Genomic DNA, 72,089 nt, shown 5'->3' on the forward strand with positions numbered 1-72,089 from the left:
GTAATCCCAACTGAAGCACCACCAGGTTTCTTCTTTGTTTTGGGAACAAACTGGTTCAAAACTTATAAGAAAATATACTAGAGCTGAAATGTCCAGAGCAACCTTGGAAAAGAAGAGCAAAGTCGGAAGGATCACATTATATGATTCTATGACTTATTTTAAAGCTATAATAATCAAAACTTTGTGATACCTACATAAAAGAGACAAATAGATCAAAGGAACAGATTGAGAGCCCAGAAATAGATCCCCATTCATATGTTGACAAGAGAGAGAAGAAAATACTTTTAGGTGTAGCAGTGGCCTAATGGGAACCTCAATCCCTACCTCACACCATTCACAACAACTAACTTGAGATGAGTCACAGACCTAAAAGCAAAATGATAAAGCTTTCAGAAGAAAACATGGGAATGCCTTTGCATTGTGGGGGGCAGTCGAAAATTTCTTAGGCCACAGAAAGCAAAAACCATAAAAATTGACAAGTGAGACAATCAACTGGAAAACTTGAACTAATTGAGAGACATTGTTAAGAAACTGATACAAAAGAAACATATCTGATGATGGGTATGCAGAATGCATAAAGTATTTCTACGGCTCAGAAATGAAAAAAATTCAGTAAAATGGGCATGATCTCAGATACTTCACAAGGGAAGATACACACATGGGAAATGAGCACATGAAATAAAATTGCCTCTACTCAGCATGCTCAGGAAATGCAAATTAAACCACTGGGAAAGACCTCAATGAGAAGGCTAAATTTATGAAGACTAACAGCAAAATGTTGGGGAGGATGTGAAACAACTGGAGCTCTACCTTTTGGGTGAGTGTGTAATTTTCGCAACCACTTTGGACAAAAGCCTGGGAGTTTCTTATCAAAGTCTATCCACCTGTCCTCAACCTACAGTTTCACTTCTAGGTATTTTCCAGGGAGAAACAAAAGCCTGTGATCCACAAAAAGACCTGTACCAGAACGTTCACAGCAGCATGCTCAGCTGTATTTAGAATAGCCAAAAGTGGAAACAACCCGCACGTCCATCAAGATAAAAGTAGAAAACTACGGGATCATAAAGGCTATTTGTGAACCATAAAAAGAACAAACTACTGATTCATGCAACAACATTGATGGATCACCCAAACTTTTATGCTGCACAAAGAAAAAACTTACATAAAAGAGAAACAAACAAAAGTGGTTCCAATTAAATAAGTTTCTTGAACTGGAAAAGCTAATTAAGGATGAAAATCAAACAGGGGGAGTAGAGTAGAGATTGCCCAGGAAATGTGATGCAGAGAATTTGGGGTACGGGGGTGCTGTTTTGCCTCCTGATGGAGATTTGTGCCATACAGGTGTAAATATTCATCAGAACTTCTCCACTAGCACATTTAGAATCTGTGTGTTGTACTGCAGCTGAATTTTGCTTATAAAACACTAAGGAATTGTGAAGTGTGGGAATAGAGTTTACTGATATTTGTAACTTTGAAAATGAATCAAAAATTAAAAATCAGTTGATCAAAGGAGAGAGGGAAGATGCATAGGTATAGACAATATAACCAAATGTTAATTATGGACTCTGGGTGGTGGGAAAATGGAGTTCCTTCAGCTAATTCTCTCAATTTTTCTGCACATCTGAAAATTTTTATAATAAAATATTGTAAGGGAAGCAATTATTTGTATATTCCAACTTTCAAGGGTCGAAATGTGTGTGTGAGTGTGTGGTATTGTTGTTTCGGTCCTGGGGAGTGAGCCCAGGGGTGCTTCACCACTAAGCCACACCCCCAACCCATTTTATTTTTTCGTTTGAGACAAGATCTTGCTAAGTTGCTTGGGGCCTTGCTAAATTGCTGAAGCCGGCCTTGATCACCTGATCTTCTCACCTGGGCCTCCCGAGTCACTGGAATTACAGGCATGCCCGCGGCTGCAGCCTGTGATTTTGTTTTATGGGGTAAGGCATTGACTCCTCATCCTGAGAATCCCAAGTTTAAAGGACAGAGGTGGTGTTACAGTCCAGTTAGCCACCGCCCTGCAGGGCAGGCCCTTTCTGTGCAGTTTTTCAAATCAAACACCCAGAGCCTGTCAGGTGAAATAGGAAGTGAACGTGGAACCTCACCTTTGCCTGGAACCTCTGTGGTCACCCTCCAATTGCTTTACTAAGTTTATTAACTGACCTTTTCTTAGAAATTATCCTTGAGGGAAGAAATTCTAGCAGTCAGATTATCGAGCACACGTTGGTTAAATATCCATAAAAAGATACTGAGATGAAATGAATTATTATAGCTCTAGTTTCTCAAAGAATTATTTTTCTTCCTGACCTTGCTGCACTGGGAATTTTAGATGCAAAAATAAAAGACCCTGTATCTTGGAATCCTAAGCCCATGCCTGTGTGTTTTTTATCCTCCCTGTTCAGGCAGAGATTCAGGAAAGCCTTGCAGAAGATGAGTATGTGTCCCAGCACAGACAGGCTCAGGGAAGACTGTACAACCACTGGACTCTGATTCCAGGCTGGACCTTCGCTGGTTTTGTACCCTACACACCTCCTTAGATTTTCATCCTTTCATCCTGCTTTCCTAATGAGGCAGAATTGCAAAGTTAAAGAGTTAAAAGATAATCAAACCCCACCTCCACACTTTTTTGGTGAGAAAATAGGAGCCTGAAGCTTTGCTCCAGCTGACAGAGCTAGATAGAAGCAGCGCCATGTCTTAAAAAGTTCTCCTCACCGATGGGTAATGTAACACTCTATCACATTTACCTCCTTTGGATAGCTATGAAAACACTTCAAAAATAAACGTGTTGTAAGTATGCAAAGTGTTAGCAATATTTCTTTAAGTGAGGATGTATGTAATAGTGTATGTATATTTTTACCCAGTGAACATTGGTCCTTTGGATTATAATATGAATACAAAGATTTTCTGTTAAATCTATAATTTTGCCATGTAGGAAATCTGCATGTAGGAAAGTGGCCCCTTTGGTAAATTCTTCATTTTTGTTAATACTCTACTCACTACTGCACTGCCCTTTCTATTGATTATGTGCAATATTCAATATGTGTAATAAATTATGAGATTAAGCATTTCAGTTGTAGGTGTCCCACTGGGACCTGGTTGAGTGGAAGTACATAGAGCAACACTGCACAGTACTGCATTTTGAAATAAGAAGACTTTTGCAATACTGTAACTGAATACAGTGGCATCTTTGTCAAGCGCATTGTTTTCTTTTCCTCCTTAGAAATCCAAAACCATTTTGAGTTAAAACAAACTAAATGAAATTTCCTTAAACCAAATATGCATTTGCAGCTTTAAAATTGTGGACTGTCTTTGTGTTTTGCAGAATATATAATATATATATTACAATCTTATTGAGGTGTAATTGAAATACAGTAAACTGCACATATTTAAATACCATCTCATCGGTTGTGACATGTTTGCACACTGAAACCACATCCACAATCAAGATAAAGAACGTTTCCATCATCTCCCAAGCTTTCCTCAGAGGTCCTCTGCAGTCTTTCTCTCTTTCTAACTCCACCCCACAAGGGATTTGCTGAGTTGCTTTTTTTTTTTTTGGTATAAATTAGATTGCATGTTCTAAGAACTTCGTATCCATCCTGACTCTCTGGTGTTATTCTTGCCTGGCTTTTTCACTGTGAGGTTTGGGGAGTCACGGGTGTTATTGTGCATGCTGGCCTTTCCTTTCTTTTCTTTTCCCCTTTGCCCATCAGTGTTCATTACGTGCTTGAATACATCTTCCCAGGCTTTTCCAGTCTCTCCTGCTTGTTGGACATTTGTGTCGTTTATCATTAACGGCTATTCAGGTCAAGTTGCATGGTCATTGTGTACAAGTCTATGCTGAAAAGATTTTCTTTTCCCCCAGTGGATGGCCTTGAACGGGGTGGCCATGTTCATGAGTCTATTTCTGGACACTGTTTTAATTGGTAGAGCACACTTTTCCTGAAACTCACTTTCTTGATTATTAGCTTTATAGCAAATCTTGAGGGTGAAGTGATTTGTCCAACTTCTGATCATCTGGGTCTTTTGATTTCCATATCAGTTTTAGAATGAAATCATAAGTTTTACCGAACAACAACAACAACAAACCCTAATCACCCTATCCTGAATTTGAAATTATCTTGAATCTTAGACCAGTTCGAAGAGAACTGCCTTCCATGGACATTGTACATCTCTCCATTTATTTATATATTTAAAAATATACAACAATTTGTGGTTTTTAGTATAGAGATATTGTATATTTTTCCTTATATTCATTTCAAATTATTTTTCTTGCCCACTACTGTAAAAGAGATTTGAAAAAGCTTTTGCCCTTACTATGTCATTATGGAATACTTTATAAAATTAACCTTTATTCTGCACTTTGCTAAATTTTTTCATTACTTTGTCTAGATTTTAGAGGTTCTTTGTTATTTTCTATGCAAATAATCATATACTTTAAAATAATGGCAGTTTTTTTTCTTTGGGCCATTATCTCATTTATTTTCTTTTCCCTTTTTTACTTAATAGCTAAGTCCTGTGGTAAGCTGTTGAATAGGAATATTGAAAATTGCCAGAATTCATCATTTTGCCTGGAATTTTTCCTACATCCTTTCATTTTCCCTTCTTATTTTTTTATCTTGTGGGAAAAATTTTTCATCTTTTACCTTTAAGTGTGATATTGGCTGTTGGTTTTATGTTGGTGCCTTTATTCGTTTAAGGACGTTACCTGCTATTCTTAATTTACTAAGATGTATGTGTGTGCATGTGTATGTATGTGTATGCACTATGAACTGTTTTTGAATTTTGTCAAATAATTTTATATTTAGTAAAATGAGCATATGGATTTTCTGTATTTTGGTAATATGAATGATACGGATTAACACATGTTAATCTGACTTTGCATTCCTAGTGAATGCCTTCTTTAATTATGATGAATTGTGTGTGTATGTGTGAGAGAGAGAGATTGGGTTACATTTGATAAGATCTTGATAAGGATTTTATATCTATAAGAGGAATGTAATTTTATTTTTTTGCAATTTGTTGGATTTTGGTATTAATGCTATGCTGATAATGATCCCAATTTCCTTACTTTCTGGAAATATTTTTAAAAATAAGTATAATTTCTTCCTTGAAATTTTGCCAGAATTCATCATTTGGCAATGGAATTTTCCCTCTGTCCTTTCTTTTTTCTCTTCTTCTTGTTCCTTCTTTCGGTCTTTCTTCTTCTTCCTTCTCCTCCTGGGGATTGAATCCAGGGCCTCACATATGCTAGTATGCTACCTTTGAGATACAGCCTCAATCCTTTTTGTTTTTATTATTTTTTTTTCCTTAACCCTTTTCCAATTTTTGATTTTTGAGACAGGGCCTCACTAAGTTGCCCATTCTGTCCTTGAATTTGTGACCCTCCTGTCTTAGCCTCCTGAGTATCTAGGATTACAGGTGTGCACCAGCATACTTGGCTTGGAGTTTTTCTTAAGCATGATATTTGATCCTTTAATTTCATTTGTGTGTGTGTGTTTTCATTGTTTTAACTTTGGTGAGTATACTTTTCTAGAATCATATATCTTTCATGTAGTTTTTAGTATAATATTATTATAGTATCCTAGTCTTTTGAAGTTTCTTGGATCAGTGAGATGAACTCATTTATTCCTGACACCTGTACTGGTGATTTGTACCATTTCTCATCTTCTTGAACATTTCAGCTAAGGTTTTGTCAATTTTGTTAATGTTTTCACGTGACTAAGCTATTAGATTTCTTCTGTTTTATTTTTAATTGATATCTGTGTTTTACTATTTTTTCCCTTCTCCTTTGAGAAATTAAATTTGTTCCTTTGTTAAAACTTTTATGGTGGGATCTTAGGTCATTTATTTCATGTTGTCTTTTCTAAAATAAACATTTGAGGCTATGTGCTTCTCTCTCAGCACTTCTTCAGTTTCATCCACAACTCTGGAATATTTTGTTGTGTGCAGTTCAAAGTAATTTCTGATAATCTTCTATATTTTATCTATGCATTATTTCAAAAATTTTTTTTTTAATTTATACATCTTTGTACTTTTCCTAGGTATTATTGTTGTTTTCAGATTTGCATTGTGGGTAGAGTGTATACACTGTATGATTTCTATTATTTTTACTATTGGGACATTGTCAGTGGCCCACAATAGCATCTGTCTTGGTGAATGTACCATTGCACTTGACCATATATTCTGAAGTTGCTGGAGGAAGCTTTTATAAATGTCAATGAGACAAGGATAGTCAGTTATGCTATTGGGAACTCACGTGTCTTCTCTGCCTTTCTTTGAGGCCTGTGGGTTACTCAGGGAGGGACACTGTGGGGTGAAGTGCTATTGCTTCCCTAGCTATCCTAAGTGTGTCCATGCTTGTAGACTTTGTGAACCAGGCACATTAACACTGATGACTCTGCATGCTGAGCTGCCTCCGTGCCCTTTGACACACTCCCTTCAGTCTCTGGAGATAGTCTGTCTTTGTCTGATCTCATATTCAAGTTCCCCCTCCTTGCTTGTTAACTGCATAATGTATGTATATTTTTTTCATTTACTACTGTAAACCATTTTCTTTATATTTAAGCACCCTTATAGCCGATGTGCTTTGTTTCTTATTTTTCTATCTATTCTGCTACTCTGAATACGTCTCTTGACCATGGTTGCATTTAAATTCAACATGGAATTGTCTGTTTTCTGTTTCTCCTCCTTTTCAACCCCCACATTCCTCTTTCCTCCCATCTTTTAGATTTTTTAAATATCTTTTCACACTCCATTTGAATTCATCTAATGTTTGTATTTTGGTCAAATCTTTTTATCTTTGAATATATTTTCTCCAAGAAGATTTACTTTATACATACCAAACTTTTCAAGTCTATTTAGAGTTCATACTGTACCATTTCACATAAAACAGAAAAAAACAATGTTATAGATTATTCCTCAGTGACCCATATGTTATAGTTTTCGTATATAGCTATATGCATTGGAAATCCCACTAGATATAAAAATATCTTAAATAATTATATGTATATAAAGGACTTAAGAAAAATACTGTTTGTACTTACCTAAAAATTTACCATTTCTGTTGCTCACGGTTCATTCTCAAAGATCCACGGTTCCCTTGGGTACCATTTTCCTTCAGTGTGGAGAGCTTCCATTAGTAATGTTATATACCGAGTCTCTTGGATGAATTATCTTACTTTTTTTTATCTGAAAGTACATTTATTTTAAAGAATATTTTCACTAGTTATAGAATTTGGGGTGGCCCCAGAGTGCTACCACCAGGCCTACATGGGGTCTACTGAGAAATTTTTAGGATTTTAATCCATTCCCTGAGTATAATGAGTGGACTCCATATTCTTACAGTTTTTAATAATTATTCTTTATATCTGGCTTTCATCAGTTTGTCTATGACACAGCAAAGTGTGGTTTTTTTGAGTTTGTGAATTGCTGAGCTTCTTGAATCCATAAATTTATGTGTTTAGACAAATTTTTAGACAAAACTAATTTTTTTCCCTCAATTTCTCTGCTTTTTCTTGTACTCCCATTACATGTTTAAGACCTTTGGAAATTGTCCCGTGGGTCTCTGAGGCTCCGTTCACTTATTTTACTCTTTGTCCTTTACTATCATTTTCTGTTCTTTAGGTCAGATCATTTGTATTGATCTGTGTATAAATTTGCTGGTTCTTTTCTATATTATTTCCATACTCCTTTTGAGTTCAGCGCCGAGTTTTTATTTTAAATACTGTACTTTGGACTTCCACAATCTTTCATTTTTTTATAGAATATTCTCTACTGAGTATACAATTTCATTAATTTCAAGAGTATTTTTCTTAAATAATGGATCATAGTTGTAATCATTGCTTAAGTGTCATCAATAGCTCAATCATATCATGCTTTTGTCTTTTCTCTTGAGAACTCATCACATTTTCCTGGTTCTTTGTATACTAAGTAATTTTGGAAGATATGAATATTGTGGACCTTCTGTTCTGTAGAGTTCATTGGAACATTCCTATTATACTCTGTGGAACAGTCATGTTTATTTTAGAAGGTAGTCAAGTTTCTTAAATTCAGACTGCATTGCATCTGTCTCACCTTCTATGACAAGTGGTTAAATCTTAGTTCTCTAAGACCTGCCTTACTGGTCTGTCTGTCCTATGCTTGTGTAATTCAGTGGTTAGAATAAGATGTGTGCAGAAGGTTCAAGTCTGTTCAGCTCCCAAAGCCTTTGCTTTCTTCATGTGGGACAGTTTCATGCATGCTTAACTTAGCTCATTCTTGCCTCTCTTCTTTGCAACTGGGGACCCTGAGGGTCATACTACACAAGAAAAAACAAAGGTAAAAAGTGATATGGGAAGCTCATCACTTTATAAGGTCACTTTGTAAGTCTTATCTCTCGTCCGTGATCTTCCTGCTTCTGAGGAGCCTCAGATGATTCACTCTGACACTTTTTTTAGAAATTTTAGTTGTGATCAGTATGAGAAAGGAACCATAGTGAGCTTACCCAACATGGCTGAACAGGAACCCCTACTGAATTATAACTCCAGAAAAGAAATGCTTACAAGTCAAAGCATAGAACACATCTATTAAAATTAGCCCAACAATCAGGGCAAAAGAAATTCACTCTTTATGAACAAACTGTGCGGGAAAGAAGAGAAGTTATTACAGACTGCGTCCATTTTATAGGCACAGGCTTGCATACACAGTGTTTAAGAAAATAGCTGCTGTGTGCTGTGTTACTTTACATTTCACATCCCACAGTTCTCTGTCCTCATTTGAAAGGCGTGGAAGCTGATGCTCCACTTTCTTCTTCCACTAGTTTTTTTCTTTTTCTTTGGACTTTTTTTGCAGTGCTGGGTTGGTACGCAGGACATATTGTACATGCTAGGTAAGTGCTCTACCACTGAACTGCCAGCCCTGCCTGCCCCACTGGATCATTGAAGAGAAAATTGATTTTATACATGAAGTATTTGGAACCATCAGAATCAAGCTATATATAAAGTGACATTATTTAATGTTTAATCCTTGGATATCCTTTGAGGTAATTTAAATATAAGTTTTAGTTAAGAATAAAGACTTTAAAATTAACATCGGTGACAATATTTCCTTTTGTCTAGTGCAAATGGTTAGCTGGTGACAACTTCCTTATGAAGTTGAGTTTACATAATGATAAAACACAAACATCAAAGGGTAAATTACTTCGTTTGAATGATGTGCATTATGGAAGCGGTATGGTAGTTTTTCCCTTAGAATGTGATCAGGGGCTGATGTGAATCACACATTCCGTAGTTTTACCTCTTTTGGTAGGCAGTAGTGATTTTTAAGGAAATGAAGAATGGGGGCAGCAAGGCCAGTTTATATAACAATGAAGTCAGATTGTTCTTTAGAAAATAAAGGATGTATGGACATGTGATAACACAAAAGCTTTTCCATATGCTTAAGATGCCCTTCTGACCCCAAATTGGATTAAGTTATGTAAATATGACTCAGATAGGGAGCACATTGCAGTTCAGATGAAAGAATTACCTTGTGGGTACTTTCCAAGAGTTTATTATTCTTTTTTGTCCCTTGAAATTATGGGTAAAAAATAGCAATTATCAGAATTTCTTATTTTTTAAATGATGAACTATTTGCTTAAACATTTTGTTATATGACTCCAAGGGTTTAAACATACCGGATTAGTCTTTAAATTATCATAACCCATGACTTTAATATTTTACATTGAAAAAGTTAAGATACGATTTGCATGCAGTGAAATGCACAAATCGTATATTAAAATTCATTGTCTCTCACTTATGTAAATACTAGAAACCTCCTTGGAGATGAGGACCACCTGAGGTTTACTCCTCCCTCCATCCTGGCACCCAGCACTTGGCCTCGGAACATGGCGGACACACTTTCTATGTTGAATGAGCTCAGCAACCGCCTTTTGTCTAGGGTTTGCATTTGCCTTGCCCAAGTTGTGTTCTGCTATGGAAACATAACACAGGCTTTGCTTTAGCTCAGGAGTTTACTATTCCCTTTATGTCTCAAGCCTTTTGTTTAATACATGAGCTGACTTACCCTAGTTCCTGTTGATATAGAACAGGCTCTTGATGAAAATATACACTACCGGCAACTTATAAGGGATTTCTGTTTTATGAGTTTAATAGCATTGTTAAAATTCACTGATGTGTCATTGAGAAAAACAACTTTAAGTGAATACGATATACACGCATGCTCGTAATTCATCTTCTAGAGTGTATTGTATTTAACACACTCTATACTTAGTGTGTAAATACAAATATCATTTATTTTTATTGTTGGTAAAAAGAGACGATACCTGTTTCATACAATTAAGAGATATTGAAATTATGCATGATTTTTTCATTATTACTAGGATTTCCATGTTGAATCAAAGGTCATTATTCTAATCGCCTCAGACTCTTTTTCCCCCCTAATAGATCTTTGCAGTGCCCATCTGTCTGTGGCTCATGATGTAACCTTTCTTGATAGGGGCAGGATGGCAGATGGACAGCAGATGGGAGTTTTGCCCTGCCTCGTGGTTCAGAGCTTGGCCCAGGCACGAACTGTCAGAGACTGTCAGTTTGTCGTCTCAGCTTGTGGGCTCCAGCATTGTGCTCAGCATCTAAACCAAGGGTCCGAATTAATGCAGAGCCAGACCAGCTATTTGTCATTGCTACTAGTTAACGTTAATGACTGGCAGTGCAGGCAGGGGCACCCCGGGAGTCTATAAAATAACCAGGTGGGAAATGTCCTTTCTACCTCACTGTGTGCTAAATCACCAGTACTTCAGCATCAGCTCCTTCTCAAGACAGAGGTTGCATAAGTAGGAAAACAGTTGTCATATAGGTTTTTGCCTATTTTTCAAACATAACTCAGCTTCCCAAAAGTCCTTGTGTCTATGCAAAATCACATGAGGCAGCAAGTTAGAAACAGAGACAGACAGTGGCTTGTGTTTTATCTGAATCACTGGACCATTGTCATCTTTCAGAAATCCTAAGGGTGGTGAGTGATTGAACTCAGACTGACGACACCATTTGGAATGGTCACTGTGACTGACTGCTCTTCCCAGTGTTGGAAGGTGGTTTGTGAGGATGCGAGTCTTTTCAAGGAGAAAGAAAAGGCTTTTAAAAACTTTTATTCTGAACTATCAGCATTCTCTTTTTTACTTATTCTTAATGTGTGCATGAATCTGCTGCTTGACAAGTGACTTCATTTCAGAGAAATAAGAGTGGAGTAAACCCAGGAGGCTGGGCCAGCCCTCCCCATGGAGGGTAAGCCATGACCGTGACCATGAATAAAAGATAGTAAGTCAAATTGGGCTGAGCCTTGATTTGGGGGGATTTTCCCTGATTTTATTTAGTTTCTTCAGGTTTTGAGCTTCACCCAGATGATGATATGCCATTTCCTCAGAGCAGCTGTGTCCCAATTCTGATTAGTAATTCAAGAGAATTTATGTAAGGAACATGTGACCAGAAATATCTAAATAGATGTCCGCAATAAATACAGAAAAACATGCCTTCTCTCTGCCAGGGCTATGCCTGTCTTTCCACCCAGATGTAGGCCCGCTGCTGAGTTCTCCCTTCTTCCCTGGCGCTGAGCTCCGTGGAGATGGTGCTCTGTGTTCAGATAGTGTTTCTATTGACACAGCAGGTAGATGCTGCAGCCCTACACGCTGGAATGTTCTCCTGTCTTCTGGGAGCGGAGAGTGTTTCTGCAGGTGTGTAATCACGACGAGGCTCCAGGTTATGTGAATAATGTTGGACGGTTGTAGTCAAACAAATTATGTTTGCATTAGTTCAAGAGATTCCTCAATCGAATTTGGAGGCCTGTAGTGCTGACCACCTCAAGGCCCTTTAAAATCTGGATTCTAGTGGATTGTTAGGCAATCTTGTGCCCGAACCTTGAGTAATCCCTACATTATAAAATAACGCAGTGCATTCATTAGGTATTCTTTTTTTCTCTTCAGTTTTCTTCTTTTGTGTTATATTTACATTTTAAAATTGTGAGCTTTCTGTGTTTGTACTTGTTTGTTTGTTTGTTCGAAATTATCCATCAGTTTATATATTGCACAGGTAACCGAAGTGGAATCTTGAAGTTATATCTGTGGTTTCCTTGAAACGAACTCATTTATTTTTTACGTTTAAGGGAATCTTGAAATAGAAAGAAATCCTGTTACGGCACGGGCTGGAATGGCCTAAAGGACTACTGCACCCTGCTAGCTGTAAATGTACTTCGACGTGGGTCCTGCTAACATGATTTCAGGTGAGCTGTGCACAGGATCTAATTAGTTATAAATCTGTAAATGCTCAGACAGGGGCTGACTTGAAATTCTCCATCTGACGGAGATTGCCAGGGTACGCTAATCTCAGAGAGCTGCCTTATAATGAATTCCCGTTAGCCATGGAGTTAAGGGAAAGCCATGAACTTGAAGAACGAAGCAATCCCTGTGACTTAGCTGGTTAGACAGAAGCTCTGCTTTTCCAGGGTACTGTCTGCCTACCCCCCATCCCCCACCCTTGCTTTGGGAAGATAGTTCTTAGACCAAAGATTACAGCACAGTGAGCTGTCCTACAGAAATATCTAAGCTGCCATACCTTGACTGTCATCCATAAACAGCTAATATCTTGTATTTAATCTTCCTTTAGATTATATAGTGTTGATGGATCACAAAGTGCTGCTTCTCCTGTGGGTTTTCAAACCCTCCATTACACAAGTAGAGAAGAAATCTAAATAACCAAGAAAACCAGTCAAAGCTCAGTGTCCAGAGAGAGTCACTGCCGTTGGATATATTGTGGGAAACTAGAAGAAAGCCCTGCTCTTCAAGGAACTCATATTCCAACAGGCGGTACGGGCAGCGAATAGACGCATCCTAGAAAGTCAGGTCTTAACAAGTATCTAGGCGAAGACCGGTCAGGAAGAGTGAGGAGGAGGTGCCGGTTATGGAGGATACTCAGAGAAAGCCCCTTCTCCTACGCCTGTGCGTGTTCCTCTGTCTTTCACATTTACCTTTTGATTTGATGTGATTTAGAGATGTATACTATTAAGCACAAGTTTGATAAATTTCCATAACATATAGACTAATGCCACCTGCACCCCTCCCTCTGGATGTCTAGAACTTTCTATTTCTGGAGGAAGATCGCTCCTGCCTCTCCCCGAGTCCAGTCATCCTTGTTGCCCAGGGATGACCATCCTTCTGATCCTCTGGCTGTGGACTGGCATCGCAGGAGTGGCAGGGCAGGGCATGCACGCTTCCTGGCTGGACTCTGGTTCCTCTTGGGTTTGCTGATGCCCACATGGCTGTGCTCCATTGCAGTCCTTCCTTTCACCGTGGTCTGTGGATGTGTGGACCCATTGTTGGTTGGCCCATTCTCTGGCTGATGGACAGCTGGACTCTTTCCCTATTTGCCCATTATAAATCAGCTGATAGGAATATTTTTGTGCCAGATTTTTTCTGTGTATATGGACTTACCTTGCTCTTAGGTAAATACCAAAGTGTAGCTATTGAACCTTATAAGAAGCTTGCACACCAATTTCCAAGGAGATTGTGTCCTGTATCACCTAACAACAGTGCAGAAGCATTCTGGCTTTTTGTCATCCTCGTGAACACTTGGTGTCCTCGGTGGTCAAGTCTCAGCTCTGGCATGGGTGTCCAGTGGTATCTCGTGGCTGGGTGGCATTTCCGTGGTGACTAATGATAACAAGCAAGTCCCCTGGTCCCGCTGGCTCTTCATCCACAGTCCTTTGTGCAGTGCCTGTTCAAGTCTTCTGTGTGTCCTTAAATTGCGTTGTTTGTGCCTGCACTGAATGGTAGGAGTGGAAGTCCTTTGTCCCACATGTATATTGATGTTATCTTATTTTCCTAATGATATTTTCCCAAGAGTGAAAGTTTTAATTTTGATGAAATCCACTGTTACATTTTTCTTTTATTCAATATTTTCTTGTACTGCCTGATATTTTTGCCTTCTTCATATCACAAAGATGTTCTTTTGTTTCCCTGTAGAAGGTTTGTAGTCTTATTTTTATGCTTAGACCTTTGATAACCTAGGACACATTTTGTGTGTGTGTGATATGAGGTATGGGGAATGGTTCATTCTTCCCCCAAATAAAATGTTCCAGCCTTTCCATTTGAGAAGACTTTCTTTTATTTGTTGAAACTCTTGGGGGCCTTGACTGAAAATCAGTGTTTTGGGCTTTTACTTAGGGTGTAATGCTGAACAAAAGCAATGTTGCTGCCCTTAAAACAACACAAAATGGTAGAAAATGTATAAACACGTGACTTCTTGAACCTGTAAGAGTGCACAGGCCTCAGGGAAGCCAACTAAGCTAAAATCTAAGCAAGGCCAGGTATCTCCTTGGAGCAGGAGGTACCAGCCCTTGCTTGCCTAGAACAGGTTGTGTAAGGTCACTGGTAAGAAGAATTCCACTAAAGTGTTTAACAAACCGATAGAGGGGAAGTGTGGGCTAGGAAGGGTGCAGATCAGGGGGTTTCTACTCATTCACAGGCTCCTCCTCACTGATGCACTGGTTTGCAATAGAAAGATTGGACAGGGTCCCTTCCTTGTGTAGAGGCCTGAGAGGGTGCATCAGCTGGGGAGGAAAGGGATAAAGTCCCACTTATATCACTCCCCCTCTGTCCTGTGGAATAAAATCCTAAGCCACAGGAGGAAGAGCAACCACCCTGTTGTCCTTAGCCCTGGTAAAAACTCACAGTAGCCAGGGGAAGGTGCAGAACAGTCTCTCCACACCTGGGGAAGGGGCAGAAGTACAGGTAGGGATGGAGTCGGACCCACAAGGTCAAATTGCCAAGACCTCGGACTCAGTCATGGGCCCAGTGAGTCAGCCTAACAGACAGCACAACACCCAGCTCCATCACCTGGGCAGCAAGTAACGACAAGCTAATCACTGGCATGATCCCCAGTTTTCAGATTGGAAACTAAGTCAGAGGAATTAAGTGAGTGGCCCAAAGTCTCACCGCTGTAAATGGAAAAACAGAGACATGAGTCCTGATTGACTGGGGCCAAAGTCCTCATGAGCCCCTTGTATGCCAGAGGCCAGAGGGTAGGGATGTTGAAAGGAATGTGACAGATCAGAAGGGTGGACCACTCAGACGTTGATGGAGGTGGCCAGGGCAGTGTGATTTTAATAAAGAGGATATAATCAAGATCACATGGGAGAGAGCCGTTGAAGCAGATGACAGGAGAAAGGGGTCCCCTGGATTTAGGGGAGCATCTGTAACTTGAGCGCTATCAGTTCCGCTAGAACTGTGAAGACAGAAACCAGAAGCCACTGGATACAGAAATGAGCATGGAGTGAAGAAGACGGGTCAGTAATAATAACCCATTTTCCCCAGAGGCTTGACAAGAAGAGAATTGGAGCCCAGGGCAGGAGTGGCCTGGGGACAGGATTGGGCTCTAAGGACAAAAGGGACTTGAGCCTGTTTACAAGATAAGATAAAGAAGCCCACAGAAGAGTGGAGGGGGTATTGGAAGTCTCGCTGAAGTTCCTGGGATGTGTTTTGTGGGAGTGTCCCAAGAATAATTCCCTTAGATTTTTCTAGCTGCTTATGATACTTCAAAAGATACACAGTTTGCTCATTTTCAATATAGTCCTTATGTGAATTAAAGATGAATCTCTATGTAGAGACACTTATTAAGCTTCACATTTCCCTGTGTAATTTTCTTTTTTTTCTGAACGTGCTAGCCAGGGAAGAGTTCTTCATCTTTGCTTGATGTGTGTTGATACACACTCTGTCAGAATACAGCTTTTTGGTAGTACTGCAGTAAACAACTGTCACTCTAACATAGTAATGTGTAACAGACACAATAGCTCCATCATGCCGTCTTCCCTGACATAAAGAAAGTGACTTGGAAAGGAGAGCCTGAGAAAGCAGGTAGACATTTAGGTAGCATGGGTTTAGGGTTTCTACTGAAATCTCTAGATAGATCACAGCAGTCTTTGAAGACAAGGATGTATAAACTCACAGGCCCCAATCACTGATGCCTCAGAATATTAAACCATGGCAAGAGTGTGCATTTTTTAAAGTTTACTATCAACATTTGAAAGCATGCGACAATTTTGAAAAATTTCAATCCCATATTTGACAACTCCTAGTGGCTCCAGAAGTCTTAGAATTTCAACGACAGTTGCAGAAGTTTCATCTGACGTCAGAGATTTACTCTTGATGTTCAGTTGTTCTGCACGATCTAGAAGGCATCATGCCAGATGGGAGCACAGGAAGTATCCTTTCTTTCCCCGATGCTTCTAAATCCTTGACTGCATAAGAGCAAATCCTCGGGTCCGTTCCCATAATATCCATCTTATTCTAAATACTCACCGTCTCCACTGATACCAGTGGTGTATGTTTGTTATTTTTACTCCAAACAGGTGAATTGGTTTTGTTTATGTCTGTATGTTAAATATTAACACATACTACTGGAAAAGTAAGGTTTTCATTTGGAAATTGAATTGACATTGGGAACTTTGGATTGGCTGTCACCGTGCGTCACATGAAAGAACTTGGCCACATTCATCGGCCATATTTGGCCTAGTTTTCTGCATATGTTTGCCAAATGCAAAAGCCAGTTTATTGCTGGAGGGCACAGAAACCTGGAAGAAAGGCTTGGAACTTGTGCCATTTAACCCACCAGGTACCTTGCTTTTGCCTGATATTTTGCCTACAGAGGTCTGATTACACCAATAAAATACGAATGGGAGGATGGGGCTTCCCTCACCCTCCACCAGCTACAGAGTTTTGCAGAATGCTCTCGTCACACATTTTGGGAGAGCACCACTATAAATTTAAAAAAAAAAAAAAAAAACTAAAAATGTGATCTCTGCTGTGAAAAATGGTTGAACAAATGAATCAATCAGCACACATACGCCGTATTTAGAGGGTCTTGTTTCTTGGAGAAGTCATCATTTCAACTTAGAAACCATGAAAATATTTGTGTTCGTAGGAAGTTAGTCTCCAGTGTAAAGTATTTCAGGATTCTTGACAAATCAGTCACACAATTAAAAGTCATATATTTATGGCTGATTCAAACCCCCAAACAAATGGAGATGTCAAAGCCTTGCGCATATTGGGTGTTTACACATGAATAAGCAAGATGGCAGACATTGTTTTCAAGCAGACCTGTTCTTTTGCCTTTGCAAGTTTTTGGGTAGTTCTTCAACTTGTAATTTCCATATAACATTTTTTTCATGTTTACATTAGCATGTGATTAGCATATATATAATTCCATAGTGGGATCTGTAAATGCCTCCACCCCTCCCGGAGGAAAAATGGCTGTGGGTGTTTTATTTCCTCTACTAAAATATTTCTGAACTATTCGGTATTTAGGGAATAATTGTACTTTTTCTTTTTTAATTAAAATTAATGGTTTAAGTGATACATCAGCCTATTAAGTTCCATTTTTAAATCAAGGACCTTAATGTCTTAGAAAAGGTATTTCAGTTTCAGCTTTTGGAGGAACAGAATTTGATGTATTTATTTTACCATATGTGGTGTTTGAATACAGTAGTTACTCTTTAGCTACCAAAAAATTTATTTGCATTATTCTCATCTAACCTTTATGTGACCAGATACTTAAACACTAACGCGGTCTTAGCATCCCTCTGGAGGGAGTCTCAGATAACTGGTAAATGTCATAGTTGAGGAAAATGAATGAGTAAAACATGCAGAGAGAAAACCAGTTGAAGTCTCATTTCATTGGCTGTACTGTCTTTCACCCAATAGAGATGCATAAGAATTATGAATGGGCCAGGCACAGTGGGCACACCTGTACTCCCAGCAACTCGGGAGGTTGAGGCCGGAGGGGTCCAAGTGCAAGTCCAACCTCAGCAATTTGGTGAAACACTATCTCAAAATCTACAAAAAGGGCTGTGGATGTTACTGAGTGGTATTACACCCCAGGTTCAATCCCAGTACAAAAAAATCTGAGAAAGAATTGTGAAGTTTTACATACAGGTATAAAGAGATGTGTGTTTATAGTGTAAATATATATGGAAACGTGTATGTATATCCACATACGGATATACATGTATAGTTATATGTATGGACGTGTATATATTGATATATATAAATTATACATATGTATATTTAAATATAGTCCCCAACGGCCTCTTAATCATACACAGCCTTTGCAACCCACTTTGGGTCAGCTCAGCTCAGCAAATCATTAATGCACAGGTTAATACAGATGGAAGGCTCGTGCGATCCCCCACACGGGTACAGCCTGCAGAATAAGGCAGTTGTGGTTGCTCTGAGAGGAGGCGCGGTAGGGCACTGAGATCCTGGGAAACCAAGTGAGGAGCGGGGGGGTGATGAAGAATGCCGGTGGCGGCTCCAGGGCCTTTCGCTGCGCGCTCTCTTTCTGTCTTTCTCCTCCTGGTTTGCAGGCTGATGGAGGCGAGCGTTTCTACCACCCGAGTCATCGACCACATCTCAGCTTATGTAATGAATCTCTTACCTGCAGGACTTAGGTGTACTCCTGTGACCATTGGAGGTGAGGAAACAATGGATTGGGGTAACCCTGTGGCACTAAGTCACACGACACCCACACAGCCCTGGATTTGAGCAGGGACAATGATCTTGCTAGATTCCTAGCACAGTGAATATTTGTTACATCAGAAGTGTTCAGTAAATGCTAGTGGAATGAAGAAGAGCGAGTGAAGAAGTTTAATGGTGCGCCAGAATCTCCTTGTCTTCAACAAAGCTGTGTGTGCACATGCATGGGCTGTGCTCTGAAGTATTTGGCGGGAGTGTCTATTCATATTTTCTTCTTTTTGGATTGACAGATACTCTTAAAGATTCTTCTAGTGAGGAGAATCCTGGGGTAACAAATACAGATCCTTGAGCTTAAATTTTGGTGTCACCTGGTTCATGCTGTGCTTCATTTGGAGAACCCTTTATCTTCTCCAAGTCCCCTTTCTTCATCTATAAAATGAGTTGATAATGTTTACCCATTCAGTTGTTAATTCCACAAAGTTATCTTTCTTTGTTCAGGAATCTCTTGGAATTTCCCATAGTCCTAGAATGTCTAATGTAGTAAGGATGAAATTTGAAACATTTCATGATGATTTTTAAAATTTCCTGTAAATTTACCCTGCAGCTGCATACTCACGGGCAGAATAGCTTTTACTGTTTTAGGAGTAGGGTAGATGATTCTAGAAAGTTCTAAAACAAATGTCACTGTCAGAAGTTCTTTAAAAAAGTCAGGATTTGTTGAAAATTCTAAAGCTTCCATTTATATATGAAGGAGAAAACCTGAGAATCTAAGACTGGAGTTTATGTACATGGAGGCACAATTGCATAGGAAGGGAAGACCCTTCCAGGGGAGCAAAACAGTGCCCAAGGACACATAGAGGGTAGGGATCAAGAGCAAGATGATTAAAAACAAAACACAACTCTTGAGATCATGTTTGTCAGCTTCCCATCACTGTGACAAAAGAACCTGAGAAAATCAACATATAAAGAGAAAAGTCTGATTTTGGCTCATGGGTTCAGAGGTTTTGATTTATGGTAATTTGGCCCATTGTTTTGGGCCAGTGGGAGGCAGCACATTATGGCAGAGGTGGAGCAAAGGTGCTTGCCTTGGGGCAGTAGGGGAGCAAAGAGAGGCAGGAGGAGTCTAGCCTCCCAGTTCCCCACCCGGGAAGGCACGCCTGGTGACCTGACTGACTTCTGCTACGCCCACCTCTCAAAGCTCCCGCCGCCTCCCAGTGACTCTGCAGGCAACCAGGCCTCCAGCATCTGGTCCTCTGGGGAATAACCCAGCTCCATGGTTCAGTGGTCAAGCGGGGCTCGAGCACTGGAGTGGGCTCCCGTCCCCTCTGGAACCCCCAGAGAGCCTCACGCAGTGTCAGAGGAACCACCTTGGCAGAGGCAGTAGGGGTAAAACGTGACCAGCTGGAAAAAGCCAGTCTAGTCTCCTCTCCCCCAGGTTCCCTAGAGTCAACCCAGACATCCTGCTGGGTGGGGATGAGGAGCTGGGCTCACAAGCACAGTCCTGACACCTTGCCGGCCGCAGCGGCACAGCAGGGAAACCCTCTGCAGGACCCCAGGTCTCTCTCCAGCTGAGGTCCCCTCAGGGGACACAGGGGCTGAGATAAGCCTGGTCAGTCAAGGGAGATGGTCAGAGCAATCGAGGTCCAGTACTGACGCCAAGGGCACTAGTCCTGACTTCTAGGAACGCGGTACAGGGAGGGCAGAGACTCGGCGCACAGTGTGACCACGCAGGACCTGCTGGGCCTCACCCAGACCTCACAGCCCACACCGGAGGCAGTAACGGGAGCAGGCGGTCCTCTGTCCGCACCCCAGCATCCCACGGACCTTCTATTGAAGAGATACCTTGAGTCAGGAGCAGAGGGAAAACCAAAACCCCAAATATTTACCAAATCCAATTGTCTGTTTTTCGAAGAACCTGATTTAGAGCAACGACACCAGCTTAAAGTTTTTGTTTTGTGTTTTTAACGCCACATGAGTTACTTTCTAGCAACATGAAGTCAATCGTGATGGGAAAAAACATTTTTTAGAAAAAATGGCTTTTGCACATCTGTGTTATAATGTATGATTTCAAATCAACTCACTGGTCTGCCTTCCTCCTCGTTTATAACTTACACATGTAGCGTGTTCTCCTTTGTAATTGATGTGCTTGTAACGTTTTATGGAGCGCAGACAGCCTTCACGCGGAGCCTCGCATCTGCTCCCCACCACAACACGGGGTACCGTCAACATTATCTGCTTACCTTTCAGGTGAGGAAACAGGAACTTTGTCCAGGAGCTGACAGCCCATGAGAGAGAGAAGTGGAGCCACCTTCAGCTCAGAGTCTCCTTCCACGGTCGGTAATCACCACAAATGCCCTTATAGTGGGCCTCCTTATCTCTCCCTCTGGAAACCACGTGTGTGCTATTTGTAACCATATGGCCATATGCTTATTTTTTAGGTCCTTTTACACATTTTTTTTTAATTTAAAGAAATACTGCCTCAAAGTTTTATCAGGATGCATTTATAATGGAAATACCCTCTTGTTATCTAGCCTGCAACTGATTCTTTCAATTTGATTTGTTTTGACAAAATCTTTCTAGAAGAATCTGTACAGGTGACAGCTTTGGAGTACCACTAGGCAAAACAGAAACAGTCCATGGAAAACTTCTGATCTCTTCACATCCTAGGAAAGATGGAGAGAACAACAACAACAACAACAAAAATCAATGTTTTATAAATTCAAGGTCAATATTCTATGTCACTGTCAATAGTGTGTGAGTTCAAAGGATTTGTGTCACTATTAAATTAGAAATGATCCACTTTTATGTATCATAGATATGTCCATACAATGGTCAGAAAGAAAAGCAGGTCACAGAGACTAGACAGCAAATGTATTCTGTAAGACAACTGCAAACAGCAGGTGGGCTTCAATACCAAGTAGGAGAGATCACCTCACCCTCCAGCTATTCATTTGCCTTCAGCATTGGTGAATTTATGGCTTTCATTCTTGACCCAGAGTCCTGCAGAGTTGTGTCTTTGCCCTGCTTTATTAGGCGCAGTTGAGAAAAAAGAGTGTTACTTATCCGTAATCTAGATCTTCCATGGTGGATGCGTATTGGTCTAACTGGGAGAGAAGGTATAACTTTGAGCTCCTCCGACATCTCCCCTTGGCCTGTGTTTGCATGCTGTTTGTTACCTTCCATCGTAGTTTTTTTTTATCCACACTATTGAGTCTAAGTGAATCGGCTAAGATATTGGTCATGATTGTGGAAAGAAAGATCCTTAGGCTTTCTCCATGGTGTTTTTCATTGCAACTATGTTCTGTAAGCAGCTGGGTTTATGAACACTGACATCTGTGTGTTTCTCTGAGTGGTGCATTTTTATTCCTTGCTTAAGAATCTTTATTTTCCAATAGGGTTCAGTGGACCATACAATACCCTCCACCAGTCATAGAACTTGCTATTAAAACAATTTCCTTTAGGATGGTAAGAGAGTGGGTTGGCCCTTTTATATGACTTTTCAAAGTCAGACTGTACTGTCATTAGAGTACTCTAAATTTGCATCTTACATTTATTTGCAACTTTTTTTCTATTTAGTATTTTTGGAGTATTCACACTCAAGCAAACTTTCTCCAGCCCACCTCCACTAATCGCCACTAATGAAAAGGTGTGGAGTGAGCACGCCCATGTCTTCATGTGCCTGCAGGGGCCAGCTTTCTCCTCATTATCGGATACAGAAACAACACATTCTTAAAGGTGTGCGAATTAAATTGAATCTACTTATCTATCACATTAGAAAAATGACAACACATCACATATACTATCTAAAGTGACTTGTTGGAATATTGGTAGCTTGATTGGGAGAGTATTTCTACCGGTAAGAAACCCAGAGTTACTATTTGTTAATGAACTCAACGTCCTTAATGTCCACAGCTCATTTTACCCATGGATGGCGACTCCACTGTGCAATGTGTAAATGTAATGAAAAGTATCTTTACCTGTGTTAAAAAAATTGCAAACCCTCATTGAATTCACAGATGTGTTGTGTGGTTCACGTAGGCTGAAGTTACATAACCTGAGCTGTTATTGGGTCAATGAGATGGGGTCGTGTTGGGACATTGTGAGAGAACACAGGAGATGGGACCTAATGAGTGCGCCCCATTCCTTCAGATGAGGCTTTGCTTTTCTCTTTTATGTTTTGTGCATTTGACATGCAATTGCTTCTTCCTCTGGTTCTCCGTTTCCACTGAGCTCTCTCAGAGTTACCATCTCTTTTCTCCACTTTTCAATACAAAAATGATCTTAGGAGGAAAATATGAACCAATCAGCTTTGAGCTACTTAAGTAGGATAGGAAAGAGAATTTGCCAGTCTTCAAATACTTCTGCCTCTGGTTCTGAAAAGTAGTACTGACTGACCCCAGTTTTTAAATTCATGTCTTTTTTGGAAGTCAGCAAATTTTCACAAATGCATGTCCTCTGACGAGGAAGTGACAGGCCCCTCTGGTGTCATTTCTCAGCCCCAAAGCCTTGCTCATGCCAAGCTCCGTTGTTCAGGCTTCAACACAGAGGCCTTTGACAGCAGGGAGCCCATCCCTGACTCACTGTTAGCTGGCACTTTGTGTCTGGCTAGCAGTTTTTCCAGTGGTGAGGTCGGTCTCTTCCAGTATTTCGCAACCTCCCTGTTCCTTGTGCGTCAGTGAGAATCAAATGGCTCTTAAAAGTGAAAAAAAAAAAAAAAAAAAAAAAAAAAAAAAAAACAACAACAAAAAAGATCTTGGCCTGGGATAGCAAGATGACCAAGCCCTAAATGAGGCCAACTGATGTTCAACTCAGAGGATTCACCTAACTGGTTCTTTGAGAACAGCTTTCTCTTGGTAAAAGTGCTCTTTAAAGTTGGCCTTTACTATAGGGTACCATCATCTAAATGTGTGGTTTCTCTCCTTAATTAGTAAGGTCACGGAATGTTTGAGAGCAGTTTAGGGTCAGTATGGTGTGGGCGAGAAGATACTGAGTCACTGGTGCTGAGTGTCACGTTCAAGCGCCCTTTGGAAGGGCCACGAGCTTCTCTCAGTCTCTGACCTCATCTGCAAGGTGGAGATAATCCTCTCCACTTCACAGGGTTGATGCAAAATTTCATGTGCACAAAATAACTCAAAAGGGCGTAAATCCCTTTTCAGGTGAAATGGGATTCTGTTCTGTTACAACCTGGAAGAGTTTGCTGTCATTATTGGAGAGGAGTTTGGAGTACTGGAAGTTCTTCATGTGTTAGAAACCGTAATTTGATAAGTTTTGGGTTAAATTGCAGGATTTTCAATGACCCAATTGCAAAGTGATTTTCCTTACAATAGCTGTCACAATATCCTGAAAAATCTTCCCATGACCATGGAGTTGAGAATAGAACTGGATTTGAGCTTGTTCAATGGACTGTGGGTCTTCTGCTTTGAGTAGTTTGTTCCTTCCAGTTGTTCTGCTGTATCACCTATCCTCTGGCCTTGGTCCCTTCTTTATTGCTTAGAAAGAAGTGCAGAATGTCCTTTGACTCTGCTCAGCTTTGGATGGACACACTCAAACTTTTCCCCCCTAAAAGGCAGGTGTCTAGAGAAGATGTAATATATATATTTAAACCTACTGATTGACACACCAATTAAGAAACCTATAAATAAATTTGAGCTTTGGAAGCCAAAGTGATTGTTGGTGCTCATCACCTTCATAATGAAAGTCTTTCTTATTATAATCTCATTTGGCAGAGATAAAGTCTTACCCCTGGGAGATATCTTGCCAGATCTTCATCCATAATTCCAAATTGATTCCAAGCCAGATTTTGCTATCTGAAAACAACTTCCCAGCCTCTCCTGATGGTCTGTGCCCTTTACCTCAAGAATTCAGCTTGTGAACACTGAATCTGGGGGAGAGTGCCTTTTTGAAAATGACAGTCATTAAGGTATAATGCCATATGGGCTCTAGGGGTGGCAAAGATGCCAAGCAACTTCTTGTTCATTAAGATCGAAATATTTATATGAGCAGTAAAAATAGCAGTGTGTTTCAAAGTCTGTGTGGTATGGAATTGAGCCTGATGCAGTTGGATGATATTGACAGCCTCTGTTGTAATTATGTAAATAACACCTAGCTCTGCTCTTCCTTTAGCATTCATTTCCAGGTGCATGGGTAAGAAGGGGTCTAGAAAATGAGGAAATGATAGGCAGGAGTGTTTGGCTATTTATTTATGGTGCAGAGTGGCCCAATGCTTAGGTCCTGTGGATTGCCCAGAAGGACCTGCATGTGTACATTTATTTAGAGAAATGCTTGGTCACAGCTCATGCCCTTGAGGACCTTGACCACCTCGTAGGTCCATTTTGAATTCTTCTATAACACCAATACTCCGTTCTTACCTTGAAAACAGATCATTTCAAATTGCTTTCCACAGGGATGTTTTCTGGGTCCAGCTTTCCATCTGCATGCAGAAATATTTGATTAGTGTATTTAAAGTAATAAAGATGTCAACAGTAGTGTCACCTTGATTGATGCTAATTATAAGTCTTTAATGGTTCCTCTGCTTTGGCCACTGTCCCTGCAGATTGTGATTTTTATGGTTAAAATAGTGCCCCGCCGTCCAAAGGCTTTATCATAAATTCTGGTCTATCTTTCTTTAATGATTCTGCAAGCAGTGGTGTAATCCCAGTAACATACATTATCTTCGTTAAAAGCAAGCGGTGACTTTCATAGAGGTGATTAATGCATTTATAAGGAGCTTGAAGAATCCTTGTTGGGATCGCAGCAGAGGTCATGATGATGGTGCATCCAGGGCATTAAAATTAGCAGCAGTATTACTAGATTGTCTGAAAATAATTGGAGATTTTCATGCAGTCCCTATTTAGCACATTAATGTTGTAAATGAGACTATAACTGCAATGGTAAAAAGACAGGATTTGCAACCCGAAGATGCTATGGGTATGTGCCTGTCACCTCAGTGAAGCGAAAAGCAAGGAAAATCATGTGAGGGCTTTCCTCGTTTAGAACGGTCTTGTCAAACAGATTTGGGATCACTGGATTTAAAATATCTGTTGATGAAAATGTTGCTTATGCTGGGTGTTTATCTGACTGAGTTTTCACAGGGCTGCAATGTGGAGATGTGCCCATTACCATACACATTTCTGTGCCACTCAGGGTGTGGATAATCTGCCTAGGTAAGCATGTGCCCATACATACTACCCACAATAATGCTTCTTTGAAATTGTGACTTGTAAGAGAAATTTGCCTTCATATCATTGTAGCATATCAATCCTTGCACACAATAGGTGCTTTAAAATAGTTCTTTAATACTATTGAAAAGAGCAGTGACCCATTTGAAAAATTACTTTTGAGCAAATATTGCCGTGTACCTGCTTCCTCCTGTTTGATTTTACTTTAAGGCACATCACTCCTCCACCATCAAATGTCACGAGTGTTTACACCTTAACTTCTCTCCCCAGTTTAAATTCAGTTCTAATGGCGATGTCACGCTCTACTATTCTCTTAACTCTAATTCCTTACATTTAAATAAAACCTCTCTTCTAGCAAGGAGGAGATACCTCATTTATTTGAACTATACTTATTTTCAAACAAAAAAATGCCAGCTCACATTATAGGAAGGCATTTAGGCCCTGGTGTTATGGCTACAGGAGGAAACCACAGACATCCCTGAGGCCGCCTTCGGGAGAGTCCTCCTCTTGAAATAGCATTCTTTGGCAATTCTGGGGTTGGCCTGTTACTGTCTTGGATGATGAAAAAGCGCCCAGATTTTTCTTATACATTCGTAGATGCTAAACTACACAAGGTAGGTTAGAAGACTCCCTCTGCGCAAGCATCACGCTGGAAAACCCTGAACGTTTACATAAGGTGCTCACAGTGATGACTTACGGCTAAGTCTTCCATTGTGCCATAAGGTATTTTAAGTTAATTGTTCGAAATGTGAATTTTCATTGGTCCTAGTGTGCCGGCTAGTGATCGTCATCGATGAACTAGTATTCGTGGCTTTTCCAGAATGAGAGCGTGAAAAAATACACGCAGGGCATGGCTTCTCTCACTGGCAGCCTCGTTCTTTGGAAGTTTTGCTCCAGCACTAAATGCAGCTGGGCCTGCAGGGCTCTTAGCAAGCGTGGGTGAATGAGGAGGGCGGGAAGTAAGGGAACCAGTGCTTACGGGAGGAGAAAGCTGGGCCGGCCCGCGGGACACTAGAGAGGGTGTGTTGGACAGTCCCAGGTGAGGACCATGCGAAGCCTCCTGTGTTTGTCCCCTTGTTCCTATCACTGTGACCACCAATGGTGGGTAGTGTCCTCAGACTAACCAGAGGGAGACTCTCCAGTGGCTGCCCCCAGGCCTAAACATGAGGATGACATGGTGTAGGACTCTGGGATGAGGAACGCAAGTCACCTGATCAGAGAAGATGCTAGTTGCATTGCCTAGTTTTTCTCGTCGTGTGATTATTTTCTTCTGTAGTCTTGATAAATTAACATTGGCTCATGGATTCAACAGAAATGTCTCTCTCTCTCTTTTTTTTTTTTTTTTGTAAGCCTCGAGGCTTCTGTTTTAAAATGCAGGTTAACTCTCAGAGGCTTTCAAAAGCATTTCTGCATCACGCGACTAATTAAGATAAGGTTATCATTTTAAGTTATACCAGGAATGCAATTAGAACCTCTAGTGAGAACTGTAGCAGTCAATTTTATTCAAATTATTCAGACCCGGTAGGTGGAAGACAGTCTTAGCAGGACAAGTGAACACACCGTGGTGCCTTGGATGTGGTGTGGATTCAAAGACACCTGAGCACATCATCCATCACCTGCCACGTCACCCAAGTCACGGGGAGTGGGGTCCAGCAGCCTTCCATCCGGGGATTTAATAACATGCCTTCTGTTTTCTGTTGTTTGGGAGTTGGAGGGATTTTTCGTGTTTCAATTCGAATGGCGTTAGAGCGAGAGCGTCATCTGTGGAACACGAAGCGCAGACAAGCCAGCCTCTCATCTGCTGGATGGACACGGCTGGCCGGGCAGCCTCAGCCCTCCCTGTCTGTCTTCTCTCTGTGCAGGCCTCAGAGTCCAGGCGACCGGCTGACAGTGCAATTAACTAACTTTTCTCTGTTGTCCATCTCTGCCGAGGGTATTGGGTGTTGGGCAAGAAACTCGCGTCTCTTATCTGCCAACTGTCGGTGATTACTTATTCATTGAAAGGATACCCGTTTTCTGAGGTGCGTGAGGATTGCCAGCCTGAGTGGCTCCTGAGGAGGCGGCGTATCTCTTCCTCCTAAGATCACCGCAGGTCATCCGGAGCTCTCCATTAAGGCGCATAAATAAATGACAGCACTCGGGGCCCTCTCTCCCTAGATGGCTTAGAGACGCCTTTTACTCTCCCTAGTTAGCTCTCATTCTTGGGCACGGCGGCCACTGCCATCTCCCTGGTCCCCCTGACTGCTGTGGTTCATTCAGTGTGACTGAGTTCTCATGGTGCGCACGGGCTCTCGCTAGGCCTCGGCATATGGTGGTGACAGATATCCTGCTCCTCTGCGATGTCTGCCCCTCTCTCCCATCTCCGCCATCTGGCCTGTGCCATCCCTCAGTGTGTGCGACCTTAACAGAGGAGCCGAGACGAGCACCCTCTAGACAATCTTCTCGGTCACCCTCCTCCATGTCACCTCTCCACAAAGTCACTCCGGTGAAGTTGCAGTTATGAGTTGCTTTTCCTTCCTTTCTCCCTGATCTCACTTGCTCTCACTGGTCTGCCCTGCCCTCTGGCCAGCAAGCATGCTCAAGCTTTCCCCGAACCCCAGCCCAGAACATGGAGCAGAAACTCACTCGCCTCCCTTCCTGGTTCAGGCTTCCTGGTTGGCGACCGTCTGGAGAGTGTGTGCGAGAGGCTGTTTTTTCTTCCTCACTTCCTCGTCCTATTCCAGTGGCCTGGCATCTGGACCAGCAAATCTAGACCAATGAACATCAAGGGCGGATGTTCAGTTCTCACTCCACTGAACTCAGTGGATTTGATGGGGTTGCCTCTAACTTGAGGTTCATTCAAGCCAGTTGGAAGTTTGCATCTTGCTTGAACTCGAGTTGACCCTCCCTCTGGGCTTTCCTCCTGACCCTGATTAGTCTCTGCAGTTTCCTCTGCTGAGTTGTCTGTCTTTGTTAACCCTCAGGGTTCCCCCTTCAGTTTTGGTCTTGTTTGGTGTTGGGAACTTCTCGAAAGAAGGGGTTTGGTGGGCTGTGAATGCCCTGAATTCACATACGGGGTAGGGGTGGGTATGGGCGCTTTCCTGAGAAGCCCCTTTCAAATCATGCCGGAGACTGGCAGTATTCACAGTTCACACTCCCGCGGCAGCGCCTGCTCCCCGTTTCTGTGCTGCGCGCTCTCAGGCCAACGCGTCGCTCTGGACCTGGGTTCCTAGAGGACCCATCATGTATCACGAATCCGGCACACGGCCGGCCTGCACGACCGTCTCCACTGGATTCCAGGCAGCCTGCTTCTCACTGTCCTCGGTCAGCCCGGAAACATCCAGGCCTGGGACTGTCCTTTGCTGTGCGCTAGAAGGTAAAAGCCTGCTCATCCCAGTGCCCCACTTGATCTCCTCCAGGACGTCCTCCCCTGCTCCCTGCAGGTTACATTCCAAGTGAGATGCCACTTGGTGGACAAAAGCCTGACGTGGAAAGCCCTGTGCTGCCCTGTGACACTGGCCCTCTGTGCTTCTCCAGTTGGGTCGTGTTGCTGTTTTCTCTCTCTGAAGTGAACCCCTCTTTTGTCTACCTAGGAGACTGCTGTTTCTCTCCTGGGGCCAGCTCAGCCACCACCGTGTGCGCGTGTGCCCAAGAATCTAGCGTGGGCCTTCTGCCCCGCGTCCTTACCTCTGGTTGTATGGAAAGCCACTCTGCATCCTTCTGATCTTTCTTCCGACAGTATGAGAGGCCAGGAGGCCAGACACTGTCTCTTCCATGTGGGTCCCAGGGCATTGCTTCAGGAACTGCTTGGTGAGCGGCCGACGCTCTCACTTCAACTGGGCGTTTCCATGTAAAAAACACTGTGGATCGTTATTTGGATCAAACCAACAAGCCAGTCTTTTCAGATTCCCTTTTTAGGACGAGATTGCAATTGCTGTGGCTAAAACCAGCATTATGGTCCCTGAATTTCCCTGTGTGGCACATAGACTGTCCATCACGTGTGTTGACATACGTGTTGCATTCTAGATAAAAGGTATGCGTCTACTCTATGAAACAAGAGGAGCAGCATATAGAAACATATAGTACTTTTTCTGGGATATACTTTTTAAAAAGAAGGTAAATTCTGAGTATGTTGATGACAACGTTGAGAGAGTTGTGACATGTGACTTTCTTTAAATCTCCAAGGGTAGCTGGGACCTGTGTCTGGAACCTGTCCCGCAATGCTGCTTGTTGTGCAGGGAGACATCTCTGCTTCTTCCTCCACCATTCTTTTTCTTCTTCTTGCCCATGGCTAAGATGGAGTCGGGCCACAGCAACAGAGACCTCTCTGTCTTGTTTTACACGGTGCCACACTTTAATAAATATGATGGATCTCTTCTCTTTTCTGAGAGCTTATTGGATTTGTTAGGTAATTCATTAACAAGACTTGTCCTTGGGAAATATGTATTTTTTTCCCTCCTATCACTATCTTATTAACATGTTTTGCTAATGAAAAAAACTGGGTCACAGAGAAGGTAAATTACTTTCCTTGGAGATTTTGTCAGAGAGATCATAGGTGGGATAGCATTAAAAGTCACAGCAAATTTCTTCTAGAAGAATACTGTGGTGCTGAATAATCCACCTTGGCACCTGATCCTGGAGACAACCTGAGGGGGTTCACCTGCTGTGAGCCAGCACAGGGGGACTTGCCACCTCCTCTCCAGTGGGTACTGTCTGCTTCCCTTCGCTCCCTGTTTGACCTGGAGGATGAAATGGCCGGGACTCTAACTCAGATTTTTATGAAAAATTTAAAAGGGAACAAAAACTTTGAAAGGAATCGGTAGAAGCAGAAGGAGTGAGTTTTGTTGTCGTCGCTGCCTTTTCTGGGTATGGAAGGACTTCTTTCCCTTTTACATGCTTTAGTGTCTGGGTTTGAATAGGGAGGATTTCCACCTAGCCATTTGCTTTTGCCTGGAACTTTTCCTCACCCTCCCCTGAGCCTAGGACGGTCCTTCACGAATGTGCTGCTCACACTTCTGCCTGTGCCCTGTCACCAGCCACCCGCCTTGTCAGGACTCTGCTCCTCTGTGACTGATTTGACTTACCTGAGCCTCATATGGATTTTCTTTTGTGGAAACTTGCTTTCTAAATGCTAAGAGGCTGGATGCTGGATGTTTTCCTGTTTCCTGGAAAGACTTTTGAAAGCTTGAACCCTTATTTCCTGGGATATGTGGGTATGGAGGGATGTTTTAAGATGTCTGGCCACGTCCTCGAAACTCCTGCATCTCGTTATCACTTGGCGTAATAGCAAGCGCGCTTTATGATCGCACATTAGTCCTCTCACTGCGAGCTCTGATTGGCACATTTAAGAGGCACAGACTGTCGGGCACGCTCCTTTAAACGTCGCTTCATGGCAGGTGGATCATGGCTACTATCATAAAAATCGGGTGTTTTCCTCTTCCACTGATTCCTGTCTACTGTGTGGCACCACCTGGGTTTCTGGGTACAGTGCTCTGTGAACTTTGAGCATCTCACCTTTTCTGTTGTGATGTGGCTGCCGATTAGACTACCTGTAGAACCTGATTTGTGCCCTCCACTTTCTGGAAGGAGCCCTGTATTGTCAGTTGTCTCATTTTCTGCCCATATTGAGTCCTGATTTAGCAATAACAATCCCAGCACAACGAAGCTTGTCGCTCTAAGCATAGTCTTTATGAGAGTATTTTCTTGGGGGTCTCATAGATCAGTTCAAAGGTCCTAAGTCTTGGTCCTCTCTTAGTTCTTTGAAGACATGTAAAAGAGTGCTATTAGTCTATGGGCCTGATGAGACTGTACACCCTAATGACTTGCATCTGACTCTTAATTCTGTGAGCAGTTAAATCAAACAAATCCTCACAAATGAATATGATTTATTATGAGTAACAGTTAAGCCAAGTTTTTCCATAATCTGATTCTAGAGAGTACAGAACCCCTCAATGTTGATCAAGGTGGTCTCTGGGAAAAATCTGAGAGGCAGGGACTGGTAAGTCCTTATGATTTGCTAATCAGAAACATAATCAGAGCATTATATCCTGTTTTTAAAAAGGCTGCATAAACATAACCAGTTTAGTGACTAGGAAAGTCTAGAGAGGAAAGTCACAAGGGCAAGAGTTGAGGCCTCCTAGTCACAGTCTGGCCAAGAGGAAGTCGTGAATAAAGGGCTTGAACGTTACCAGCAAAACTACTGATAAGACGAACATCTATTGTGAGCCAGGCGTGTGCTCAAAGCTTTATCTGCCCTGCTCATAACAGGCAGAAGGACCTTGAGAACACTGCGTGTTGCTTGAACTGCACTTCACAGATCAGAAGTGGGGTTGGTAGGGTGCTCATTAGCAAGCCATCCCCCTGTGGACCTGGGATCGGAACCTAAGGTTCTAGGGTTCCAAGGGCCACACTCCCACAAACATGGCTATCTGACTTTCTGTACCCAAACTACCTCCTAAATTAGAAACTTCTGACGGTCTTCTGAGTACCCACAAAACATAAACCACTGTGCTGATGAGAGACACAGTTGAATTCGGGAGAGTTCCTCATCCTCCTAAATGCCTTCCTACCACGGGGAAAACTATCCCTGTATTCCCAGCCCAAGCCCCTGGAAGCCATGGTTCTGTTTCCTGGTTCCATCTACAGTTTTATAAAAGGCTCACCTGTCTGTGGCTGTCATGTGTCTAGGGTGAAGACAAGCATTGGCCAGGTTGACAAGGACGTCAGCGTGAATTGACAGTTGCACATCCTGTTGTAAATGAATAGATTGACGTTCTGATTAGAACGTGGCTTCCCATGTTTGCTTCTTAGGAGGGAAGTAATTTGCATGCTAAGTACAGGTGTCATCTGCTTGAAACTCTCTTTTTTTTTTTTTTTTTTAACAAAATAACAGGGCCTCTGCCTGTGTTTTTGTGTTTCTGGGAGTGATCAACATGAGCCTGGGATAAAAACACAGCTAGTGCACTGTGTCTCTACATAGGATTCAAATCGACGAAGACAGTACGTGGGTGACCAAGAGCAGAAGCAATGGGGCCAAACAGCCAAATTCACGTTGGTTTTCCGAGGCCCTCTGGTTCAGTGAGTGTTTGGAACACCTCGGTCATCCAGCACGATGACCAGGCTGGAAGAGGGTGAAGAGGACGGGCCCTGGGCAGGATGGAGAACGTTCTCAGCTGAAAAGCATCACGTGCCAAGCGACTGGCAAGACGAGCAAGGCAGCTGGAGGTGAGAGAAGGCGGGAGAGCCAAAGGCACCTGCAGTCAGTGTTGTGAGGATGTCAGGGAGCAGGCGGGGGCGGGGCCCGGCCTGGGTCTCCTAGTCCCCACGGCAGGTGCTGTGGACAGTGTGGTTTGGGTCCCCCGCTGGCTCTGCCTGGATACTTCTGCCTGGAGTACTTCTGTGCCGCTCTCTCCCATCCTGACGGTGGGAGACATTGCTCCCTTGGCGCCTCCTCCCTCCATGTGCTCACCCCTCTCTCTCAAGTGGATCCTCCCACTGACTTTAACACTCATTTCTCTTGGCTTCCCGGGTATCCTGATCTCCACCTTTTTTCATGTTTCTGGCAATATATTCTATGTCCTCTCTGCATTTAGTTGGCAAACGTTGATACTCTCCATGTTGACACTCCTTCTTCTCTTTGACCCCTCATGGGTTTCCAAATCAGTTCCATCTCCTTCCCTGACTAATTACACACGGTGCCATGTCTGGTAAACGAAGCCGCAGACAATGCAGATGGAGTGCCCGGGCTCATCGCTCAGCCGTATGCCTTGGGCAAATAACTGCTCACAGTTCCATTAGCTGTTAAATAGGAATATTCATGACCCGGGCCTCATCTGGTTGCGGTAAGGATAAAATGAGTCCTTCTGTGTCAAGAGCTGAAGCAGTTCCGGGCCAGTAGCATGTCCCTTGCCTGTGCAGCTGCACAATAACTCACGGATGAAACCTGAATTTACATCAGCCAAGGGTCTGTGTGCTCAGCAAATTGTAAGCATCTCTGTCAGGTGTAAAGATGCCTCAGTCTCCATGTAGCCAGCACCAAATGCGTAGCATTCTGGCTTCACTTTCAGGACAAAGTAAATCGGCCTCTCCTAGTGCTTCCTGTCTCTGTGAGTAGCCCCCTTTCTGTCATTTACACAAGACGGACAGATGTCACACCCCAGATACTGTGATCCCTCTTTTCTCTCATTTCCAGCTTGCCATCACCCCGTTCAACTTGGTCCAGCAACTTTCGACTAAAGGCTTCCATTCCTCATCGCTTCCCGGCTTCCACACTGGCCAGAGATGCTGCCTCTCTCATCTTGAGTTGCATAAGAAGCTGTCCCTGTGTTCACTCTGTCTGCTCATCCTTCCCAGTAAGATCTCCCCTCCTGTTGCTGGGATGCTCACTTCCAAGGACCAAGCTGATCTTGCCTTCGCTTGCTCCCTTTCCACGGCGTCCTGCAGCTTTGAATGAGAGCCGAGTCCCCACGTGGTCCACCAGGCCTGGCCTGCCGTGTCTCCTGGAGCTCCGCGGCTCCCTCTGCTCCAGCTCTGCCTGTCCACATTCAGTTACCTGTGCAGACACTACTGGCTCCAGCGAGGACCCTGGGACATGCCGTGCCCCCGGCGGGAAAGCTCTCCCTACCCCACGTTCACGCATCCGCGAGGCCTCGGCTCTGACCTCCTTCTGGAAAGCTCCCTGCCGCCTAGCCTCCATTCTTCTCCGTCAGAGCATACGCCGCAATATTTTTTAGAGTTTTCTGTTGGGGGTCTTCAAGAACACCCTCAGCCCCAACGATTTCCTAGAAGGACTTAACCAAAAAAGCTGTCATGTTCCTGGTCCCGGTTAATTACAGTGAGACGATACAGATTTAAACCAGCAAAGGGAAGGCGTGGGCAGGGCGGCTTGAGAGGAACCACGCGCAAGCGTGCAGTTATCCTCTGCTGAGAATCGCAGTGACCGCACGGAGTTCTCGCGGCAGCGTGCGACCCCCTGTGAAGTGCCGTCACCCCAGGAAGCTCCCGTGAGCCTCGCGTCGAGCTCCTCAGTCTCCGTGCCCACACAGCTCCGGGGGAGGCAGCAGGGCCCAAAGCAGGAGTGCCACAGGCCGTCACCGTCAGCCAGATCACTGGCATGAGCTGTCTGAGATGACCCACGGCCTCAGGCCTGGAGCGACACCCTTATGCCAGCCACGGGCGCAGAAGCCGGCTCTGAGCAGCCAGGCCGAGCCCAGCTCTTCTGCCTGCCGAGTGTGCGGGGTTCCGGCAGCCAGGCTGCTGGCTGGCTTTCCCCTTAAGTTTTAGCAAGGCTGCTGAGCTTGAGAAGCCTCTCTTCCCACCGGCTCGTGGGAGCAGGGACGGTATACTGAGCCCTTGGCATGGTTGCTGACAGATCAGAGGGGCTCTGTAAATAGTTGTTGGATAAATGAATAGATGAAAAAAAATCTACCTTGTCTTGTCCTTATTTTCTTCCAATCTGTGTTCTGTGTCTTTCTGCCTCCTTACTTTCATGTACTGTTTCTTTTCTTTTCTTTTCTTAAATTTTTACAGACTTTATTTTGATTCATTGTACACAAATGGGATTACGACTTTTCGTTTTTATGGTTGTGCACAATGGAGATTCATACCATTTGTGTAATCATACATGAACATAGGGTAATGATGTCTGTCTCATTCCACCATCTTTCATACCCCCGTCCCCTCCACTCAATTCACAATAGCTAGATTGTAAAACCAACCTAGATGCCCTTCAACAGATGAATAGATAAAGAAACTGGTATATATGCACAATGGAATATTATTCAGCCATAAAGAAGTATAATATTTTGGCATTTGCAGATAAATGAATGGAATTGGAGAATGTCATGCTAAGTGAAATAAGCCAATCGTAAAAAAACTAAAGACCAAATGTTTTCCCTGATAAGTGGATGATGATATATAATGGGGGTGGGGGGATGGGGAGGTGAAAGAAAGATGAAGGAACTCAAGATCATGCTCTTGGTATATATTTTATATGTAAAGTTACTTCGTACTTGTGAATGATATATAGCAAATATATAAAATATTTATTATTCCTCTAACTTCCAATTATATGTCTATACCTCCAACTATTATGCTGTATTCATTTTACATAACTTTAAAATGGCAAACATTGTTCGCAAATCTACTTGAAATATGTGTAGTCAAAAGTATTAAATTCTATGATGCCTATTTGCATCCTCAAAGTTATTTCTAAAGAGTAAGGTATTGACCAGTGTCTGCCATAAGAAAGCCAAGCCATGCTTGACTTTGAGGCCACTTTCTATATATGGAATTTGATCCTAGGTATATTAAAATATGGGAAGAAAGTCCCCTGGGATGTGAGTGGGTGTCCCCAAATATCCTCCTGCAGATCCGTAGCTCTTTAACCCTGAAGGTGCACCTGATAGCCAAACACTTGACTTTACCCACAGCCTGTTTGGCCAAGAATTCAAAAGATGTCAGCAATGAATTTGAATATATCACCATTAAAAATTTCTTTATTGTGGTCATATTGGGTTATACCCCAAGGTATGAAATAAATATCCATAAGTTTATACTTATATAAAAAATGACAAAGTAAATAAACAGGAGAGAAGAGGTGACATCTCCATGTAGAAGAGCGCCAAATAATTTATGTAGCTGTTTTGCCCACAAATAGGTGGCACACGACTCTCTCTCCCCGGGAAGTGTGGGGAGGCTCCCTGAGAGCACCGCGGTGGGAATGACCCTGTCTCTCTGGGATTTCCTCTATGTCATAGGATTTCTACCTATGACGAGTCGATCCCTAAGGAAAATGTCAAACTCAGTTGTAGGAACCATCTGCAAGATACCTGAACAGTACTCCTCAGGTCGTCGGGACCTTCAGAAACAGGAGTCTGAGAAGCTCTGACACATGACAGGCACAGGGATGGGATCTGGATGGGACCCTGGGACAGAAAAAGGGCAGTAGGTAAAAATAAGGCAATTCCAACAAGGAATAGCCTTCAGTTGTACTACGTGGGTTATTCGTTAATCACCCCAAATGTGAGGTTAATAACGGGAAACTGAAGATTCCGTGCTGTCTTTGCAATTTTTCTGCATATCTGTAACTATTGTAAAAATTTTAAATATTAAATGTTTTTTATTGTATCATAAAGTATTTAACTGATTATTAATGCTACTTAATGAAATTTGCTTATCAGTTTTATTTGTGTTGATTAAATACTATCTCAAGTGATTGGAGTCACAGATTTTTTTTTTAATGCAACTGTCCTAATTTTGATTTTTCTACAGAAACAAAATGTTACATCATTTAATTTCTAAAGAATAATTTTATGCTTTGTGATGATGTATTTCTTAAAGTTCTTTAAGAAGTCAGATACAGTGAGTCATAGAGTATATCCAGTTCTGAAGTAACAGGGAAAAAAAATCATTAAATTAAATAATGAGCATATCATAAAAAAAAAAAAAAACACAGTATTTTGAGAGTGCAAGTCCAGACTATGTGTCTGTACGATAGGCTTTACCAACTTAGTGTGATTAAGTTTTGTTTTTCTGAGGATATGATTCTTTTCTGTAATTATTGTTCTGCTTTCCCTGACAGGCTATCAAGTATCGGCTGCCTTAAGCTCCTTGCGAATTGAGTTATTCTCAATAACACTCTGTATTATGCAGGCATTATTTGAGTGGCTGTCCACTGTGATCTGGTTATTTGGACCATTACATAAAACAGGTGGTTCTTCTACCTCGTGGACATTTCTTAGTATCCAGAACTCACCATCTTGTTTCCTGTGGCTCGTCATGCTGGGTCCATCACAGATGTGGCACTGTCCAGCAGTTTGCCCCCATTTGTCAGCCTCCCACCACCTCCTGGTCTTTCCTCTTAGACAGTACCAAGTCCCCTTGTTTTCAGATTCTGTCCAGGCCCTTGCTGTGTGACCAGTTCCCAGGAGGTTGGCAGCCGATGTCATTGGCTTGGCTCTAAGAGATGACCGGGCACCTCCAGGCCCCATCAGAGGTAGCATGGACTGGTCACAGGCACCAGCTACATCCATGCGCAGTGGGCACAGGACTGATGCCCGTGACCAGCGCAAGCAGCCTTTGCTCTGGGATCCTGCATTTTCCATGCTATTTCCAACGACCCAGATACCTGGAGTTTGACCCCGTTTTTCCCTCAGACCTCTTTTTTGATTTAGACCATGCTTTGAACTTAATCTGTTGTACCGAGACTGGAATCTCAAGAGCACAACCTTTACAGTCAAAGGGAGTAAGGTCCGAGTCTTGCCTCTGTCGATCGTGAACCCTCTGATCTCCGTGGGTCTCAGTGTCCTTGTATGCAAAGTGAGAAAATGGCAGCGCGCTCGCAGAGTCCTTAGGAAACACCATGTGCTCCTGCAGTTCCTCCAGAAAGCCTGGCTCTGTGTCACACACCGTCAGCAGGACCCGTGGGTTTGCCTGGCTCGCCCTCTTCTCCAGCCCCTGGAGCTGGCTCTCCGCCTCCCGGCTCCCTGCTTCAGCCCTACGCGATGCTTCATGCACCTGCCTGGTTTTCCTAGCCCCTGCCCCAGTGATGGGAGTGAGCTGGTCACCTTCGTCCCCTCTGTAATTTTCTCAGACACTCTATAGGCTGTTCTATGAATGGTTCTCACTAGTGTGAACATGTTAGAAATGGTTCTTTTCTTCCCTGGATTTTGTGATTCACAGTTTTCACTGTAACCTGCAGAGGTCCATCCAGACCCGAAGGGATCTCTGCCTTTGATTAGGTTTGGGGGTGCTAGGGTGGATCGGAAGGCAGGGAAAGAAGGAAGAAATGCTTGGCAGTCACAGAAGCTGGGGCAAGACCTCTGGAGCCAGTGTTATGGGATTATTCTTTCCCCAAGTTTCACATTTCCTGCACCAGCCTGCCTGCCGACAGATAGGTCTTGCTCGGCCTGTGTGACTGGAGAGCGAGAAGATGGTTCCGGTCTCCTTGGCCTACTTTTGCAAGTGAATGATGCCGCTTCCCAAGTCCTTGTACCAAGAGGTGCTGCACGTAGGCCGACGTGTCAACACACTTGAATACTTAAAACATTTCTTTAGAGCCCATAGAAACAGTCTTTTGAGTATTATTAGTAATAATAAGCCTTCATCTTTTGAGTATGAAATATCATGGAAGAGCAAACTATTAAGGAAAATGATCTAGGGTGTAATCTCTTCTATAATTTACATAACCACGCATATGCATAAATATACATATTTTAAAGCTGTATAATCTTAAACATATATACACATATTATTCTACACAAAAACCGTGTGTGAGTGTGTGCGCATATGTTTTGGGAGAGGAAGTGCCAAGAGCCAGTGTTTAATGTAGGCTCAAGTGTCTTCTTGAAGAAAAACTTGATCACTGAGCCACAGTTGCCTTTGAAAACCTTGACCAGAATCATCCTCATGCTCCAGAACTCCCCCTTGAAATCCTAATTAGGACTTCGATCAGAGGGGACGGATTTTACACGAAGCATTCACTGAGGCGAGTGCTGGAGAAGGTGGACCTGGGGTGCGGCGTCTCTTCCTTCCACACCTCTGCATTCTCCGGGGCGCGGTGACACGCTCTCCTGCAGAGAAGGCCCTGGGAGGCCGACGGAGCCACCTCTGCCCTCTCCTCCGCTACTGGAGGGCGCTTCGCTGCTCTCGCTGCCCTGATGCAGCCGTCTGCATCCCGCATCCTGAACGTGGCCCCTCAAGTGACATTTGAAGTTTCCTCTAAAAGTCTGCCTCACCATTTGAATGGAGATGTGGTCATTGGCGCTAATTGCGCTTTAAAGTCTCTGTTCTGTTGCTGCCAATAAACAATTGTTTACAACTTTTCGTCCATATTAAATACCATTGGTATTTAATACCAATCTGCTACTGGAGTATATTTTGCAAATACCAAAAAGTACAGGTGTGTCTCCAGGTCACCACCTAAGCCTGGACCACGTGTGCACGGTGCTGCTGTGGCTTCTGGGTCAGGCTCACTAGACTGCTGCGTGGTCATTGCCTCTCAAGCCCAGGGACCGAGGAGAGATGCCTCTGCCTGGCTCCCACATTGGGATCTGAGGCTGAGGCAGTGTCACTGGACTCGGCGCTGAGGTTTCCAAAAATGAGAGAAAGTAGAAGAAAAACATCGCTTTTGGATCTCCAGGATCGTAAATAGCTGGGAATGTGCTCTAGTCTGAATAGCCTTTGTGTGTGTCCCTTGAAGGTCCTGTGCTGGAGGCTGGGTGCTCGGTGGCAGTGTTGAGAGCAGGAGAACCTTTCCCAGGCGGAGCCTCGGGCAAGCTGACCATGTCACAGGCACTGCCTTTGTGAGGGGTTAATGGTCTCAAGGAGTGAGTTCTTTCAATCCGTGTTTCTTGTCGTTGCATTATGACTGTATGTGATGGGGGGGTTCCCTGTTGTATATCTGTGCATGCATGTGATATGACAGTATCATTCCCCAGGATTTCCCACCTTCCCTCCCAGGACAGAGTTCTTATGAGAGTAGGCTAGAAAGTGAGGTCACTCCACACAAATGGCCCCTTCTGCAACTGGGCGATTCCCTTTCTGTTTCTCCACATGCACGGTCAGGGGTCCCTTGCCAGGACACTGGTACTGGACTGTTTGGACCCTCCAGCCACCAGAATTGTGAGCCAAGTCAACATCTTTAATAACACGTACCCAGCATCAGATATTTTGTTATAGCAACAGAAAACAGACTAATACAGTTTACATGTTACAGAAGATCTTAAAAAGCCGAAACATTATGCCACCTCGCTGACACATAACCAGAAACTATTAGCTAGAACCTATGCACCCAGAGATGGCTTGTTCTCCAGGGGACAGTGCTGAACCAGAACAGGGAAGGAGTGTGCAGACAGTCAGCCTGGGCCAAAGTGGGGCCTGGGTTTTGAGAATGTGACCCTCACCTCTCCAATTTTTATTTTTAGTTCTTTTGATCTAAGAAAAATTGCATAATCTAGTAACAGTGAAAAGATCAACTGTTACACTGTCAGGTTAACGTTCCGAGGTTCAGATGTGTCTTAGGATCTCATGGTTCAGCCAGTGTTGCTCCTCAGCAAGACGGTGGGTGAGCTGCCACTCGCTCGTCCTGACCACAGGCCTTCACTCCCTCCCCTCTGCCTGGGCGCGGGAATAGCGTCCCCATGGTGAGCACTGCTGATGGACATCAGGCGGGTCTGATGTCACAGCCGTAGGTAAAAATGTGAAACCAGATCTTTCAACCTAAAGGTTCTCCCTGTGTAGTTAATTAAAGACATCTGAATTACAGGAAAGTGATGATATCACATTATGACATTTATTCCTTACCGCAAGAAGCTCAGTAATTGGTTCACCTATTCAAACCGTTATTTTACCAGAGTAGAGGTTCCAGGAGCCTTGTCAGACTTACCTGATTTACCTCGTTGGCAAATTCAGAACAAAACCTTGCTGGACATACCTGTCTTTGGATTTGTGAGGTTGCCATTTACTTACTTGTTTGGAGACACAATTTCATGTAAAACTTAAGCTAATCTCAATGAAAGTCTACAGGAAACTTTAGCCAATATTTTATTTATCCTGTTGTATGAAAGAATAGATTTTTAAATTTTAATTAAAGTTCTCAGACATGAGCTGTTAGCCTGCTGTGGGCTGGGGCAGGGTCGAGGGCTTGTTGCTGAGGTTCCCGCTTTGAGGCTTCGAAAAAGAGAAATTCCCTGCTGTGATCCAGCAGTTCACGACAGAGCGGACCACAGAACCCAGAGCTCCTGACTTCTCGTCCGGTGACTTTCCTCCCGGCCAGGCTGGCCCATGGCCTCAGATCCATGTTGTCCCATGCAGTGCTGCCCCGCTACAGGCAAGCAGAGGTGTGGCCTCTGCTTCTAGGAACTCGGGTCCTTGGGTCATGTCCTCCAGTCACGTCTTCCCATGGGGACGATGTGCCGTCTCCTTCAAGGGTAGTTGACTACTCCGTGTTTCCTTTCTGGACACTTTATAATGCCACTCACGTGGTGACCAAGACCCAGGTCGACCAGGGAGCGGAGGCGTAGTCTGAGGGCGGCAGCGTCACCATGTAGGTGGAACGTGTGAACCCAGGCCCAGCGAGAGGCCCAGAACGACGCCGCAAAGGCGGGTCAGCTGCGCTCGTGGGCCTGTGCTCGTGGAGGGAGGGCAGACAGGGGACCACTTTGCCGTGTGGCCACACCGTGGGACCTGTGTTCTGCCTCCCGTGACACATCAGCCAAGGCTCCATTGATAAACCGGAATGTGTTCCCTGGCTGGGAAAAGCAAGGTCGAACAGACCGAAGGTGACGGCTGGAGTGACCGCAGGGGTCTTGGGTAGAGGAGGAGGGCTGAGTGGGCAGCGACAGAGGCCCTCTGCCCTCTGGGGGCTGCGGTGCAGACAGCATTAGACCCGAGCCCCAATCTTCTAAGCTGCGGACAGTGGACACCCCCAGCGCCCCTGCCAGGGGCTGACCCGTGTGGCACCCGGGCTGCTGCATTCACAGGTGGCTTCTCCCTTGGGCCTGCACGGGCAGCACAGCAATGTCCCTCGGAGCCTGGGGGCTGCACAGAGATCTCCTAAAGGGCAGCAGGCACAGTGCAGACTGCGGCTGGGCGGCGTGACCTTTAGGTGCGTTCCAGCACCTGGGGCCTCGTGATTCTATTTCTATTATGTGTCCCCAGCCTGGCCCTGTGTCACATTGTTTGAAGCCAATGCCGAGAATGAACAGGAGCGCAGTTTGGAATGTCGATGGCGCTCACATCTATTCTGTGTTTCAATTTCTGGAAGCGCTCTTTGTCTTTGAGGCAGTTTGGTCCCTGACCTTCTGTAACATTTGGAGCCCAGCCACACTGTCTTTGTTTACTGTAAAGAGTATGGAAAAACCGACTTCCTGACGGTGCTCTGTAAAGTCGAAGGTCAAACCCCTCACAGGTGAACAAACAGGCCTGCTCCCTTCGACTTGCCATTTGGCCCCTGTAAAATGCAGCAGGGTAATAACGCTGGCGAGCAGAGGGAGGGGAAGTGGTCCTCTGCCGGCAGCCAGCAATCAGCCACTTGGGCCATCTGCTTTGTGAAGAGCTGCTCTCGGTGCAGCATCCATTGCGGGGAGCTCAGAAAACATGGGCGGCACTTTTAAATCCTCTAGCCACCTTCCAAATATGCCCCCAGCTCCTCCTGTCCCAGGATTGCGGGATAAAGCCCAGCATTTATTCTCTTAAAGGATCTGAGAGCCTCTGTGTTGGGCGTCCTACCATCCAGGCTGTTCCTTTCATGGTGGGATTCAGAGTGACTCAGTGGGTTGGCCTGGCCCCTGGACAGACCCACTTTTTACCACTCTCTTGTTATCACTTAATGTAATAGCACCGGGGGTCAGGGAGGGGACGCACCTTCCCAGGCCGCCACACCATAGGCTCTCTGGGCCTAGCAGGGCCTCAGCACCTCGGCCCCTGCCAGGACGTTCTAGGCTCCCTCTTGGATCAGCGGGTCCACCTAACACATTCATATGCATGTCGCTGAATGAAACGACGACCGTTCACACGTTTAACCACCTATTCAAAGCCAGTTTTTTCCAAGATCCGAGTTTTCTTCTTAATGTTTAGAGATGATTAGAAATATCTAAAGTGATATGATAAAGGAAAAAAAAAATACCCCCCAAAACTGACTTGGGTTGCATTTATAAAATTTCTTTGTAAAATTTCTTTCTCTAATGTAAGCAGACTCTCGAATGCCCTAGTTATCTAACATTGCTCTTGGAACTCTGCTTGAAGATGATATACTACCCTTTTACTAAAGTATATCTGGGTATTAAAAGCTCAATTCTTTACTGCTGATGAGAAAGATTATTAACACTTTTTCCCCCCAGCTATAATATGAGGCAATAACACCCCTTTTTACTTTGAGAGCCAGAGGCAGTATGTCATATTAACCTTCATTAACTGGCCAAGAAACGAGGTGCACTTGTTAATTTAGTATTCTGGTTAGCTGAGCTCTTGTGAGAAGGCTGAGAAACTTCTGTGGTTTCTCCCTTTGCTATTTAAACAAATAAAAGAAGCTAAAGTTGTTGGCACACTTATTTTATCACCTTGATAAGGGCAGCTTGCCCATCAGAGACTAGACCAGGATGGGCTGACGACACAGCAGGTGGTGTGGGCTCAGCCTGGCCCAGAGCAGCCTGAAGGGCAGCAGCCCAGGTGCGCGGTGGGGGTGGGCAGGAGGCAGCCAGAACCTGGGAAAGGTGGAGAAGCAACCAAGTCTGTTCCTGTGTGTGGAAAGCCACATGGATGCCAGCCACCAAAACCGCTTGGCTGTCCAGGGAAATACCAGATTCACAGGTGAGTTTTCCCTGACATGGAACATCACTTCCGATGTGGAATGTCACTTCTGATTTTGTCGTTGGTTTCATGTATTTATTCACTATTTTAAAAAGGTCATCGAGCTTTTTGGTGGCTGCAGGGGAAACAGATTAATGAGAAACTCCTAAGCTCAAGGAGTGACTTGCTTTAACTACCCAGACCTCGAAAGCCAGGGAGTGGACTGTCCACCCTCCTCTCCCCGCTGCCCCAGAAAGCTCAGCTATGCCGTAGCTTCCTTCACAGAGGCTCCAGGATCCGCTCCGCTTCCTTCTGCTGCTCCCAGAGCGCAGGTGGCCTCCCTGTAGTCAGGCCACTGCGGAAGCCGCCCAGCTGCCCACCCTCGGACTCACGCCCTCCTCTCCCGTCAGTCTTGGGCACAGCTTCCAGATTCATTAGCCTGCCATTTGGTCACCATTCCCAGTAGCGTGGGAGGGTGGACTGAGTCCCTGCGCCAGGTCCACTCCTTCACAACTGAGGCCCTGCTTACACCAAGCAGATCCCGCCAGGTGTCTGTGTCTTCTCACCCCTCTGGTTGCTTCCCATTCTCCTGCTCCGCTCAGGGCAGCAAAGCATGCTGGTCACGGTCGTGGCTTAGGGCACACGTGCGCCTCACCACTTACTCGCGGGTGGTTTAGGGCCACTTTTTAAGTTCTCTTATATATCATTGAAAATAACATTTTAAAAAGTGTTTTCCTCATAGGGTTGTTGAGGTTAAGTGGGTCAGTATCTCCGAGGTGCTCAGAATCGGCTCTGGCACGTAAAGTGCTCATCTTAGCTACCACCCTTGTGAACCTGGAACCCCTTCCTGCTGCCGGAGCCTTCATCGCTCATGGAAAATCTGGGAGCCCTTGGGGACCTTTCGGGAGGTTCAGGTACAAGTGATTCGTCCCTTTCCAGTCTTTCAACGGCACTTCTTATCCAACCACAGACAGCAGAGTTAGACCTGTTTGTTATTTGTATGGAAAATACGCCTCAGGGAGGGCGAGGCCAGCCCACGGTCAGTGCCCACGGCAGCGGGGCACACCTGCGGCACGGGATGTGTCTCCTACGGGCAAGGTGGTACTTCCTGTGTCATCATTTCCCATCAGGGTGATTTATGCCTGAATATTAAAAATAAGCCACATTTTGTTTCTGACTCAAGGAGGGGTGTATGCAGAGGCCCAGGAAGGGCCCACGCTGTCTGAGTAGCTGTGTCCCATCAGGTGGTGGGGTCTTGACTGAGAGCACATGAATGTGAAGAGATAAGGGCCGTCCTCGGGGCTGGACGAAGGTGTGGGTACCCTCTGGACCAAGGCTCCGACTTCATGAGCGTGGTGGTGGAGGAGTCACTGGGGGCAGGCGGCCCAGTCGCCGGGAACAGAAAGGGGGAGACCAGAGAGGAGGCGGAGTGCGAGGGCCAAGGGTGGAGCCTTCACTCTGGGGAGTGGCCAGGAGAGGGTTAGGGTTAGGGTTAGTCAAGGGTGGTCGGTAAAGAAAGCAGCCACAGGACCTGGGAGATGGAGGACGTTGGAGAGGAAAGTGGAGAGGTGGCCGGGCATCTTCCACGGTCACCTCCGGAGCATGCAAACTGGGAGGAGGTAGTCTTCGAAGGAAAAGAAAAGATGGGTGCCATTTCTAGACCTTGAGCTCTAAGACGGCCTAGAACATGCCCGTCTTGCTTCACCTGGATCCTCAGTGTCGGGGACAGTCCCTGCCACACTCAGTGGGAGGCTGATAAATCATTGCAGAGGAGCCGATGGTCAACGCCTGGGTCACTGCAGAGTCAGAGAAGACGAGTGGCAGACAGTCACCCACCTGCTTCGGGAGTCTCCCCTTCCAGTTCACTCTTTTTCTGAAAGGGCGACATTCCCGAATCTTGAGAATGACGTCCCAAAGAGGCAGCTTCCTTGACTCCAGGGTGACAGGATCTGGAGACCCTGAGGCCATCTCTCTCCTCCAGGCTTCACTGTAACCAGGAAACGGACTTGGCAGACGGTACTCCTGAAAGCCGCTGTGGGCCCTCATTCTACTGAGAAGTGGTGGTATCCACGTGGCTGGAGAGCTCTGGCTGCAGCCACGTACTGGGTTAGAGATATCACCCCACTTGCCAGCCTGAGATACCAAGCTGCAGATGAGAGACACGTCAATTCAATGAAGCAGAAATATTTTGCTCGTTTTTAATGATTGTTTGTCAGGGAACTCTATTGCCATGTGTTTGTACGCCTTTAAATAAGAAATTCCGATTTACTTATTTTTTTAAACGATGAAAACTGTCAACTCTCCTCTCCCTACAAAGGGACATGGTTTTCCCACTTGGGTGAACATTGCCTGCACTGCTTGCTGAAGAAAGGGAGCAGTCTTGGCAAGCATCTTATTAGTCTAAAAATAAATTATTCAGAATGCAGGTTCAGATACAGATTGCAAGGAGAGATAATAGAATTGGTTTTCCAAGCCTGATCATGCTATGAAGACACGGTGTGTGCTTTTCAGGAATCCACTAACGTGGAATCGGCTCCGATGAATACACGCTGGAAATAATATTGCTGCCATCCAGCTAGAGCCGGTGGTACAGCATCCTCGGATGGCTTCAAGTGCCATGGTCTCTACAGACGTGTGCATATGTAGAAGTATATGTTTGCTCAAGCATTGCTCCAGTGATGCAGCTTCCCATTGTTCTTTTAAGGAAACGTCTTCCTGGCAGCGTGAGAGGGGCATGTCTCACTTGAGGTTTCTCTCCCTCCCACTCTCCCCCCTCCCGAAACAGTTGACCACATCGGCAGCGACTCCAGTCCGTCATGTGGCTTCTCATGTGATGCTGGGTCTGCGGCACTTTGGAGCAACAGCATTTGTGACTCGGTACTCGTGGACAGACGGGAGTGTTCAGGGACAGGGGAGACTCGGGAGGGGGCGGGGAGGCCAATAAACCGAGAAACGTCAGAAATAAAAGTCGCATGAAGTGTTCTGATCTCTGTACTCCTCTTTTTGCTTTGTTTTGTTTTGAGATTTGATTTTAACTCTGCTTTTTCAAATGGTTTGTGTCTGTTTTTCTCCACCCCCACAGGCGCAGAGCTGCGCTGTTTTGTGTGTGTATTTTTTTTTTAATTCTTCCTCCTTTTTTTTTTTTTTTTTTTTTTTATTCTGAAGCCAGACCATCTTTCCTCCCAGCTCCAGGGCTGCATCGCCATGGCACGCCACGCTTACCCTGGTTACCTGCGCTCTGCTGCTGTCACCCGCCTGGGCTTCGCCATGGTGCACACGGACCGGAATGGCGTGTCTGCGTCCTGCAGAAGAAGGACCTGCTGGCGTAGTGCTGGCCAGGGTCTCCTCGCAGTTGGATGAGGGGACTTGGAGGACAGGGTGAAGCTGCAGAAGACCCGGGCAGGTGGCTAGAGAGGATGCCAAGGACTGGGAAGGGGAGTTAGGAATATTATACGTCCAACGCCCAGGACGCTCTGTGGGGCGAGGGCGCAGCAGCTCTAGCACCCAGCCGGGCTGCTCTCAGGGATTGGGTCTGGGGGCACAGCCCAGGCCGAGATGCGGTGGCATTTCACCTGAGAGTGGAGCTGAAGACGGATAAACAAGGCATCTGATGTGTCTGCCTGGCGAGACAGAGCTGGAGAAGGGCAGAGTCAGGAGATGCACGGAGAGAGGGAGATGCCGAAAGCCGTGATTGTCTGCCGCTGGCTCTGCGCTCTCATCCTAGGGAGGATGGCGTAATTTATAACCCCGCACATGGATGGAGGAACTGTAAATTGTAGCCTGGATGTCCCCGGTGCTGTCAAGGAAGCAACTGATGGGCTCGGTGACTATACAGTGTCCCCAGAGAAGACAGCAGCCATGCAGCATGATCGAAATGCATGTGCACGCGTGCAGAGACAAGGGGGATTGCTGACCATTTTGCACAGGAAGTCTGTCACCCCGCTGGATCGGGCTTGATTGCGGCTTGTGTTTTCAGCTCCAGCTCAACACCCATTTCCTGACTAGCCAGAAAGCATGGCCAGAGCAGCTGCTGGCAGAATTTTCGTTTTAATATAAAAGCAAGCCCCCTCGGTTTTAACTCCTTGAAGTTCTGAATGCTGTGTGCTGGGCTAGGACTGATTGTGGGTTTTTGTTTTCTTCTTCTACAGATCCCTGTAAACACAGCTGTATTCAGTATGGTGAAAAATTCTATCCCGTAAATAGAAATGTGATCAATTTAATCAAAATAAATGTATCCCAGATGACTTTGAGACCAGCTGGCCACCACAGGCTTCAGATGCTAAATGCTCGGTGGAGATGGATACGGTGTTATATTTACATGCTTTAGAATGCCAGGATCCGCCTAAAATCAAAAAAAGAGATCCTTCTCTGAGGAGGAGAGGTGGTCTTCAGGCTCACAGCTAGATGGCTAGATGCAGGCGCAGACGCCTGGGCTGTGCCTGTCCCACAGGGTGTGTGCCGTGCCAGCAGGCAGAGCCAGAGCTGGGGCACTGTGGATATGGAGGACACTTGCATCTGACTTGCCTTTCGGAGAGGCCAGGGTCCTCCAGGCAGCCTCTGCCTGCCAGGCTGGGGGTAGGCGTTTGAGGCGTGTGGATTTAGAGGGCGAGTGGTAGAGCCAGCTCCAACCCGGGGTGAGGAGCTTTCCCAGTTGTCATGGGCAGCTCTTCTGGGACGCCAGTCTGGCCCTTGCCCTGTTTGTTACTAATTCTACAAAGGCAGCTCTGTGCCTTGGATTATGTTTGGCCAGCTGTTGATGCATTCCTGCGGGCGGGGCTGGCGAGGATCTTATTACTGTGCTCCAAGCTGCAGATCTGTGTGTAGGGAGAGTGGGCAGGGAAAGGAGAAGCAAGTCTTACCCCTTTCTCCAGAGTCCTAGAGCGAATCCAGAGGGCATTAAAGAGCAAAGAAGGGAAGAGGGAGTCAGGGCTGGGGCTGGGGAAGGGGCGAAGGAAGCAGAATGAAACTGAGCAAGCCCAGAGGAGAAAAGCAGAACTTCAAAGCTGCACAGACAAGCAGAATGTCAGCAGCTTGTAATTAGCGGTTCATGGTTGCGTCAGTGACTGTATCTCTCCAAGAATAACTATGTGATGTGTGCCCCAAAGTGCAGGAGATAGTCATAACTAAGCTATCACACACAGTTCAAACAAGGGCAGATGGATTCGGAATTTTCGATGTTTGTAAATCAAATATGGATGGATTACATGTCGAAGACTTGCTGAATTCTGCATAACTGAAGTCTGGATGACCAATCTGTGTGTGGAGGGGTGGGGCGTAGAATATGTTCATTATGTTCGCTGAACAAAACAGTGAACCCTTACAAATGCAGATTCATTCTGTGAACTCCGTCCACACATTTCCCCAAGGCTGCACTGCCGGCCTTGGCTCTCTGCATCCACACATCATCTTGTTTACTTTTGTGCATTTCGATGGAGAGAAGGAAAAAGTGACATTTAAGCAAACGGTCTCATTTTCCGAATTCAAAAATGACTGGGTTCTGTGCTTTGCTGATAGTTCTCATTTAAGCCTTGGAAGGAGCTTAGACAGCAGTGTGTAGGTAATCCTGTGGGACATCAGGGTCCCACATGGCTGAGATTCCAGGGCCTCATTCGGTCCCCTCCCTGGCTCCCGTGCTCAGAGACTTTGGTGCTAGGGCAGCGCCACAAAGAGACAATGGGAGGAGCTGATTGGCCGGCAGGCTTGGAAGGCTCACTCTTATTTGTTTTCGGCGCCCCTCCACGGCGCTCACTCTGTATCTGTATTTGTATTCACGCTGCACAATTACTCCTGACCTGCTTTGTTTCTGTGCCCGAAGAGAAGTCAATTTTAGTTCAGTCCTGTGCCTTCGGCTTCCTGGGTAACACGCTATAGGTATGGCATTGCCCACGTACGCATTTTCCTTTTCAAATGTGGATTAGGGGAAATTGTCGGCAGGCGGAGCCGTGTGTATTAAATCAATAGCTTTTTGAATCACATGTAATATAATTTAAATATACGCACTCTGAGGTTGCCAAAGCTGACATTTCTGAGCCCACTTAATTTACATCTTCGATTTAGTCAAGAAGTGGAACCTGCCAGATCAAAATAGTGTGTTCCGCACACCCAACAGGGTGGAAGACATTATTTTGTTTGTGTTAGTTCAAACAGCTGGTCATTAATGCAGTCCCCATTTCCAGAGTGAAGAGCTGGTGGACGTGAATGCCTGCCTGATTAATGCTGTCCCTCCGAGGGTCCTTCACCCACAGTCACGCCCGCAGCAGAATAATGTAGCATGATGTGATTGCACTCTAACGGGATCGTATGTCATTGTGTCACCAAGCAATTGAGGTTATTATGGGGCAGGGCAGACAGACGGGACAGTGGGGTTACTAGACCGTAGCATTTTTAGAAATACAGGCCTGACCTACTTTAAGTTATTCTCTCTGGCTGGCAGCTGCATGGGACATAAAGTCTCCTGATAGGCTGAGGCTGTTGCTAGGGGGAATTAGCATGAATTTTTCCACACACAGACTCAGAGACTGAATGATAGGAGCTGACTGGAATTAAAGAGATTTGGTTTAGCATTATACAGATTTATCTGCCTCGTTTTTCTTTCTCAAGTGCAAAGAAAGAGTGCAAAATACAAATTTTGTTTCCATTTGTTCTTTGACCTTCTGATACTCGCCCTGCTGCCTGCCCCACCCCCTCCAGGAGCAGCCAGAGGAGAGCAGGACAGTTATGAAATTTTGCTTAATCTCTTACTGTTTGGGGTCATTGAAACAACGTTGCAAATTGCAAGATATTTAAGCTTTAGGACTGCTGAGAATGGCTAACAGAAGGTTGATTGTCTTCACTCTTCTGTGCACTGGGCTGTTTTGAAGTTGGACATGCTTCTTCCACACACTGTATATTTAAACTCTCTTTCCCTTTTGGGCTTGAACAAAACATTTATATAAATTCTTTTCTATCCAAACAGATTGAAGCTTGCAATCTCTGGCTTGTTTAAAATAAGATAGTCAGAATTCCAGATTTAGATGGGAAAAAAAACATATACCATTTTTTTAATTATAATTTTTTTTTCTGGGCTATTTTGGGGTTGGCTCTCTTTTCAGAAAAACCAGCCTGCTGTTTATGCTCATGGATGAAGCTTAACTGCTCCCCCCGACACCCCTTGGCTTCATAATGTACAAAAAAGACCCCGGTTTTTCTCCAGAAGAAAGTCTCTGCAGAATTTATCTGGGGATTGTTTTTCCTTGTTGCTGACATAGGCACTGAATGGGAAGAGCTCACATAATCAATTTTATAAGATGACCCATTTTTTTTCCCCTCTCCTGTATCTCCAAGTGTCTGTGGTTTTAATAGATCTTTTCAAGAGGAGGATTTTTAATAGATCTTTTAAAGATAATCTGAAAGTCCATCAGGAGAAAAATTAAAGCAATGTGTGTTCAAGAATACTTTGATTTTTCTCATTCTTAATTATATGCTATCTGTGCTTAAGCTGCAGTTTCTTTCTGGTGCATTTTTGTGCTGAAAGTAGTTATTATCCTGCCTTTCTGATTTGAAATTAATTTTTGTAAGAAAGGACTGTGATATTCCAAGTAAACAAGAAGCTTAGCTACACAAGGAAGGGGAAGAAATGATGTAACTTTTCATAAACTCATGGCACTGAATGTCTTGGCTACATGTAAAAAGACGAGGAAATTTAGGTGTGGATTTTCTGTTTTCATTTAGGTTTTTAAAAATATTCAGAACTATTTAGATACATATGTCTTCAAACACACATTTCTGCTTTCACCACAAAGTACAACCCCCAACCCCCCCTCCCATCCTCTAATGGAGAAAGAGCCCACAGATCCATCAATTTTCTTCTTTAAGAAAAAAAATCCAGCAGTGTTTATATCTAAGCATATAAATATAGCTTTTCAAGCTAAAATAGAATATATGGTCTGACACCGTAAGTGATAGATCAAACCCTCGCCAGCTTTGAGAGTCTCCACAATAATATTTATTGTAAAGCTTTCCAACCATACTAACAATCTTTCATAATTGAATAAAATGTCAATTTATATTTGTTGAATAAAAGATTACCCTGTGTGTTGCTCCCTCCAAATGAAGCATTTTTTTATTTTAATAAGTGAAAATTTGACTTTTCTTCTACAGTCCTTTGCTTAAGTCAGTGTGCAATCATTTAAATATTTAAATGCAAAGATATAGAAATAAAAAGTCATTTTAAAATCAAGTAAGTCATTTTAAATCAAGTATTTAAAATCAAATAAAAAGTCATTTTAAAATCATTTTGTTTTGTTTGGTCCTGGGGATTGGACCTGGGGTGCTCTGCCACTGAGCCACATCTCAGCTCTTTGTAGTTTTTATTTGCCTGAGACAGAGTCTCAAAGCTAAATTGCCCAGACTGGCCTTGAACTTGGGATCCTCCTGCCTCAGGCTCCCCAGTAGCTGGGATTACAGGTATGTGCCATGGTCCCCAGGTATAAGGAAAATTTTATTAACATTTTTAATGTATAGATGCCTAATTTATGTAAAGCATAGACAGTGTCCAGTACACAAACTGAATTTTTATTGTTTGATTAAAAAAGAAATCAATCACATTGAATCGTTAACCTTACTTGGTTGTTTGGGTTGGTGAGAATTTTTTTTCTTTTTTTTAGTGTTCGGCTTTCATTCTTACCTAAGGGGTAAGTATTTTGCGTGTAAAAAATAAAAAAAGATTACATTTTAAAGTGCCGTTTGTGGCACCTTCGCTCGGTGAAGCATCACTTCCAACTACTCCTGGGGACAGGTACGTCTGTGGCATCCATCTCACCCGCAGCTGTGGATTGAGAAGCCAGAGGAGCTGCAGACTCCCCACTGCCTCCATCCTTACCTGTCGGGCAGGTGCCACTTCCTGCTCACAGGTGGGGCTGGCTTCTCCAGTTGCACCATGGAGCACAGACCACTGAGCTTTGGGAGTGGTTGCTGGGTAAGCCAAGAGGGAACGCAGCAGATGGTTGTTGTGGGGCACCAAGCCCAGTTAGGTGCTGGATGAATAGCTTCCCTTGCTGTGCTCTGTCCAGTGCCCAATGTCACCGAGTCCCTATAACTTGGGGCAGGGGGTCTTATGACAAGACACCTGGTGCTGATCAGCCCTCCTGACAGCACAGGCCACCCACCTCCCTTCCATGCCATCTCAGCACTTTTTTCATGTTGCTAAAAGTGTCCACAGTCCCTCTAAGGCTTTTCTCACGTCCGTGCTGTGTGCTCCTGGAGGCTCCCCGTCCACCACACAGCCACCTCCACAGAGTGGACCATTGGTCAGGCTCTCTCCTTCTTCATCTAAGTGCCTAGTGCTTGAACATCTCTTCACAGACATCGGTGGCTCTTGAATGAGCAAGCAGGTGAACTCCGGGCTGTGCAGAAGACAGCTTGTACAGAAGAGCAATGCAGTCTTCTAGCTGTGGGCTGGCTCTGGGCGAGGGCGGGGGCTGGCAAGGTTCTTACTGCACAGTAACAGACAGCAAATGCTTTAGGTCTTGTGGGCCATTAGATCTCCATGGTAACTATTCAAGTTGACTGGTGTAGCTCCAAAGCAGCCATAGAGAGCAAGTAAATGAGTGGATGTAACTGTGTTCCAATAAAACTTTATTTACAAAATCAGCCAATGGGGCACACTTGATCTCTGTACTATAAGCTGAGTATAATCATGAGCTGATAATTTGGGGGGATGTTTTACATGTTATGTATACATTCTTCATGTGTATTAAAGAAGATAAGACATGAATAAAAAAATCTGGAGACAAAGGAAGGAGGATTTCAACAATTAAGTAAAAATTAAGACAAAGGGGAAGATAAATATTATTTGTGATGAGAACTCTTTGCAATCAACCAAATTTTAATTCCCTTGGGGATGACACAGATGGAATGATTTATTTTAAAACTTGCATATGAAAACAAAGATGATCACTCTTTCTTAAAATAGAATGCTATTATGTTGTCCAATATACAAAAAGAAGGAAGAGAGGCTTTTTACCTTACAAAATCACCCTTCTGTTGTTGGTCACCTGTGGGCAAAGAGGGAGTCCAATCTGTTTGAAGAATTGGCATAAAACCTAAAATGTGGAACATGGTGACTCTGGAGGCACAGCTAGTACGTGACCCTACAGCTCACATGCTCTGGTCAGTGTGAATGCTGTGTGACAGTCATTTCCCCTTGTCCCTGGGGTTCCGGATAAGGACTCCAGAGGCAACCTGAAGCCACAGATGGTGCCCAGCCTTATATGTGCTATGGGTTTTCCTATACACTCGTACCTTGTAATAAAGCTTCATGTATAAATTCAGCACATAGGAGATAATAATAATCAGTAATAGAACAATCGTAATAATATACTATGAAAACGTTATTTAAAACAGGATTTTTGTTGATGAAATTTCCATTTGATATTTTCAGACTGCAGTTGACCTCCCATAGTTGAAACCTTGGAGAGCGAGACCCATAGATAAGGGGATGACTGTGGTTCAGGACACCAAAGCAGGTCCTCCCCTCCCCATCTCCCGAGCCTTCTCCCCTAGGTGACCCTTGGCCTGCAGTTTCTGAGGTCTTCCGAGGCCCTCCCACCTGCCTCTCCTTCCACTCAGACGCCGTCCTTGCCTCTCCCCTTTGCCACGTGGGAGTCTGTGTTGGCCTGGCGTGTTGGTGGACAGTGTGGGGCAGTGAGCAGAGGTCAGTGTGGTCCAAGGCCTGGGTGTTAGGAGACTGCTCACATCTCACTCCTGGTACCCATTGTCTGTGGGACTGGGGACGGTTAATGAATTTCCCCACCTCTATCAACTAAAGGTGGCAATAATGCTCACCCTGTAGAAGTTTTGGGAGTTGTAATCGGTTCATGAATGCTACACCTTTCCATCACATTCCCTGTTCAGTCAAATTTCGGGTCAAGGTTGCTCTTCCCACTACTGCCTTTGCTTTTAGAGTTGGGTGTGATCCGCCGTCAAGGAGGAGCCTGATCTGGCTGTGAGTCCTCGGGGACATCACTGAGGTCACCCTCCGCAGTGGGAACATCTACTGGGGGGAGTCAGAGAGCAGAAGTCCTGACTCCAAGTGCCCAACACAGGAGTTGGAGTTGGCCTGCTTAGAGTAAGGCTAAAGACAGATGGAACCTAAGGACTGTTCTGCTGCCCTAAGGCCGCGACTGCCTATGTGGGAACCGCGCTCACGCCTTCCCTCCGGAAAGCTCGTCCTAATTCATGGTGTTGGAGCACCGCCGGCCGGGGCATCCTTCAGTCCTGAGCGGACCTTGTGTCCTTCCGGACCTCGCATGTGGTCATGTTGTCCTGGGTCACTGGCCCCTAATTGACCTAGGCTGACCTCCCCTTTGAGCAGCTTAAGACCCCCAAACAGAGCACCTAAGAGCCTGGTTTCTTACCTTTGCCTCTCTGATCGTCTGTAGCAGATTAAGTACCCAGGGCAGCAGAACAGCACCTTTGGTAAAGACGGTCCTCCCAGCAGCTAGTGCGGCCATGTGTGTTGTGAGTGCTCAAAACCCTGTCGGATAAATGCCACCCATCCCCTCTGCCCATGTATCCTAGTAATGCATCACACAAAACTCACTTGGAATTTTCTGAGCAGACAATGGCAAGTTTACGTTCACGCTGTGATGAGTTAATCTGCCCTTCTGGTCTTAGAACACGATTTAAAACTTATCCATACAGCGGCGGAATTCGTAAATGAGAAAATACCTGAGTTACTGTGACTTCTGAGATCCCACTCATTATACCGTTTTATTTAGACAGTTCAGCATGGAGACGAGGATGAGAAACCGAATCTTTTAAAAACGTGAATTTTTTTCTAAAGCAGCAATGCCCATTCTTCTTTTGTAGGGATTTCAAAAAAATGTGTATCTTATTCTGTGAGATATCTTCTTAGTTCTAACAAACCATTGAAAGGCTTATTAAGTGAAGAGATTTCAGGAAACATCAATCGAATGTGATATTTGATATTTTGGCTTGTCTTTATATTTTTTCGTAATAAAAAAAAATCCTTTAGTTCTCTAACAGAGAAATGTTAGAAGAACGTTGCTTTGATGCTTTTATAGACCCTTTCTTAGCCAGGAGGCTGGAGGCAGGAGGGTGGGGTGCAATTGAAGGCCGCTGTCTCCCTGGGGCTTTCCTTGCTGTCGCCGTGGGTACAAACGGCCGCGCGCCCCAGCGGAGTGAATGCATCGGCGCGGGAGAGAGGGCCTTTTTGTGTTCTCTGCCAATTATCAGGTGTGATTGAATATTTTGAAAGCAGCCTGTACATAAAAATTGTCATTTGGCTGGTGCCTTATAGAAGTGACCTCTGTCCCCCTGTTTTCTTTTCAAATGTATTTGATACTCTGACTTTGGACTTGGCCTGCCCCTCCTGGTACCTGAGGTAGACATCAGTCTTACGAAAGATGCTGGATGGGTGCTAGCGGGTGCCACTGTGCTTGATAACCCGGTTCCTTCTTGGCTCCTGTGGGTCTATGTGCTGTCCCGTTACGGGGCCACCTTACTTCATCTCTCTGCCAGGTAATCAAAGTTCATACACAAAGCCCACTTGGCTTAGGTTTCCGGCTATCAGGATGAGGAATGTCAATAATGTTTTGCAAGAAAGACTACTGGGACCTGGAATTTTACTGTATTTTCAGAATGAACCGTGAAACAGAATTTATAATGTTTGTAATTTTAAGGAGATCTCTTTACACTTCCTTATTAGAAAAATATTCTATAAAATTTTGCATTTCACATCATTTCAAGAAAAAACAGTAGTAAGCGGAGTGATGTTTGGTGGTCATTAATTTTTACCAGAGTTGGAGGGCTCTTAATTAAAGAATTATGGAATCCCTAGGGTTTGTTTTAATACATACGAATATAAGAAAAAAAGAGTCTTAGAGCAAAATATTAATCTCTGAGAGCCAATTCAAATGAGAGTCAGCAAAAAGAGTTTGAACATCGCATCCTGTTCTTTTCCCATTCTCCATGTTCATATTGCTAGGAATCAGGTAGGGACTTGACAGACCTGCTTGGAGTTTTGAGGAACTGCTTTAGCAAACTGGCCCTTCTCTGTTTCCAGGAGTCTCTAGGATCAATGTACCAACCCTGCCTTCTCTGTCACATGTTCAGGTGGGAAGGTGGACATGGATTAAGGTCTATATTTTCATATACCTGTTTGCTTTTTTAGAAAAATGTTTAATGTTGAAAGGACAACGAAGCTATAATATATACTCAATCCATAAAAGATTGATAGTTTAATTGACTGTAAATTTATCCTTTGGTCTGTAAGATCCATGGGGACAAGTACTAGACCAGTCTAGCCTGCCATTGTGCAATGCCCAGCCCAGAGAAGTTATTATCTACATGTCTTTTGAACAAATTGAAGATGGGGACAGTGCTGAATCCTAAGCCAAAATTTCCAGTATAAACTATCAGCTTTACAATCTGAATATTAAAAAAAAAAAAAAAAAGTAAGAGTGTTGAACACCTGTAATCCTAAGCGACTTGGAAGGCTGAGGCAGGAGGATCTCCAGTTGGAGGCCAGCCTCATCAACTTAGTGAGTCCCTGTCTCTAAATAACAAATAAAAAGGGCTGGGGATGTGGTTCAATGGATAAGCACTCTTGGATTCAATCCCTGGTGCCAAAAAAAAAAAAAAAAGGAACATTTTATCCATGCAATATTGTTAGAAGGTATCACTTTCCTACTTTTATTTAGGTAAAATAAAATTCACAGAAGAAAAGTTTAATTTTAACCATGCCATAGCTTTGTGTGAGGAGTACCAGTGTAGGAGGATTGTGCTTAGGAAAAAAACATTATATTAGTAATTTCTTGAGATTGAACTTCTGATTCTGTATAAACCTTCAATACTATGTGAACAGTCCTTGGAAGTATCCATAAACAAAAGAGGCAGCAGCCAGTTTCTTTCCTCTAAGTACCAACAGTTATGATTATGTAATCGTTTGTCTAGCAGGAATTAGAATAAGTATCTTAGAACTGGAAGGGACCTTAGAAATAATTGAGTCCTCCCACTGCCAGTCACTCTGCCTGGGTCACGGAGGGGTGAAGTGGTTTGCTCAGGGTTACGCAGCTAGTTCTTCATGGCGCTAGAACCACACTCCATTCCAGTGTCGCCTACGTTCTGTACCACTGCTGTGCCTCGGACTTCACTGCTCTAGTTTAGAGCTCGCCTACAGTTAAGCTTTAGAAGTTTCTCGGGCTTGTTCGTTGCTTACGGATGTGCATTACCAAGAGCTCATGGGGGGAATCCGGGCCACACGGATGGGAGCTATGCAGTGGAAGCACGTAGGCACCAGTGTGGTGAAATCCAGCAACCTGAAGCAGAAAGTTCAAGACACTTCAAAACTCACAATACGGATTACTGACCTGGTTTTGCCGCTAACTAGCTATTGGAGCTCAGGCGAATCATTTATCTCTCCAGGGACATTTTTGTGCACTGAGAGGTTGGCCCTTTGATAATTGCTGTGGTTACCTCTAATTCTGTTCCTCTGACAGTCTATCAGTGTCCAGAAAAAGTGATCCTATACTTTTGAAGCGGTGACCGAAGAATCTCTTTACTCAGTCATGGTCTGTGGACTGCCATGAATTAAAGGAAGTCTGTTTCCAAGTAGAGGCATGACAGTTGAAGTTCTATCACAAAGAAGCGTCTCCCTGGTGGTGGTTCTCATATTAAAGCAAAGAGGAAAATAAGAGTCCTGGGTCTCACATGCTTCTAGGTTTATACCTGTTTTTAAATCTCCGGTTCCGGTTACCTGGAACCAGTTCTGTGCAACATAAAATGACAACAAAAAATTAAATATATAGCAAAAAAGAAAAAAGAAAAAGATTAAAAAAAGAGTTCAAGACCGCATGCTGTCCAATATGGCAGCCCACACCCACTGAGACTGCTGGCTACCAAGGAGCAAATCAAGATGTGCCATTAGAACAAAATTCGCTCTAGATGTTGTAGACTTACCATGCTAGAAGAAAGAAATTCCATTAATTTTGTTATTGATCACAGTGTTAAGAATGATAAATGCTAAAGTGATAATGTTTTAGGTGTATAGAATTAAAATATTATTAGAATTGATTATTTTACTTTCTAACAAGTGACTCTTCAGTAACTTTAAATTGCCGATGTGGCTCACGTTCCATTTCCCCTGGACCAGGCTGGTCCATGCTGTGGCCTGTCTACTTTCCATCTGCGGTGTGCCTCTTTCTGTCTCAGGACTGTGATGCATGCCATGGTGGAGGACACTAGGACAGTGACCTGGAGGGTGCAGGGAGGACGGGGATGACCCTGATGTCACAGCAGTGAGCTCCCCAGTGGGTGGAGACTCGTAGCTACAGGCTGTGCACCCACATGTGCACCCACACGCAGTTCAATGCCAGTGAGTGGCAGGTCAAGTGTCCCAAGTAACTCAGCGATGGTGTAGTCAGCAACCAATGCACAATCAAACTATTTTAAATCAATTCCAGGAATCCCCTAAACTCTACAGGGTTACATGTCTGGCCTTATAAAAGATTTTTTCCATTTTGATAGCAATTCTCAGGCTTCAAGTAGATTCAGACTGAAGTTCTTACAGCGGCAAAAGACACACTTACCCACAGGATTCAGGATGACGGGGACATTACAGAACTCAGAAGAGAAGAGATGGGATGAATACCCCAAGGGGTCCTGAAGGGGTCATTCAGTACTTTACCAGCAATAACGAAGTGTTTGAACAGTAACCATCGCAAGCTGTGAGGTGCCACCATCGTCACACATAGGCAGTAGGACGCTTGGAAAAGTGCTGAGTTTCCAGTTTGAAAAGGAAGAGTGGATCAGTGATTATGTTAATGTTCGGTGTGGACTGATCTCGCTCTACGCTGGGTACGGGTGACTGTTTATTGAATGCTGTAACACTCAGACTTATCATGTCTTAGCAGCTTTTCCAAAATGGCCAAAAGCAGTATTTGAGTGGAAGTGGACATTTTTTAGGGATGAGGAAACAGCCGCCCCGACGTGATAAGTGATTTGGTGGTGCCAGACGCGGGGCCCACAATTTACTGATTTTTGAGCCAAAGGCTGTTTCCACGTTGCCATAGAAACACTCGTCCCTAAAGCTACTGCTCCTTTAGAATGACATCACTGAAGCACATCTTCTTTAAGTTTCCTCCATCTTTTTGACAACTGTCCTCTTAAGTCACAGAATAAAATGTGCAAGACCTATCCAGAACGGCTAGTGCTCCGTGAAAGCCACTTGTTTACAAGCAAGTGAGCTTGGAAACAACAAATAAGACAAATGCTGTCCGGAAACACCAAGGGCACATCGAGTTTCCCGACCAGAAGAAAGAAGCCCTCTCACTAACCCAAGGCCCCCTGGAGCCAAAGCAAGCATGGAGGGAAAGGAAAGAACTTACTCTACCTGATCACAGGCGGGCTGCTGTGGACTGGCACCCTGCCCAATAACAACTGTGCATCTTAGACATAAGGCAAAAAAAAGTGGCCTAATGGCATAGAGAGGAAACCCAGCTCGGCAGAGACTAATGGAGAAGGGACTCCACGCAGTTACTGCCTGTCTTCAGGACTTCTACTCTTTAGAGTCTGCAGTCCTTCTACATAGGGAACCAGAAAAACATCTGGAAAACCTCAGCACCAGAAAGAAGGGAAATCCAGGAAGGGAGCGAGGAGTGAGGTCCCACCTCTGTCTCCTCCACGCAGGGCTCATCTTTGATTTGCACATACAGGGAACAGGTTGGGAGCATGTCAGCTGCAGAGCAGACAGCTGAACTGGGACCAGAGCTGTCATCCAAAAATAGCAACGAGCCGTTCCGAGGTGATACAAGACAATCATGAGCTAAAATAAAAGGAACAGCACTCACAGGAGAAAAAGAGTAGAATTCAGCTTCTCCAGTTTAACATTCATGAGGTCTCGGATATAATCCAGACGCATCCAACATACAAATAATCAAGACAATGGGACATGCCATCGTGAGAGAAGAAAGAACATGAACTGATATCAACAGCAGGATGGCCCACATGTTGGAAGTAACAGACAACATTTAAAATGTAGCATGTCATGACCATACTCTAGGTAGTAAATACTGTATGCTCCTAGTGAATGAAGAGAGAAATCCCTGCAGAAAAGTAGGAAAGATAAAGAAGCAATGGAAATTCTGGAACTGAAAAGTGCAATAGCTAAAGAAAACTAATAGATCGAACTAATAGCCAAGTAGAGTTGACAAAGGGAAGCATAGGTGAACTTTACGGTAGACCCATAGCAATTATACATCAATAGTGATTGTCATTATTCTTGAAGTCCCAGAAATAAAAGATCAAAATGCAACAGAAAAAATATTTGATCTGGGTGTGGTAGGCATGTCTATAATCCCAGCAACTTAGGGGGCTGAGGCAGGGGGATCATAAATTCAAGGCCAGACTCAGCAACTTAGTGAGACCTTGTCTCAAAATAAAAAGTAAAAAGGGCTGGGGATGTGGTTCAGTGGTTGAACACCTCTGAGTTTAATTCCCAGTAAGTACACACAGACACACACACACACACACACACACACACAATTTGAAGAAATAATAGCTATAATAATATTATCATAACTAATAACTAATAATACTTTCCCAAATTTGATGGAGAACATTGGGTCAGTCTGCTTTACATTGCTGTGTACAAAACACCAAGAAGACCAATTTAGAGGAGGAAAGGTTTATTTTGGCTCACAATTTCAGAAATCCGAGTCCATGGTTGACTGACTCCGTTGCTCTGGGCCCAAGGCGAGACAGAACATATGTCAGAAGGGTGTGGCTGAGGAAAGCTGCTCAGCGTAGGGAGGCCAGGAAGCTGATGGAGAAAGGCAGCGGCTTCAGAGGGAACGCACCCTTCTAGGCCCTTCCTGTGGTGACCCACCTCCTGCAGCCGCGCCCCACCTGCCCACAGTCACCACCAGGTCGGCCCATTCGGATGAGTTGGTTAGGTCACAACTCTCATCATCCAGTCATCTCACCTCTGAATGTTCCTGCGTTAGCAGGAGCTCTGGGGACACCTCCTCTGCAAACCGTCACAGACATCGATGTATGGGTTTAGGATGCCAACAATGCCAGGCAGAGTAAACAGAGAAGCCCACATGACACGCAGCCAGTGGACTGTCAAGAGTCAAGGACAAAGAGGAACTTTACACGAGCCAGGAGAATCATTATGTGTCCACCCTTTTCTTCCAAGACATTGGAAATGGAAGAGTATGGGATGAAACATTTATAGAGAAGAAGGAGGAAGAGGGGAAGAAGAAAGAAGAAACCCTGTCAAGCCAGAATTCTATATCCAGCACCAGTACCCTTTAAGAATTTAGATGAAGACATATTTTTCAGAAAGAAAGCTAAAAGCTGTGAGTGTTCCTCATCAGTCAGCCCATGATACAAGAAAGTTCAAAAAAAAAAATCCCATGGAACAGAACTGGCAAATGGGAATTTTGATCCTTATAGAGGGACGAAGAGCATTAGAAATTGTCAATATCTGGGTAAATGGAAGGGACTGTTTTGTTGCCTTGGCCAGTCTGCGTTGCTGTAACAAATTACCACAGAATGAGCGGGTTATGGACAACAGGGATATATTTCACAGCTCTGGAGTCTGGAAGTCCACAGCTGGGGTGCCAGAGTGTCTGGGTCTGGTGGCCATCCTCTGCCAGGGGACTGACTGCTGACTTCTCCTTGCATGCTCATGTGGCAGAAGGAGGGCAAACCAGCTCTCAGGACTCCATGAAGGCGCTGATCTGATTCCAATGAGGCTCCACCCTTATTACCTGGTCACCTCCAAAAGACCCACCAGCAAATAGCATCACATTGGGCTCAGGGTTCAACATGAGATTTGGAAGGAGGAGGGATGGAAACATTCAGTCCGCTGCATCCATTTTGCTGCTTTTCTTTTAACTTCTTTTTAACACACATGGTTGTGTGATGGGAGACAGCATCTGTAACCTGTGTGGAGACAGTATGTGCAACATGTGGAGATGAAAGGAAAGGGGCCCTGGCCAGGGAGCTCGGCTGAGCTTCTCATTTGTGAAATAGCACAGTATTCGCTGTAAGGTGATTGGCAGTGTAAGAATGTGTGCTGCAGCCCCAGGGCAGCCATCTCACCTTGGCTACTGCTCACATTTGGACCAGAAGCAAACTTTTTGGTTTCCTTCCTTCCTCCCTCCCTCCCTCCCTTCCTTTCTTCCTCCCTCCTTCCTCCCTCCTTCCTCACTCCTTTCTTCCTCCCTCCCTCCCTCCCTTCTTCCCTCTCTCCCTCCCTTCCTTCCTTCCTTTCTTCCTTCCTTCCTTTCTTCCTCCCTCCCTCCCTCCCTCCCTTCCTTCCTCCTCCCTCCCTCCCTCCTCTCTCCCTCCCTCCTTCCTTCCTTCCTCCCTTCCTCCCTCCTTCCTTCCTTCCTTTCTTCCTTGTGCTGGGATTGAAGCCAGTGTCCTACACATGCTAGGTCCTAAGCAGGCACTCTGCTGCTAAGCCACACCTCCGACCCCAGGAACTTTATTGTGAGGCAGTCCATGTCGGCTGTGCTTAGCAGCGTGCCCGGCCTCTAGGCGCCTCTGAGAAGCAGCACTGCAGATCTCACCAACACAAGAAGGCAAGAGAATGTCCTGGAAATTTTATGCTGGTAAGTTTGACAAGCGGAATGGAATGAACACATCTACGGAAGACAGAGCTTACCGGACTTTACCCTGGAAGAAGTAAGAAACGAGTCCACCTGTAGCAGTTCTATCAACAAAAGAGATTCAACACATAGTAGAAGATTTCCCAATAAAAAACCCAGAGGTCCCAGTGGCTTCACTGGTAAATTCTATTAAAAAATGAATATAAAAAATGAGTAGCACTAACCTTACCGAATTCTGCATCTCCTGTCTCAGGAAATTGAGGCACCGCCTTCCTCTTTCAGGAAAGTTGCAGTAACAACCTGAAATAAACAATAAATGCAGACGAGCTAAGGAAATAAAGTGTCTTCTAGTACATCACCGTCTAAGACGACTCTCCGCAGTGTTGGGAATGCCTCAGTCTATGGCTGGCTAGTACGATCGCCACCAAGGACGTGCGCTGTTGAAATGTGACTAGTGCTTCTGAGGAGCCCTATTATAGTTTAGCTTAATCCTAGTTGATTTAAATAGCCACATGTAACCAGCAGCTGCCACATTAGATAGAACAACTCTAGAGTAAGTGAACTTGAAAAGAAATCACGGTAATGATTAAGTGACATTCAATAGCAGCAGAGCCTACTGATGTTGCCATTAGAACTGTTAAATACTTAACATGCTAAATTCCAAGTGATAAATGGTTCCCTATTACCGAGGTATTCTCTAAAGCCACCTCGCTAATTAATTTTGGCTAAATTTGGAATGAGTTTTGGTTAAATTCAGTGTTGTGAAATTAAGATATCTTTTAGATAAAGATATCTAATAAAAAATTTTAAGTGAAGAGCTAATCTAAGTAGTTTAGAAAAAAATATTTCGTACTAAATCTTGAGAGGTGTGGGTGGTTACTTGTTAGTTTTATATAGCCCTTTGCAAAACCCTTGCCGTTTGGACACTTATCTCCTACCTGGTGGTAGGTGATTTCATTCTCCTACTATTTCTAAAGTCTAGCAGTGGCTATGACATCCTGGAAGGCAAGAGAGGGTTAAAAAGGAGAAGAAGACCAAAGCTAGGTTGAAGCCTGCCTTCTGCCCATCCTCGCAGCCTGTTTTTAAGAGGTGGCCTATGGTAACATGAAAACGCGTGACCTGAAGCCACTTGTTTTATTTGGATCCACAGCTTCTTTACCTGCAAGAGTTGACGCCATCCACACCTTGAAAGTTGTGACTATGACATGAAAATGTATTTATAAAGTCTTAAGTCAGCTTTTCACACAGGAAGGTCTTGTACTATAAAAGCTTCCTTGAACAACTTTTCCAGCTGAAAGAGGCACCTTGAAAACAACCATGAAAATACAAACGGGACAGCCTGACCACAGAGCAGGGTCCCTATGAACTGGTCACCCATTCCCTGAGGGACGTGAGATAGAACCACCCCAAACATGAAGTGATGTAAAGCAGCTTGTGCCTTACAGACGGGCAGCGAGGGACAGCAAGCCCCAGGGCTGGTGACAGTCAGTCTTCCAAAGCCCAGGAGAGCTGGCCGGGTGGGTGGAGGCACCTCTGCTTGTGCCCATTTGCAGTGCAGCCAAGAGACCCCGGACAGCAGCCACGCTGGGCTCACACCTGGAAGTAGTGAGACTGCTGGGCTACGGTGAAAGACAGCCCGTTTCTAGGGGGGCGGCTGGAACAGAGCTCAGAATGTGAAGCTCCTTCCTGTGCCTGGTTGTTGCCCTCCGAGCACATGGTACAACTATTCCGGAGAACTCCAGCAAGAAAGGAGGAAGCATGGGTCGGTGGGAGACCAACTGGAGAACTGTCCTCCACTAAGAGCAGAGAAACCTAAGTTGATTCAAGTCAAGTGACTTCACAAGGTAGCTCCAAAAAAAGACGACCTGCCTGGTTTGTGATAGTGCACAAGCACTAGCAGTTAGATCGCTGCTTATACCCGTGACTGCTTGAAGCCCAGGACAAGCAGGGTCTGGTTCACGCCTCCCTGTACCCAGTCAGGCACCAGCAGGACATCCATTTCACAGCCGAGGGTGGACGAAGCCACTGACCGGGAGCCATGTTGCTGTTCCCAGTGGAAGGGTGATTTGAACCCAGCCCATCCAGCTGACGTCTCAATCAGATTACTAGTTTGAAACATAAACATCAATCATCAAACCCATCCCCGTCCAAGTCAGAGGGCAAGTTTACAATGTGAAACAGTTAGTTCCAAAAGATTTCAGAGAACTGAAAGATCAGTCTGGCCCTGAGGACTCGGAGGTTTTATTTTAAAAAACAAATGGGTCTCGACCATAAGACCTGTGCGTTTACGTAGCTTTGTTCTGATTTCCGTCAGAGTGAGCAAATAGACTTCATGAGGGCCTGCCAACAGTTTGAACCCACCTGTTGAAATAAGCGTGTCAATACAGAGCACCAGAACTGATCCACGCACAGCTTCCTTTGTGACAATTCAGTCTCCACCCCGTCGTCCTGTTGCCTGGCAGACCTGAGAGGCCTCTCGCAGCGCCTGCTGTGGACTCTCTGCACTTCTGACTCCCCCGTCCATCCATCCCTCGCTGGGCAGCCAACTGCTCCTCCAACCCCCGCTCAGGACTCAACCAGGACTTAGCAGAAATCGCCTCAGGACCTTCCAATCCTCTTTTCATCTCCCGGGTCTGGCCAGGATAAGCCAGAGGAGGGATGGCAAGGCATGTGAGACAGAATGAAGTGGCGTTTGCAGGCCTCTCGTTCCTGTTTTATCTTCTGTTAGTAAGACCTCCCTCAGGGCAATCGCTTGGATACGAAATGATCCCCAGAGGCACATGTGTTAGCGGTCCTCGGCCCACCCCTCTCGGGAGCTGGTGGAGACTTGCCATGTGGTTTCTGAGAGAGGTCTTGCAGACGGGGTGTGCCCTGAAGGGGCGATGGGACCATGGCCCCTTCTTCTTCCTCTCCCCATTTGTCCACCGCCATGATGTGAGTGGGTTGCTTTGCCATGTGCTCCTGCCACAGGCCCAAAGCCAAGGAGGTCCATCAGTCATGGACCGGAACCTCCAAAACTGTGAGCTAAAAACTCCTTTTCTCTTTATAACCGGCTGTATTTGTCATAGTAACAGAAAACAGATGAACACAGTCAATGACTTAAACATTGGCTCTTGACCTCTTGGTAGGTGGTGAGATTAAGTGGCTCACAATCAACATACTTGTTTTAATGAAATGGAATAAAGTAGAATGGGAAATACAAAAGTGTCCTGTGTTTAATAAGGATCTCTGTAAGACAGTCCTTTCGGTTCTGTGCACTTGATTCTTATTTCTTTACTCGTTTGTTTGTTTGCAGTCACCAGCACTGGCCTAGTAAATACGGAGCCATTGCTCCCTGGGGAATTCCCGGATCAGGTCCCTCTGCGTCTTTGGTCATGAGATGTCATCAGCAGATCAAACCATCCCCTTTTAAATTGTAGGTCGTTGTTTGAAGGCAACTTATTTCATATATATTATTGATTCATTAACATTAAACTTACAGCCAAAAGTGCTGTAGCTGCTGTCTGAAGGCGGCTTGGGGCACACATGGATTGTCCCCTCAGGCACGTCACAGCCTTGCGCTTAGAAACAGGAGCGAGCACTTCAGCCCTGTTGGCTGGGGACGGCTGCTATGTGAACGTAGTTTGTCCCCCTGCAACTTGTACCGAGGCCTCCTCCCAGCGTACCGGTATCAAAGCTGGCATGGTATTGGGGTACACCAGGGGTGAACCTCATGAGTGGGGTAATGTCTTTTCTTGCAAGAAAGGCCAATTCTTTAGAGGTTAGGAGTCAGCCTCCTTTCTCTCCCACATGTGTCCTCTTTCTTTCCTCTCCTCAGTGATGTGTGCAGCAATGTTAGGACCTCACGCGAAGCTGAGAGGTGCCACTTTCAGAACTATCATCCCAAAACATAAACCTCTTTCCCTTATACGTTATCCAGTCACGGGCATTTTGTTATAGCAAAGCAAATGGACTGAGGCCATTTTATACAATGAAATCACCAAAAATAAACACACACACACACAAATAAAAAAAAAAAAAGTGATATTAAATAGACCACAAAAAGGACACTTGGTTACGGTTCAAGCCAAAACAGGAAGGCAGAGCAGATGTCACCTTTCTCAGTTGGGAATGTGTGTCAGGTGATTTCATTGCTCTACACACATCTGTGGGTGGACCACAAACGTGCTTTGAGTATCAATTTGTGAATTAAAAATACATTTTAGCAAAGAGGTGAATTCACAAAAGCAGAATCTGTGAATAACGAGGACCTATTGTATGTGCATAGGCACACACATGTTTGTTAAATCAGAATGTAAAATGTATTTTTCAAGAGACAGATTTTTTTTTTTTTTTTTGAGAAATACTTTCCTGGATAGAATACCAGGAATCACTCAGAGAGTGGTGTTTTAAGATGCATCCAAAGTGCAGAGGGAAAGCGACTAGCTGGCTCAGAGGGCTCTGAACCCCAGGAAGAAATGCAGAGAAACTGGGGGCAGAGCACAGTGGTGCAGACCGAGTCAAGTCAAAGGGCACTGCCATGCCACCAGCTGCTGATGGGAAGAAGTCAGTTGCCACTGTGAGGGCGTCTGGCCCAGAAGCTGGAAGATGGGCAGGTATTTTAAGGTATTTGATACTGTAAAGAAGAGAACCCTGAATGCCAGCAGAACCCACTTGGGATCTCGGTTCTGTGACTTTATTCATCATGTGACCTTTGACCATCGCAAGCCTTCCTCCTTCAGCAGGTAAGTAGCAGATGATGCATTTGCAGGTGGGGGGTGTACTTACATGTTTATTTTAAACATGCAAAACAGACTGTAGCTACACCTAAGAGGTACAGGGTCATTGAAGAGGACCACTCAAATGTGGGATGACAGGCTGGTGACAGGCGGGGACCTGAGATCTGTTCATTGTCACAGTTAAAGAAAGTCACCAGAGCAAAGCTCAAAGAACAGAAAGCATGAACTTCGAGCTGAGCATCCCAAATTCAAAAGGCTTCCAAACCCCAAAACTTTTTGAGTGGTGACAATGAGGCCACAAGGAGAAAATTCCACAAGGTCTCTAATTCTATATATGCAACAATTCCAAGTTCTGAAAAAAAAATTCCCAAACTGAAGATACTCCTGGGGCCAAGCATTGCAGGTAAGGGATGCCTGACCTGTGTAAGCTGAACTGCTCTTCAGCCTAACGCTGGTAACTTCTCCGTGTTCCACGTTCCAAGCATCAAAACATACACGCCATGAGAACATTTGCAATGTATATTTAGATGCCTTGCAATAACGTGTGATGGGTAATATACTAAGCATAACAAAATAACATATACTACAATACAGAATGGTGTGTTTATAATACCTATACAAAATGATCAATTGAATTACCAATTTTTCAAATAAAATTGCCTGACAGAAGTAGCCTTTGTTTGAGAAGGCACAGTAGAATCTTGTAACCAGCCATAATCATCAATATCATTTTTCACCATGTTGGTAAAGCTCATTATCGTTAGTAAGAAGGAGCCTCTGCCAACAGACTACCAAATCTGCAGGCTTTGGCTGTGTGTGATTTGTTCCACAGGCTGAGTTAGTGTGGTCAAAACACTGCGGGCAACGTTATAGGTTTTAAGGCTTCGGTATCATTCTCTCTCCCGTGGTATAAAATGTAATTCAAACAGAAAAATACGCTTCGTTCACTTCGTCTCTTCTTTTTTGATGAGTAGGTTCACTTGAGATATGACTATATTGACCATGGCAGTTTAAATTTTCTTCAGCGCTAGAAAACTGGCAAGAAGTGGCAAGCCAGAGTCCAGGCGGCTGCCACTGGACAGCACGTCACAGGAGAGCACCGGTGTGGGCACTGAGCTTTCTCCCAGTTGATTTTGTCTTCTGTTTCCACTCACGTTGATATTTACTAATTCTAGCTAACACTCGCCAGTGCATGGAAAGGACTGCATTTTCACGAATTCCACTTCGCAGAGACTCTCTGTTTTCTGCACCCTGGCAATGGTTAGTCTGACAGCTTTGACAGCACAAGCTAATCATCAAACGCTGTCTCCCTCTAATGTCATGTTCGATCTGGAGCTGAAAAGTGCGGCCTCAGGTTTCTGGCCTGCCTTTTATGTCTCAGAAACACAGAACGGATAAACAATCTGGGGAAACTGAAAACAGCAAACACGCAATAAAATTTCCACCGTAGTTCGGTGCCGCGTAACAAAAGAGACCGATAAACTCTGCTCCCATCTGGCATCGCACAGTGACTTAACAGGAGTGAATGCCAGTCACAACAGATGGAAAGAAAAGCAGAGAACTGTGACTTTTAGAGATAAACTTGAAGAAGTAGGTTCATAGTCTAATTCTCTCTGAATTTTGGCAAATGCCTGATGCTTTTTACCATGTTCTGTTGGGGAAAAAAAATGAGACCAGAAGGAGTATTAGTCCCCATTTTCTTCCCTAGTTTCAGAGCTTTTGAGATGGACTTTTAATCACCCTGGACTTGGACAGTGCTTTAACTAAGCCCTTGGTTGTTGGAGTACAATATTGTAAAATCTCCCTGTGATAATCAGTCTCCAGTTATGGTTTTACAACAATCTTGTGTTTTATCCAGTTGGTATATTCACTGTTTCTTGGTGTTTCTTTGGAAGATGCCAAAAAACTCTCAGATGCAACATCTAAAGACACTATTTTTTTTGATGAATTTTTTAAAAAATTCTTTTTGTGGTTTTTTTTTTTTTTAAAACTATCTGTTCTAATTAGTTATACATGACAGCAGAATGCATTTCAATTGTATTGAATTCAGTACATGGGTCTTATGAGTATATTTATTGTTTTAAAATGTCATATTTACTTAGATGAAATCCAGAAAAATAAGAGATAACAATTTTTTTAAAAAAGAATTTGTATATTTTTCTGTGAACACTGTACATGTGTTTTCCTCACATTGGAGAACGGGGACCATCTTGACACTTTTCATTTTATTTTAGAGACGATCACGCTTTGCCTGGTAAGGAAGGGAGGAAGGGGAAGCCGGTTAGGCCTCGGTTGTCAGACTGATCCACCTGAGCGCGCGTTCGTGGGACTCTCCTCTCTTCCTCCTCTGCCTCTGACGTCCGGTCCCCACGCCATGGCGTGGGTAGAAGGGGAGCCATGGAGGCTCAGAGCAGTGCTCCAGACCAGAGAAGGCAAGAAGGCCTTGGCGGGAGGACAGCCTGGCATTGGGAGGTGGTCACGAGGCGGGTCAGTCTGCTGTGGGGGTCGGGAGCTCAAGCAGGAGAAGAGGGCATCTACACATATGGCATGTTGCACTGTGACCCCAAAGCACATCCATGACCTCACCCCTGGCACCCAGCTTGGCATAGTTTCCCAGGGCGGCTGTGCCCAAGTACATCTAACGTGGGGACTAAGTCAGCAGATGCTGTTTCCCCACAGCTCTGGATGCCAGAGTCACGGTGGGCAGGGTTGGCTCCTTTTGGGGCCGTGAGAGAGAAAGCATCCTGGGCCTCTCTTCCAGCAACGGCTGTTTGCAGTCCTGGGTGCCTTGGTTACCGACCACGCCAGCCTCCGCCCGTCTGCCCGTCTTCACACGGTGTCGCTCCTGTGTCTTCTCCTTTTCTGTTTCTTGTAAGGGAACTTGTCATTGGATTAAGGACCCTCCCTAATCCAGGACGATCTCGTCTTGCCATATTGAATTCTGCAAAGAATCTTATTCCAAATAAACTCACAACCTAAGCCTTAGGGTGGATGCGTATTTTGATGGGACACTATTCAATCCACTACATAACAGGAGGTGACTCGGTGTATGGGATCAGAGATTAAGAGGACTTCCAATGGCCTCCCTGTGGAGGGCCCTTCTGTGTGTGTGTGTGTGTGTGTGTGTGTGTGTGTGTGTGTGTGTGTGGCGGGCTGGGGTCAAAGCCCATGTAAGCTGAGGAGATCGTCCATGCAGTAGGTGGCCCAGCATAGGGTGTGCCACCTCAGGTCGGTTGAGGAGGGGAGATGAAGGACTGGTTACATATGGTAGACTGATAATAGGTCCTGTGTCAAGGGTGACAGAAGCCAAGTTTTCACTGTCAGGGAAGGAAGTTCCAAATGTAGAAAAGGAGAAAATATTGAAATTGGAGGTACTGGTCTGAAATTGCAATTTTTAACAAATGCAGATAGGTACAGCTGAGGGTCCCACACCCACAAATTTATCCAACCCTAGATGGAAAATGTTTAAAGCAATTGTCTGTACTAAGTAGGTACAGCCTTTTTTCCTTCTCATTATTGCCAAACAGCACAGAATAACAACTATTTACTTTGTGTTCGTTTCGTAAGTAATCTAGAGGCAATTAAAACTGGGAGGATCATGTAGGTTGCATGCAAATACTATACAACTTGATATAAGGAACTTGAGCATCCAGGAATTTGGGAACTGTGAGGAGTCCTGTCCCTCAGATCCTGAGAGATGATTTCATGGTAATACCCAGAGGTGTAAGTGTGTGTGTGTGTGTGTGTGTGTGTGTGTGTGTGTGTGTGTGTGTGTATTACCCAACTCTGTCTTCTGCTGTGGCCTGGGACAGGA

At 44.5% G+C, this 72,089-nt stretch overlaps 2 long non-coding RNA genes across 2 annotated transcripts; both read left to right on the forward strand.

The window, feature by feature from the left end:
- The first annotated feature begins 9,528 nt into the window (after nucleotides 1-9,528).
- Nucleotides 9,529-17,856, forward strand: LOC306666803. The gene is made up of 3 exons (XR_013765401.1): nucleotides 9,529-12,246; nucleotides 12,630-14,707; nucleotides 14,739-17,856. It is a non-coding gene; the product is annotated as an uncharacterized lncRNA (long non-coding RNA).
- Nucleotides 17,857-18,154: 298 nt separating this feature from the next.
- Nucleotides 18,155-39,127, forward strand: LOC306666804. Its single transcript, XR_013765402.1, has 3 exons — nucleotides 18,155-18,488; nucleotides 20,738-20,823; nucleotides 36,919-39,127. It is a non-coding gene; the product is annotated as an uncharacterized lncRNA (long non-coding RNA).
- Nucleotides 39,128-72,089: the final 32,962 nt, after the last annotated feature.

Source organism: Sciurus vulgaris (assembly GCF_902686455.1).
Source record: "Sciurus vulgaris genome assembly, chromosome: 7".
Classification (NCBI taxonomy): domain Eukaryota; kingdom Metazoa; phylum Chordata; class Mammalia; order Rodentia; family Sciuridae; genus Sciurus; species Sciurus vulgaris.